Source organism: Pholcus phalangioides, unplaced genomic scaffold (genome assembly GCF_987345545.1).
Source record: "Pholcus phalangioides strain wild (caught in Gottingen) unplaced genomic scaffold, Ppha-v1.0 ptg000012l_1, whole genome shotgun sequence".
Lineage (NCBI taxonomy): Eukaryota > Metazoa > Arthropoda > Arachnida > Araneae > Pholcidae > Pholcus > Pholcus phalangioides.
The window spans coordinates 18,745,543-18,817,631 of NW_028301605.1; the positions used below are offsets into that span (position 1 = coordinate 18,745,543).

At 38.0% G+C, this 72,089-nt stretch overlaps 2 protein-coding genes across 2 annotated transcripts; one reads left to right on the forward strand and one right to left on the reverse strand.

Moving 5' to 3' along the window:
• Positions 1-5,725: 5,725 nt before the first annotated feature.
• LOC149079825 (somatostatin receptor type 2-like) lies at positions 5,726-8,213 on the forward strand. The gene has a single exon (XM_089240320.1). It carries the CDS (start codon positions 6,116-6,118, stop codon positions 7,364-7,366), a length of 1,251 nt encoding a protein of 416 aa, XP_089096446.1. The 5' UTR covers positions 5,726-6,115; the 3' UTR covers positions 7,367-8,213.
• An 8,016-nt stretch (positions 8,214-16,229) lies between these two features.
• Positions 16,230-21,627, reverse strand: LOC149079826 (uncharacterized). Its single transcript, XM_089239931.1, has 4 exons — positions 18,065-21,627; positions 17,757-17,893; positions 16,549-17,288; positions 16,230-16,301 (listed from the first exon to the last, which is right to left on the reverse strand). The coding sequence occupies exons 1-4, from the start codon at positions 21,625-21,627 to the stop codon at positions 16,230-16,232; spliced, it is 4,512 nt and encodes a 1,503-aa protein (XP_089096057.1).
• Positions 21,628-72,089: the final 50,462 nt, after the last annotated feature.

The following is a 72,089-nucleotide window of genomic DNA, read 5'->3' on the forward strand; positions in this document are numbered from 1 at the left end:
AGCAATGCTTTAGTCTCTGTCAACAATACTTTTCGGTTCTGTTAACAATGCTGTTTGATTATACCGAAGATTGTCTCCGACAGCTAGAGGTCTATTTGTGAACAATTCTATTCGACAGCGATAGTCTCAACAACGGTGCCCGAGTGGCATGGTGGTAAGATACTCGTCTACCATCGTGAAGGTTGTTGTCTGGGTCCCGGGTTCGAACCCAAGGGAGGATATAGATAAGATATTTTCCCTAACGAACTCGAGGCGACCACCGATAGACAGCGCCTTCACTTCCAACCCATCTCACTAATGGCAGTAAATTGCAATATAGCGATATGGCCAGAGTTGGTGTTTGGTGAAGTAGTCTCAACAACGCTTTTCGATACAAAACTGCAAGTAACACTGCCCAATAACTAAACTATGAATAATAAGTACTCTTTGACGATATTAGGCTGGTGAAAATTCCCTCCTTTTATGAAACTGTCAAAAATGTTATTCGATAACGCGAATAGTACTCTTAAAACCAAAAAAAAAAAAAATAATAATAATACTTTTCAAATAATAAGCGATAATAATACTTTTCAAATAATAAGCGATAATAATACTTTTCAAATAATAAGCGATAATAATACTTTTCAAATAATAAGCGATAATAATACTTTTCAAATAATAAGCGATAATAATACTTTTCAAATAATAAGCGATAATAATACTTTTCAAATAATAAGCGATAATAATACTTTTCAAATAATAAGCGATAATAATACTCTTCAAATAACGAATTATATCAATGCTCTCCAACGGATAAATAAATGATAATACCCTTCAAATAATAAATATCGCGAAATGGCCGGCCAAAGTCCGAATCATTTCTGCAATTCCGACTTCGGCCAAAATTCTTGTACTAAACTCGCACTTCGGGCTGTCGCGGTAACATATATATAACATAAACATTGCCATGCACACCTTCTCTACTACCGCATAATTCCGACGGAACTGACCTCTTGGGAACTGTGATTGACAAAAAGTAGCGCCGAATCCTGTTTGATTGTAATCCTAAGCGCGCACTGAGGTTGAAATAATGTGTTTCTCCTAACATACAAATATGTTTTTTCCCCGCTTTTGTTCCAAAAATAAATTCCTTCTGCACATAGCAGAGAAATCAGGTTCCAGATATAGCGAGAAATAAGTAAAGAGTGAGTGAGTGTGGATAGAGCTATAGCGAAGTGATATAGCAGCTAATCGACACAACAGGACCACTCACAGCTGGTGGCATCGTTTCCTCGTTTGCAATAAACCGCGATGGGGCTTCTCTATCGTTAATCCAATAGCCATACAATGTGCACACCAGACGTCCAGCTTCTTCTTCTTCAACATTCATAGTTATCGATCCCATCTAACGTGGGAAAAAGAAAATTACCTCGATATATTATTGAGTACGATATTTCTTATATCTATGTTCAAATGCAGTCGATCCCGCTTAATCGGATATCAGTGATTCCACAGTACAGGATATCCGATTAAGCGGTGTATCCGATTGCGCGGGGAGCGACGTTTGTGTAGTTTTTGTGTATTGAAAAATGTGAAGAATCGATGCAGTAAAACGTGATGACGTGAAGTTTTTTTTGTTTCTCTGTAATACCTGTTATGTGTAGTGCTGCCATCTGCCACCAGTTTTTTCTAACTATGAGTGAAGTGTTATGATTGAATGATTTATCGTTGTAGGAATGTTGCTCTCTGTGGCGAGACTTTTTAACGGGGAGATCGGCTCGCATTTGCGCCTTGAAGTTGGGAACCACAGAAAACCAACTTCAGCCGACCTCCACTGTGGGGTTCGAACACGGATCCTCGCATCGCGAGTCCGTCACTATAACCACTCGACCACCACAGCGGCAATAAAACCACCTTATTTATTGACAATACATATGACAAACATATTTATTTTTAAATATGTTTGTCAAATGTTTAGAAATCACATTGAATGGTTTTGGTGGCATTGTTGGAGTTTTCATGTATATACACATATCATTTTTTGTCTAAATGGAAAGATATTGCAAAATATGCTGTAAACTTATGTTGTGTTCATCACTTTGTGAAGCTGATTTGTTTAATATTGTAGATATTGAGAATATTTGCAATCGACGAGATTTATTTTTGAAAGTAAGTGTAATCTGATGGGGTGGAAGATGTTTTAACCCCCGAAAACTGTTAACAGTATATTAATATTGTTTTGTATTAGTGAGAATATTTTATATATAAAGGGTTATATGTAATTAAAAAAAAATGTACTGGTGGTTGTTTTTAAGCAACCATTTTGCCATTGACTGATCAATATCTCTACCTAAGTAGATAAACCAAGACGGAGAAGACGAGAGCTCAGTGCTCGGTACTTCGCATCAACTAGCAACGGCACATGCTAATGTTTTTCGCTAAAGTGCGTTTTTCTCAAAAGTAAGTCAACTGCGAGCCCCGCCCACGAGAGGGAGGGAGTGAGTGCTTTTAGGTGTCCTCTCTTGAAAGCACCCCAAGATTAGATAAGGGACATTTTTTCGAACACCATTCATTGAAATGTCTTGAAACGTTGGGTGTCTTTCAACACGATAGTGTTACAAATTTTAGCACAAGGATTTTTTTTTTAATTAAAATTGTTCAAAAACATTTTATTTCACAAAATATGGGTAAATTTTGGTGATTTTTGAAAAAGTTGCACGTTGTTGGAGTTAAAATTCGATAAAAACATCCAACAAAATTAAAATCCTGAAAAAGCTCGTGTTAAAATATATAACACCATAGTGTTGAGCGACACACACAAAGTTTCAAGACATTTGAATAAGTGGTGATCGAAAAAATTTTCCTAATCTAACAAAAAACTTAGTTTTGAGGAAAAAAAAACATTATATCGGAAAACATTAGCATGTGTATATAATGCTTGTGTCAGCAGTTTACATTAAAATATTTTTATTACAGGTAGAACAAAAACTTTTAAATAGTTGGACTCAGAAAATTTCATAGTATTTAAAAATTGGAAAACGTGTTTTTTGGAAAATTTGCGTGCACTAACCGCGCTTAAATATGTATTCATCTTAACCCAGCAATATTTTACATTAGTACCAAATGCTTCATTGAATAGAAACATTATGCGTATAGAGTGGTTGATGCGCATTAAAAGAGTCGACATGTGAAGCGTGATATTCGATTAAGCGGGGAAAAGTCGTTGAAATTATCGTATTAGGCGGGGAACTTTAGCATTTTATCTCTATTATGTGTTATATGGGAGAAATTTTGTTGCAGGAGGATTTTATCCATTTAAGCGGGATATCCGTTTATCCCAGCGATTCGCAACCTTTTTTACTCGCGGAGCGAGTAAAAAATTCAGTGTCTAATGTCTATGGGGCGGAGCCCTGTTTGACTCGATTAGCCCCTTTTTGTACTTAATTTGTATGGCAGAACCTTGTAGGCATCTCTTATTTACTTATCTATCAAATTTACTGATTCATTTTATTTTTCTCGAGCAGTCGTGGAGCCCCTGGGAGGTGCACACGGAGCCCTTGGGACTCCGCGGAGCAACGGTTGAGAACCGCTGGTTTATCCCTTATTCTTTCAAGTGTGACTGACTGCTCAATAATCAATATACTGAGATGAGTCTCAGTTGATACATATATGACGAGCTTTTTTTTCACTCCATTTCTTTGCTCTCATGAATTCTTTAACTTTTATTAATTCTGAAAATTTTCAGTTAAAAAATATGCAATTTTTATTAATTATGAATATTTCCTCTCACATTGTGAATATAATTTATTATGAATTTCCTAACAATTCAGAATTTGCGTTACTTTTAAAATTTTTTGTATCAGTAATTCTGGAAACTTCTCTCTGTCATTATAATTATTTTTAATATAGAAATAACTTAAATAACTTAAATAATACTTACTCTGTCATTATAAGTATTTTTTTCCTTTCTTTAACAACGAATTTTTATTGATTCCCAAATTTTCTGACATTTTTCTCATAAATTCCGAGAACTTTTTTATCTATTTTTAATTCTGAATTTTTTCTATTTTTAATTCTGAATTTTTTCTATTTTTAATTCTGAATTTTTTCTATTTTTAATTCTGAAATTACTTTTCTCGTGAATTTTTAAATTTTGTCAAATTAAAATTTAACAAAAAGTTTTGAATCTTATTAAATTTTCTTTAGTAAATTCTAATTTCTTTTCCTTCTTGAATTCCGTGTGAATTATTTTTAATTCCTATTGGTTCTGAATTTTTTTGTTCTTGTTTGTTCTGAATTTTTTCTTTCTTAAATTCTGAATTTTCATTAATTCTGAGAATTTTTCTGTCACAAATTCTTAAATGATGCAATTCTTTCTGTCTTGAATTTTGAAGTGTCATTAATTAGGAAATTGTTTTCTCTCATTAATTAGGAAATTGGTTTCTCTCATTAATTAGGAAATTGTTTTCTCTCATTAATTAGGAAATTGTTTTCTCTCATTAATTAGGAAATTGTTTTCTCTCATTAATTAGGAAATTGTTTTCTCTTATTAATTCTGAATTATTTCTCTCAGGAAAATTCTGAATTATTTCTCTCAGGAAAATTCTGAATTATTTCTCTCAGGAAAATTCTGAATTATTTCTCTCAGGAAAATTCTGAATTATTTCTCTCAGGTAAATTCTGAATTATTTTCCTCTGGTGTATTCTGGAATGACATTCTTCATGAATTCCAAATTTTTTTTTACTGGTAAAATTCGGAAAGATTTTCTTTATGAATTCTAATTTTTTTTTTTTTTTTGGTAAAATCTGGAATAACTTAACTATCTGCAGGAATTCTGAGATTTTTTTCTTACATAAATTCTGGAATTTTTTCTTTCATAAATTTTAAAATTTTTTCTCCCATGAATTTTGTTATTTTTTTAACATAAATTTTAAATGTTTATTAAATATATATATTTACTAAATTATTTTCTCCTCTCATTGATTGGAGAGAAAAAATCCAATCCTGTAAAATTCTGAAGTTTTTCTTTCTTGAACTCTGAGATTTTTTTCTCTCAAAATCTGGTAATTTTTTCTCCATTTATGCTCAAATTTTTGCTGTCAGAAATTATAAAATTTCATGAATTTTGATTCTTTTCTCTCTAAAAAATTTCTGAATTTTCTTCAGTTCTGAAATAACTCCGTGCTCATAATTCATAAAATTTAATTAATTATAGAATTTTTCTAGCATGAAACCCGAATATAAATTTTTTTTCTTCTGAAAATAATAATTTACTTCATTAAATGTGATTTTCATTAATTTCCTTCTCTAGGGGAAACCATGCTCATATTTTTCTTTTCATCATTTTTCAAGGCATTCACAAACACGCACAAAAACACCATCGAATACCCTAATTTTCGCTACGAACGACCTCAGATCAACCGGAAACCAATCCACCGGAACTCGAACTATCGAGACAGTCCCGTATCTCACGCGAACATCCGGGACAGATATCTTCACGCAACGCTCTGTAACGAGAAGACGCGATTTTCTGAGGTTTTCACACCCAGAATTTCATGAATTTACTGTCCAACGGAAAAAATATATATCCAAAAATTCATCAAAATGTGAATTTCTCTTTTCTTATTCATCCAAAGAGAAGGGTCTCTGAATGTTTCTTTCTCCTCAGTGGATGTCTGTCTGTCTGTCCTGTCGGTCATATCCGCCTGGGGGCGCTCTGGGAGCCGGCGTAACGACTCCAACGAAAAACCGATCGAACATTTCGCCTACAAATCGCGAGAGAGGCGGGTTAGATCCAAGGCTACGCCCTCGATTATTACACACAGTTCAGCTGGTGGTGTGTGTGTGTGCGAGTGTATGTGAGAGTTGTGTCTCTCTCTCTCGGTGTTCTCTGTCTCTGTCTCATCTCATTCGAAAAAAAACCTCCACGGACATCACAACCTTCTCTGAAATTCCGACGACTCTCACAACTACCACAGCGGTCGGTATCCACCCGGATGTCCAGCGATGGTCGTTACCGAACTCTACGTTTTGATTCTTCTCTCTGTGTGTGGATGCATTCTGTAGACTGCGAATTGACTCAACAGGTTAAGGACCGGAATTGATTTGGGGGCAGTGCAAACCTGTGCCGTCGTCATGGAAGAAAACATAGAGGAGATGATGCTGTCCTTGTATAATGAGACTTTCGACTGTGTGTACTTGAACGGTACGTCGTCTAACACGTCGAACTGCACCGACGTTGATGTGATGAAGTATACCGGTGGACCGGCGATAATCCTCGAGTTTGCGAAGATCCTCTACAGCCTGGTGTTTATAGTCGGCCTCGCTGGTAATTCGCTGGTTCTGTACGTGGTACTGAGATTCTCCAAGATGCAGACCGTCACGAACATGTACATTTTCAACCTGGCTCTCGCCGATGAGATGTTTCTCACGGGTCTACCGTTCCTCATAGTGACGATGTTCTTCGAGCACTGGCCGTTCGGGAAGATAATGTGCAAGATATACATGACGACGACGTCGATCAACCAGTTCACGAGCAGCTTGTTGCTGACCGTCATGAGCGCTGACCGCTACGTGGCCGTCTGCCATCCTATATCGTCTCCGCGTTACCGCACACCTTTCATCGCCAAGTTCATCTGCCTCACCGCTTGGACCGTGTCCGCACTGCTGATGGTCCCCATATACATCTACGCTGGGAGCTTAGAGAACGACAACCGGACGACGTGCAACATCTTCTGGCCTGAGAGCTCTTTCATGAACGGACAAAAGGCGTTTACCCTCTATTCATTCACCCTTGGGTTCGCCATACCTCTGGTCCTCATCCTCTTGTTCTACTTCCTGGTCATCTGCAAGCTCCGCAAGGTCGGTCCGAAGAACAGGTCCAAGGAAAAGAAGCGTTCCCACAGGAAAGTCACTTACCTCGTCCTCACCGTGATTACAGTGTACGTCATCTGCTGGCTGCCGTACTGGATAACACAGGTCTATATCACCCTTCTACCGCCGATGCAAGGTCAGAGCAGCCTCGGTCTAACCATCATCCTCCTCGCTGGTACCCTGTCCTACGCCAACTCGGCAATGAACCCGATTCTCTACGCTTTCCTCAGCGACAACTTCAAGAAGAGTTTCGCCAAGGCTTTCATCTGCGCTGCCAAGAAAGAAGTCAACGCTCAGCTCAATGTTGAGAACAGCGTTTTCCCGAAGCACACACGTAGTGGTTCCTCCAGAGCTCAACCCAGACGCGAGGACAAGCCGAAGAACGAACTCGAGCCGTCGACGGCCATCACCTTGACCTCGAGATCGAATATCGTGTTGTCCAGCGACAAGGACCACACGGTGAAGAACGGTTACAACAAACAGACCGGTGACAGTGAACCGACCCAGGTGTAGACCAACAGGTGAATGGCATATGCTCAAACCACATTGAACCAAAATGTTGGTGTGGTAGTGGGGGGAGGGAGGAGGGAGGGTCTAAGTTGGACGTAACTGGACACCAACCCATATGAGGTCGGTGAAAATTCTCTACAAAACACGTGAATTTATCGACGTATACCGGTGCTACAGATTACGGTGCATTTTCTGGACGTCGTATAAGAAATGCCCCACATACGTGGTGAGAGGATAATAATTCACACCCTGAAATGAAAAATTTTTACATTAACAACATGCATGTTTTTTTCCGCTAAATCTCGCATGCAAATTTCAAAAATTTTACAAAATTTTTTTCCAAAAAAGGACCATGTTTGTATATAATATTTGGACAAAAATATACCTAAAGATGGCGTGACTATATATTTATCAAGCTCAAAATCAGTATTTCGAAAGCTCAAGATTAATAGACTTGATGCCACAGAATTTTTTAAAATTAATAATGTAAAAATTTGTTGTTTTTTTTTAAAACAAACAGTGAAATTATTCCTGGAAGAAAAACGTTCGCAGTCATATATCATTGAAAGCCAGCCAATCAGTGACTTGGAATCGTTTACGATGATGGTGAATAATGAAAAAATTGTGACGTGGCAATTGTTTTTAAATTACAAGCATGCGTTTGTTTCATGATCGTGATCATGATCATGGTGATGATGATGATGGTGATATTCAGGGTAAGTTGAAAAAATAAACATTTGTTGAATTGATTATAAATTGTTGCACAGAAAACGATAAAGATTTGAATGTAATTATATACATATATATATATAAATTGAGAATGGAATTAGAATAAAATTGGAAATTTTTTTTCTGTAAATTTGATTTATTTTTGCATCAGTTTCTGATTATGAAGGAAGTTATTTATCATATTCAAAAATACAATATAATTTAAAATTTCCATTTTCAGTATAAAAAGGAATTTATTATATTCCGAGATATACAATAATTTATGATTTATCCTAGATTTACTATGTACAGTCGAATCCCGTTATAACGAACGCCAAGAGACCGGAGGAGTCACTTCGTTAAAACGAAATTTCGTTATAAAGGAATTCCAGGTTACCTAGCATTGTTCCTATATAAACTTATTTGGGGGAATTAGAAAAGTGTTCGTTAAAACGAGATTTTCGCTATAACGGTATTCGTTAAAATTGGATTCGACTGTATTATAATTATTCTGTAGAAATTTTTATTCATGTTAGCCTGATTTCGAGAAAATTTTCCGTAGTTTACAGATTTTTCCTGATAATGTAAAATAAGATTATATTGGATAACTTTTAGAATTATTTGTTGAAAATTTCAGGATATAATGAATGGGGCGGGGGAGAAATTGATGAAAGTCTAGAATTGGGGGGAAGAAAATCCAGAATTTTCATAAAAGAATAAATTTCAGAATTTATGGTGAAAATATTCGGAATTTATCGGGGTGAATGTTGCAGAATTTGTTTGTACAAACTTTATGAGAAAAGAAATTCAGAATTTCTAAGAAAATATTCCAGAATTTCTAAGAAAATATTCCAGAATTTCTAAGAAAATATTCCAGAATTTCTAAGAAAATATTCCAGAATTTCTAAGAAAATATTCCAGAATTTCTAAGAAAATATTCCAGAATTTCTAAGAAAATATTCCAGAATTTATGAGAAAAATTCAGAATTGAAATTAATTAGGGAAATTCGAAATTAGAATTAGTGAGAAAAAATTCAGAATTATGAAAGAAGAAATTTAAGAATTATGAAGGAAGAAATTTAAGAATTATGAAGGAAGAAATTTAAGAATTATGAAGGAAGAAATTTAAGAATTATGAAGGAAGAAATTTAAGAATTATGAAGGAAGAAATTTAAGAATTATGAAGGAAGAAATTTAAGAATTATGAAGGAAGAAATTTAAGAATTATGAAGGAAGAAATTTAAGAATTTATTATAGAAAAAGAAATTTTAAAGACAAATTTTCAGAACTCACGACAAAAGAAATTCTGCAATTTGCAAGAATAAAATTTCAGAATTTATTGAAGAAAGAATTTCAGAATTTATTGAAGAAAGAATTTCAGAATTTATTGAAGAAAGAATTTCAGAATTTATTTTTAAAAAATTTCAGAATTCACGAAGAAAATTCAGAATTTATGAAAGAAATTCAGGAAGTGAAGAAAGATATTTGAACGTAAATTATACATATACACACACACATAGGCCTATATAAAGAATAAACTGGAAAAAAAAATTTGGTAAATTTATTTTTCATCAATTTTTGATTATAAAGGAATTTATTTTATTCAGAAATACAATAACTTAGAATTTATACTAAAATTTAGATACAGGTATATCGATTCTGTAGATATTTTTCTTTACGGTAATTTAAGATGAATGTCTGATTCTGAAAAAAATTCCCATAATACACTGGTTTTTTCGTGACAATTATAAAAGGTAGCAGCATTATATTTCGGAATTTTTTCGGAATTATTTTTCGCGAATTATACTTCTATTATTAATAGATAACACAGTTCATTTATTGATTATTATGTAGTTATGATTACCAGAACTCAATAATCATATGATAAAGCGTTTGATAATTAAATGAAATATTCATATATAATCAATATCGATTATGAGGATATTAATTATTAGCCGATACTATTTAGCATGATTGTGTGATGTTTATTACCGATTATTATTCACTTCACGGCTCGAATTATCGTCATAATATTATGGCACGTCTATAAAGACTCGTATTTTGTATTTCTTTTCAATAGAAAAAAAAACTAAATCAGGGGCTCTTAAACAGGGATCCCTGGACCCTTCGAGATGTCTGGAGAGATTTCGGGGGGGGGGGGAGGTCCATGAACGTGGATAATAAAATTAACATTGTTTTTACTTTGAATGCTATGTATTACTTAATTACTATACAATGAATGTTTTTGTTTTTTTCCCTGAAGAGGTCCACGGACTTCATTTTATTGGTACGGGGGGGCCCGTGGGCTTCATCTCATTTGCTCTATAATGAGTATTATTTTTGAAGGAGGTTCGCGGCCTTCATCTTATGGTCACAAGGTGTCACTGGGCTTCATCTCAATTGCTATAGATTGAAAAATATTTTATAAAGGATTCCGTGGACTTGATCTCAATTACCATATAATGGATACTATTTTTTAAAGGAATCCATGGTCTTCATTTTATGACACAGGGGGGGTTCCGTGGGCTTCATCTCGATTTATATATAATGATTATTATTTTGTAAAGGGGTCAGTGGGCTTCATCTGAATGGCCATGTAATGAGTATTATTTTGTCAAGAGGTCCACGGACTTCATTTTATTGGCACGGGGGCCGTGGCCTCATTACAATTGCCATATAATGAATATTGCTTTGTTACGTTTCCCGTAGGCTTCATCTCAATTGCTCTATAACGAGTGTTATTTTGTAAAGAGACTCGTCGCCTTCATCTTATTGGCACAAGGGGTCGGTGGGCATCATCTCAATTGCTATATAATGAATATTACTTTTGTAAAGGAGTCCGTGGGTTTCATCTTAAATTGTCATACAATGTATATTATTTTGTAAAAGGGTCCATGGCCTTGATGTTATTGGCACAGGGGGTCCGTGGGTTTCATCTTGAATTGTTATATAATGAATATTATTTTCTAAAGGGGATCGTAGCCGTCCTTTCATTGACGCAGGTGGGGGGGGGGGTCATCGATTTCATCTCATTCGCACAAAGAGCGAGTTTTTGTATCATTAAAGGAGGATGTGGATTTGAAAAGCCCGTGATGGGGTTAAGAACCCTCGCTCTAGGCAGGACTAAAAAGGTACCAATGGAACTAAAAAGCACAAGAGCCACTTGCTCTTTTTATCGCTTTGCATGACAATCTAGTCATGCAAAAAAAATCTTTGAAATTATAAAATTAATTTACTTGTAATTATTAAATTAATTGCACTGCATTCGAAAATTATGCAAATAAAAACTTTACATGCATAAATAATTTCTTCTACAAACAAGTTGGATTATAAATGTACAAATAGGTGTTCGAGAGAATTGGTATAAAAACCCATTACCCATTTTGAAAGTTATTTATATTGTGCTGATGAAGATTTGGGCCTCTCAGAATAATCATTCGATAAAAAATTCACAACAACGGCATCCATTTATCCGATTTTATCCTGAGAATACGGCCACGGACCTCTTCACAGAAAAATATCCAGTAGATACATACGGTTTCGGCCCCGCTTAATCGATATCATCGATTCCAGCACACGACATCGGATTATTTGGGGAACGATTCAACTGACATTTTACAACGTTAGTATAGTTTTTATATTGCGAAACTGATAGAGGATCAATATTAATGCAGCTTTTCGGGTAAATCAGACATCAAAAATGAAATGAAAATTGTATTTCATTACAATAATCACAATAAGTAAAATCTTTCATTTTCATTAAGAAAATTGAAGCCCTCTGTTGGCTTAACAGAGAACAAAAATGAAATAATTAAATGCACGTATTGAAGACAGCACGAATACTTGTATCCACTCTCAAATGTAACATATTCCCATTAGTTTCAAATGTTTCATCCAATGAAAACATTATGTGTATAGTGATTGATGTGTACAGTATTAAGAGTTGACCTGTGAAGCGCAATATTCGTTTTGTCCGTTTAACGGGTATCCGGTTATCCGATTAAGGGGGATGGGGTGAATGCGTGACTCTACGTCCATGCCCGGCGTGTTCGTGAAGTGACAAGTAACTAGTCGATCAATTCTAAAAATAGCCAGTGTCTTAGAGCTGACACATGATTGCCACTTCACCGAGACGCTTAACTTTCGGACTTGGGCAGTAACATATTATTGTTAGTTTGGGAATTCCTCAGAGGAATGTTTACAAGGTGCATGTGCGGCTTAGTTGAGGTTGTAACAATGTGAAAACAATTGTTTTAACAGAAGTTAATCGTTTGGTCATCCAAGTTCACAGCGGACTTAAAATCGCTGTAAGGACTCTAAGGGGTGCATGGACCTCTGATTAAGAACCCCTGGTATACCCACATAACTGGTATTCACTGGCTAATTAACTCAGACCTGTTTAAACGAATGCGTAATCCACATCAGTGTTTTTCCAACAGTCGCCAAATTGGTGGTGGTAAGCTGAAGTTGGTTTTCTGTGGATACAAACTTGGAGGCGCGAATGCGGGCCGAGCCATCACCTCCTAGAGATCGAAGGCCTCTGCACTCTGCACTGTTTGCCATAAACGTCATTCAGACTACCTAGCAAGTTTGCCACATTTTGAAACACAGCATCCGATTCCGTTTCTTCTTATTTTGGCGTAGAATCTTTCTGATTGGCTCACAGATACTGCATAGTGATTGGATGTGGGGCACAGAAATCGCCAATTCCGAACCCGACCATTTCTTTTCCTCACAACGATGATACTGGCACGAGCAGGGAATTTTTTTCCCTTAATATTCTGAGGGAAAATGGACTACTTACTAACGTCACAAACTGAGTGCGGAGACCTTCTATCTCTAGGAGGTTCTGGCCTAGCTCCCCGTTAAAAAGTCTCGCCTCAAAGAGCAGCAGACCTACAATGATACAAATATCCAATCATTACACTTCACTCGCTTCATTTCTGATACATAGATGGTAGCACTGAAAATCAGACATCACTATATACGCACTCACACTGTTAGGTAAATACACACACTTCTGACACAATTGCTCGGTAGTAAATTTTCCATGGCGATAGACCGGAGTTGTGCTCAGTTTGAAAGAAAGAATTTCTCAACCCTTTTTTTCACCCATGGGCCCCTTTGGACTACATTTTTCTTGTGGCTCCCCCCCCCCCCCCCCCCGTCTTCACCAGGGCCTCTAAGATCCACGAATGAGACTCGTCTACTTATTGAATTGATTTCTGAGTAGGCTTTTAGCTTTCTAGCGCACGAAAATTTCATAAATACAATGGATTTCAAAGCACGTGGGCTAAATACCCGCCAGCCTCCATCTTGTGGCAGTATAATCAAATTGTGTGAAATTAGTCACATTTTTGTTTACCATATTTCACTTACATGTTCACGCGTATGCGTTGTATTTCTTTTCCTCACCGGTTTCAGTGGCCCCTTGATCGAAGCTGGACTGGGAGAGATCTCGGCAACTGGATGAGTCGAGTGGCAGAATTCTTCATTGTGTGTTCAGAGTTCATTCATTGTGGTCCCTTTTGATAGCTCCCCTTTTACTTTATTCTCAGCCATATAGAATATCTCAGGGAGCTATAAGGTCCCCTCATTGCAAACCACTGATCTATTTAGTGGTACTGTAGTGGTGGGTGGGTAAGATACGGAGTTAGAGATGGGAAGAGTTCAGGGGACATGGGTTCAAACCTACCCACCTCCAGAGATAAAAATTAAAAAATTATCTCCAGATAATTTTTTTTTGTGGTCGGCTGAAGTTGGTTTTCTGTGGTTCCCAACTTCTAGGCGCAAATGCGAGCCGATATCCCCGTTAAAAAGTCTCGCCACAGAGAGCAACAGTCCTACAACGATAAATCATTCAATCATAACACTTCACTCATAGTTAGAAAAACAGGTGGCAGATGGCAGCACTACACATAACAAGCATTACAGAGAAACAAAAAACTTCACGTCAGGTTTCACTACACGTACACGCACATTCCAGTTGGGGGTTCCGCGGGGGGGGGGGTTGCATGTGTGGTGTAGCAGTAGTAGGTAAGGCCTCCGAAAAATGGCTAGGGGATCCATGATGTTCTTAAGTCAGCCACCTCGTTGGGCAGTTTGCCTGCTGTGGCGTTGTATTTGTATTTGTGTTAGGTATATTGAATCGTCAGCAGCAGCTATTGATCCTGCAGAACCTTTGCAAAGGCTTATTTCTTGGCACAAGCGCTGCACGGGCGTAGGGGAAACAATTGAAAACGTTGTGAAATGGCAATTGAATTGTTCCTCAAATAATCGGTTATTGTGTGCTGGAATCGTTGATATATATTGTAACTGGTGGGGATTTTAGGAGCTCAAGTTCACGTAATTTCAGGTTTAAGAAATGAAATGGTGTGTCTCTAAATTTGTGTCTGTTTTGCCAGCAAGATAGTCCACAAATTATTTTTTCTTAATTATTCATTTTTTGCCAATCAGAAAATAATTTTCCATATTTATTTTTGTTGCCAGTTTGCAAATTATTTTCAATATTCATTTTTTTGCTACTCCGCAAGTTATGTTCCATATTTATTTGTTGTCAAACCGCGAATTATTTCCCATATTCATTTTTCGCCAGTGTGTCCGCAAATTATTTTTCTTCCATTTATTCATTTTTTTTCTGCCGGTCCGTAAGTTATTTCCGTTATTTCCTCCGGTCCGCGCCGAAATTGATCAACTATATTTTCTACCGCTATTTCCCACAAGTGTCTAAAGTCTGAAAATACCGCTATAGGCGTATAAATTGCCTTCAAAAATCCCATTCCGCAGGGATATCCATTGAAACCAACCCCCCCCCCCCCCATCAACGTCATCATAATTGCTATTATTATTGATAGCCGCGGAATACTGGTTGAGAAACACTGATACATTAAATCTGATTCACACAGAGATTTAATTTTCGAATAAATACTCTCGCGGAGACTTCGAAAAATAATGATGCAGCCGAAACTGATTCAGAAGGTTTCGGAAATTTTTCTGATAATTATGGAAACTGATGCATGAGCCCATTCAGTAATGCAAAATCGATTTCCATTTCTTTTAATGGAAATAAGAGTACCTCTCTCTCTCTCTCTCTATCTTTTCCCCTCTCCTCTTCTCTTTCTTTCGCAATCAAGTGTTTTCCTGATTATTACTTTTTTCTAAGTAATTATTACGCTTTTGAAAATACTATTACGGAGAGAAATCCCATGCGGTTTTGTATGATAGGTATTATTTTTCCAAGTTTTTAAATGGAAAAGTTAAGTTTTTTTTTCTCGGATTTTCCTGCTATTTGAAATGGATTTTCTCGGGAAAAGGAGAAGGAAAAATTTTGAGATTATTTCATTTTCTCTAAGGCTTCTTTGATAATATTTACGGGGGAAGAATTTTGTGAAACCCCGGTAAAATTGGAAATGGTATTAAACTGGAACAAAAATCGTAAATGCGATTGTGAAATGAAAATGTGGGCGGGGTGCATGTGTGGTGTAGCAGTAGTAGGTAGGGGCTACATAAAATGGCTCGGGGATCCATGATGTTCTTAAGTCAGCCACCTCGTTGGGCAGTTTGCCTGTTGTGGCGTTGTATTTGTATTTGTATTTCATATCATTGTTTTATTCCATCGTTGGATATTACAAAAGTGGCGATTGGACATCTAAAGATTCATCTGATGTGTGGCCAGTGACCTCAAATGTGATTTTGTAAAAATGAACTGAGCGGTACATTTACAGATCACTTAGGGCAGTATTCGCCGACATGGTTTAAGCTGTAGTCACAATTTTTTGATAAGAGATCAACATAGATTGGTTAAAAACCTGAATTTAACCAATTCTTGTCGTTCCCTTATCCAAAAGTTGTGACTACAGTTTGAACCATGTCGGTGAATACCACCTGTACGATAACTCACTCGAAAGAAGTGGACTGTAAACACTTTTTAATAATTATAATTTTACGATAATTTTAATTCACAAATATAAACAAATGAACTCGCTCAAAATCCCGATCGAGGGAATCGTTGTACAATTGACCAGCTCGAGGTCTCAACTCATACTCACTCACACACACACTGTCACACTCATAAAAAATGCTTTTTTTTCTCTCTCTCTCTCTCTCTCCCTGGGGACGGGAGGGGAGCTCTCATCACCTTTTGACCTCTGCTCTCTCCTTACTTTTCTTCTTCTTCTTTTTTACTATTATTATTATTACGCAGCAACATACCGCCGGGCGTTGCAATGTTCTTTGAACATTCAACCAATTGCAATTATAATGTAATAATATATAAAACTGATCGTTTCAAAATCTGAACAAATACAAATTTTAACTAAATACACAGAATAAAGAAAATTGACACACTCAATTACATTATAAATCAACACCTTCCGATACATAATAAAGCATAATATACGATATTTACATTAATTTTCCATAGGTAAAATACACAATTTTGAAATTGGTCGCTTATATGTGCCTGAAGCCGTTTTCACAGCAACCACTCTAATCTTGTTATCCTGTTTGCCAGGATATGTTTCCGTAATTCGACCTATAGACCATTTACAAGGAGGTAAATTATCCTCTTTAACAATGACCATGTCACCTATTTTTACGTTTTCCTTTTCGAAGAACCACTTATTCCGTTGCTGTAATGTACTCAAATATTCTCGATGCCACCTTTTCCAAATGACTTGTACGAATTTCGTTGTTTGTTGCCATCGGTTAAGCCGATTTTCTGGCACCGAAGTCAACTCTGGTTCTGGAAGTGAAGTGATCGGTCTTCCAATAAGAAAATGACCAGGTGTTAGGGCCTCCAAGTCATTTGGGTCTTCTGACATGGCAGATATTGGTCTAGAATTTAGGACTCCTTCTATTTGAGTCAAAACAGTAAGAAATTCTTCGTAAGTGAGCCTTGTCTGGCCGATGGTTCGTTTTAAGTGGTATTTGCAAGATTTCACTCCTGCTTCCCAGAGACCACCGAAGTTTGGTGTTCGGGGAGGAATGAATTTCCAATCTATGCTATCCGAGGATAAATAGCCAGCAAGGTCCTCATCTGGTTGAGCTACAAGGTTGTATAAGTTTTTGAGCTCAACAATTGCTCCCACAAAATTTTTTGCATTATCTGAATACAACTTAACACACTTTCCTCTTCGAGAAGTGAACCTTTTAAGAGTTGCAATAAATGCAGCAGTGGTAAGATCAGTAACAATATCCAGATGGATCGCTTTCGTCACTAAACATACAAAAATACACACATATATTTTATTCAAGGTACCCTTTCTTTGATTTTTGTACTTTATAGAAAAGGGTCCACAAAAATCAACACCAGAAATGTTGAATGCAAAATCTCTCGTTACACGATCCTTCGGTAAAACACCCATAATTTGTTGAGCCGTTATAGGTTTAGCTTTAAAGCACACAATACAATCATGAACAATTTTTCTACATACACTTTTACCATTTATAACCCAAAACTTTTGTCTGAGTTGATTCAATAATGCTTGTGGCCCTAAATGCAGATACGCATTATGATAATGTACAACAATCAACTTGGTTAATCGGTGTTTTGTGAGCAATAGAATAGGAAACTTCTGATTATAGCCCAGTGTACTATTACTTAATCGGCCACCAACTCTCAATATTCCTTTTTCGTCCACAAAAGGATTCAAACTTTTTATCGGACTGTCGAAAGGGACCTTACCTTTTTCTTTCAGACCTTTGAGTTCTGGTTTGAACTCCTCACCTTGAATCAATTTCACGAGATGCAGCTCAGCATTATTGATTTCTTCAGCATCTAAAGGACTATATTTTTTCTTGTTTTTACAATTATTAAGAAACCTAAAAATGAAACTCAAAATACGAACAATCTTAATATACACATTACTAAGATTCAAAAAATCACTGATAAATGACCGAACTGAAACACTAAAAGTTTGTATATCACAAATATTGTCACTCATACTGCAAATTTTGAATTCACGTTGAAAGCCATCTTGTATGACCGCTGACGGGATCGTTCTGTTTGGGTATTCACTGTCCGTAAGAAACTTTGGACCGTTCCTCCATAAAACACTTTGTTCCAGTCTCTCTGGAGCTAGACCTCTGGAAATGAGATCTGCGGGATTTTCTTCGGATGAAACATGTCTCCATTGCTGCACAGTTGTTAGTTCCTGTATTGTAGCTACACGATTTGCCAAGAACGTTTTCAGAAGATGTGGTTCTTTCTGGATCCAAGACAGCACAATCATAGAATCACTCCACAAATACACTGCTGAAACGTCGAGCTTCAGTGAAGCTTTTATACTCTTCATCAACTTAGCTAGTAACACTGCCGCGCACAGTTCCAACCGCGGAATAGTTGTACGTTTAATTGGAGCTACTCTTGATTTGCTCGAAACCATTTTTACTCTCACGCGTCCGGTAGATGAAGTAGACTTGCAATAGATAACAGCCCCGTATGCAGATTCAGAGGCATCTGCAAACCCATGAATCTCGATCGTAGTTGGCTCAGATATCAAAATACATCTATCTATTTTTAGGTTATTTATAGACAGAAGAGATTCGATGAACTCGTGCCACTCTTGTGCCTCCTTTGCTGGAAGTGGATCATTCCAGTCAATTTTCAGAAGCCACAGTTTCTGCATGAAAATTTTTGCTTTTGATACCACAGGTCCTATCAATCCCAGTGGATCAAAAAGTCTTGCGATGGTAGATAGAACATTCCGTTTGGTGAATACTGTATTGCTGTCAGCTTTCACACTGAAAGAAAAGCAATCTTCACTTGGCTTCCAGGAAATTCCCAAAGCCTTTATTTCACTTGGGTCGGAAAAGGTATAATCACAATCTGAAAATAATTTTGGAATGAGCGCTGGATTATTTCGGCACCACTTATGCAGCTTCATGCCTGCAGTATTGAGGATGCCTATCAGTTGCTGTTGAAGCTCTTTCGCTTCCAGCAAGGTTGGTGCCCCGGATAGGACGTCATCCATATAAAAATCACTGGTTAGGACAGAAGCCGCTAGAGGAAAGTTGTTTCCTTCATCCTGTGCGAGTTGTTTCAAGGTTCTCATGGCGAGAAACGGTGCGCTCACTGTCCCGTAAGTTACAGTTGATAACTCATAAATTTTTATGGGCTCGTTCTTGCCTTCCTTCCACAAAATTCTTTGAAGGCTTTTTTGACTCGGATGAATTTTTATCATTCGGTACATCTTTTCGATGTCCGTAATGAAAGCAAACTCGTGCTTCCTAAATCGGATCATTATTGAAAAAAGATCCTCTTGGATCACTCCTCCGTTATACTGAAGAGAATTCAAAGAATTGCCCTTTGTGGTAATCGTGGAAGCATTGAAAACAGTTCGTAGTTTTGTTGTCGTTTTATCAGGACGGTATACACCGTGATGGGGCATGTAATATGTGACCTTTGGCTCTGTGGTCTCATTCACCTCACTCATATGCCCAAGTTCTAGATATTCTTTGAGAAAATCTTTGTATAATGCCTGATAATTTTTGTCTCTCTCTAACCGATTCCACAGAGAGTTTAGTTGTTTTAACGCCATACTCTTGGACTCTCCAAGGCACCCGGGATCCTCCTTGAGAGGCATGGTGATTATATACTGCCCCTTATTGTCTCTCATATGAGTCTCCTCGTAATGGGTTTCACAAATTTCGTTGTCCTTTGATACCACTGGCTTTTCTCCAACACTTTCAATTTCCCAAAATTTTTGCATTGTTTTATTCAAGTTCTCTTGTTGAACTAGTCCACAATGTATTGTTTGTTTCTCTTTAGTGGATAATGCGCCACTTACAACGTACCCGAATATTGTATTTTGTAGAATTAAATCGGTGCCACTAGGAGAAATTTGTCCTGTCAATAATAGTTCATAAAATATTTCAGCTCCCAACAATATATCTATCTGTCCTGGTTTGTTAAATTCTGGATCAGCTAAATTTACGTCCCTCACCCCCTCAATAGACACTTCTAGCTTTTGGGAGGGAGTGCTATTTGTTATTTTCTCCACTATCAAGAAGTCCAATTCCCTCTCATAGTCCTTTCTTTTATTAGCGAGAGAGGCTCTCACGCATCCCTTGATTGGCATTGACGCCCCGTTTAAGCAAGATACAACAAGATTTATTTTTTCTTTCTTCAACTCAAGTTTCTCTGCAAACTTTCTGGTTACGAAGTTCGACATAGAGCCCCCATCTAGCAGCGCTCTACCATTGTGGTATTGACCATCCTTATCTTTTACAAGGCATCTCGCTGTACTAAGTAAAACTGTCTTTTTTTGTTTGTTTCCCATGCAGCTGGTGGCTGTTATGGGGTTGGCATTGTGCTGTTTCGGCGTCGTTATATTGCTCGGGGGAGAATGTGTCATCTCCGTTCTTCCTGCAGGAGCAGCAACAACAGTTTCTTCTTCGCGGGGGAAATGCAGGGTCACGTGGTGTCTTTTATTGCACTTCGGGCAAGAGAACCTTGACCTGCATTTTTTCACCCCATGGGAAGATGACAGACAATTGAAGCACAAATTATTACTTTTTACAATTTTAATTCTCTCGTCCACTGATTTGCTTCTGTAATCAGAACACTTGTACAATGCGTGAGTTTCAATTCCGCATTGTACGCATAATGAGTCTTTTGAATCCGAGAGAAACACCTTTGACACATTTTTATTATTTTTTAAGTGGAAATTTCCTCGCTGTTTTTGAAACCCACTATTGCTCTCAGTGAGAGATCTACCTCGTGAAGCAAAATATATGTCGCTCTCTTTAGCTAATTCAAGCGGTCGAAACCATTTTTCTCCTTGCCTCACACTAATATGAGAAGCAGTTTCTCTATCTAATGTCTCAAACAACTTATCTGCAACAATGAGGTCTTTTAATGTGTCAAAATCTGACACTCTTCTGAGCTTCAGATAGTAATCAAAACTCGTTTTTAACCTCGACGCAAATTGCACATGCGTTTCATTATTACGATGAGCCCTTCGAAAATTCTCTAGACAAACCTGCGGTGTAGGCTCGTACTCTCGTAAAATAATTTCTTTTACCTTATCATAATTTGACAGTTCATTATCGCTTATGTGAGACAAAACGTTGGTTGCTTTTTCACCCAACAAATTCAATAAAATTTCTGACTTAAATTTCTCTGGCACTTTTTTTGTGTTAAATGCTCTTTCAAGTGATGCGAAGAAATACCCCCAACCTTCTGGCTGATTGGGTACTCTAACAGTTAGAGTTCTCACACTTTTAATAAGAGATTCAATCGTGTCTTCCTTTACTTCTGTTTTATTATGTTCAGTGCCGTCACAATTTAATTCTACTCGTACTCTAACTAACTCTAATTCTGTTTTGACGCGCTCTAATTTTATGCGTTCTAATTCAACCTCTCTTAGTTCCTCTGACTTTCTATCCGCTATTATTGTGGCTAGATAATCTTTTACAAAGTCGGGATCTTTTACACAAGCTTGATTTTGCAAAATAAGTTCTTTTAACTCACTCACCTTCGCATTCTCGATGACTATTTCTCCAAGGTCCTGAGCAACTTGGATTAAGTCCTGCTTTTTTGCTCCAGCGAACATTTTGACGATGAAAGTTACGTATTCCGAATTATTTTAGCACTACTCACAGTTCTTTCGTGGTCACACAAGAACTCAACGAATACAAACTCGCTCCACAGACGTCTTCTCCGATTTGAACGACATTTTTCACAGTTAGTCTCCGTATGAGACGGACCAGATGTACGATAACTCACTCGAAAGAAGTGGACTGTAAACACTTTTTAATAATTATAATTTTACGATAATTTTAATTCACAAATATAAACAAATGAACTCGCTCAAAATCCCGATCGAGGGAATCGTTGTACAATTGACCAGCTCGAGGTCTCAACTCATACTCACTCACACACACACTGTCACACTCATAAAAAACGCTTTTTTTTCTCTCTCTCTCTCTCTCCCTGGGGACGGGAGGGGAGCTCTCATCACCTTTTGACCTCTGCTCTCTCCTTACTTTTCTTCTTCTTCTTTTTTACTATTATTATTATTACGCAGCAACACCACCCTTAGTGGACCAGCGGAATATTCACGTATCACTTGAGTTAACCACGACATAATTCCAGAGTACTTTAGTGATCCGTGGTATAATTCCAGAGCACTGAAGATACCATCCGCGGTACGTTTAATGATCATTTGAGTGAGCCGCGGTGGAGTTTCACATCGTTTAAGTGATCCACGGCATATTTACAGAGCACTTGTGTAACCCGCGACACAGTTCAGAGAACTTAAGCGGCCCGTAGTGTAGTTCCACATCACTCAAGCAGAAGGCGGCACATTTACTAATCACTTAAGTAACCTGCGACATATTTAGAGATCACATAATTGACCTGAGGCACCGTTTCAAAGCATTTAAGTGGCCATCCATGTGGTTTCACATCACTTATTGAAGCGCGGCCGATTTCCAGATCATTTAAAGTGATCCGCGGTTCATTTACAGATCACTTAAGTAACCTCTGGTGCTGCTCCAGATCACTTAAGCGACCCGCGACAAGTTTTCAAACCAATGAAGTTGCCCGTGATACGATAGGCTGAATTTGCATGTGCTGAAATTGCGCGTCTTGTCGGCCCTCGACAAGTTCCCAAACCAATTAAGTGGTCAGCACTTTCTTAAGCGTTGAGCACCCTTGGTCAACAGGTCCTGGGACTCAATCTGAACCAAACTGACCGTTATATCGGTGCATTTCTGAACTAATATCGGTTTCTGAAGAGAAAATTCCGTAATATACACCGAATGCTGATAAGCATCATATCACGTATATGTGAGATCCAATGCTGGGCTAGGCTAGGCTATCCGCAGCTGTTCAATCTAGGTTAATGTCACAACTAGAGGATTATGTCCTAGTCCTTAATGTCTTTTCTGTCCCACTTCTTTCGTTCGAAATACAGTCTGGCTCGGTTATAGCTGAGGATACGTAACTTTGGTATTTTCGAAATAGAGATGGATGAATGCGAAATTTGCCATTTTCGATGAAGAAATGCGAAAATGGGATTTTTATGTACCACTTCTCTGCGAAATCTTGATAATTATAAACTTTTTGAAGCGAAATGGGAAGGGACTTTTCTGAACAAGTGATGACAAATAACACAGTACTTTAATAACTATTCCATTCAAGTACAGTACTTTATAATACTTGGCCGCGTTAACTCTACAAAAGAAAAACGATTGTGTTGTTAGTCTGGTTCGTTTTCGTGAACTAAATGCGAAATTTTTGATTCAAAAAATATTTTTGCGGTTGAATCAAAATTATTGATTTCAAATTTTTTTGTGGATGAATGTAAAACTTTTGACTAAGAAAATATTTTTGCGGATGAATGTGAAATTCTCTTGATTTAAAATTTTTTTGCGAATGAATGCAAAATTTTCTATTTGAAAAATATTTTTGCTGATGAATGCAAATTTTTTTATTTGAAATGCTCTTTTTTCCGGATGAGTACAAAATTGTTTATTTGAAATTTCTTTTTCGGATGAATGCAAATTTTTTTTGCGGATGAATACAAAATTTTTATGTCTTTTTTTTTCCTTTTTTTGCGAAAGAATTAATACTCAGAATACCAAGAATGGAAAATTCTAAACTTGATTTTTCTTTATTATTTTTGCGAATAAATGCGAAATTTCCAATTTGAAAATATTTTTTTTTGCCGAATCGGGATTTTTCTATTCGTGAAATATACGTATCTCCAGTTGTAATATATCGGCTCTAATGACACCTTGGCTATAACGTCAATGATTGGCTGTCATGAACAAAGCTAACAATTCTTGTAGCTTATTATAAACGTCGATCAAAACGAAACTGACATTAAAACTCATTTTTCGTCGCTTTTGTTTTCGTTTCTATGATGTTTTTTACGTAATTTAGAAACTACATAACTTTGCATATATGACTATGCGTGAATATAAATAATCGTCCTAAAAATGTGCCATGTTAAATCTTTTGTCTTGTGAACGCACTTCAATTAACTGCATAATTGATGTACTACTTTATTTACCGCCAAGATGGTTTATCATATTGCTTTATGTATCGTCATAACCGAGTTCGATTGAATTAACAAAGATCTGTGTAACATACGTCGATTATCGGACGCAAAGTTATTGACAAAATTCGGTTTCAGCGAACCAACAAATACAATGAAAACAAATTGATCACATTCAATAGTATTTTATCTGATTTGATGTAGTGAACTTAATTTTTGGTCCTTCAAGTTCGTAATAACGGGGTATGACTGTGTTTAATTATTTTTATTTGCAATATCTTACTCATGTTAGTATAGGTTAGTTATGCTCAGTAGAATATCGGTATAGTGAAATGTTTGAGACTGAGAATTTTGTTTTTCTTATTTGGTGGGTTTGCTGTATGTTATCATAATTAGAGATGATTTTATGCCATTGGAAATTCAGCTCATTGTACCCGGAGTTTCGTATAGCGGGGGTCAACTTTACTTGTTTATAGCTTACGGGCAAACACTCCGATCCGCGAGTCAATCTGTCGTTTTGGAGAATTTTATCTCGACCGTAAGCTTTGCCATTGGCAATGATCGTCACATGTCGGAGGCTGGTCGGAAAGAATGACCAGGACCTTCCAGTGCCTCCAGCCCAAGTCGAAGGAACCGCTTTCCTGACCGATCTTCTAAATAGTCTCTGGCCACATATTGGTCGAAAAACGCCAACAGCCATAGCTCCCGTTAAGTCACGGCTATAGACCATACTCGTGTGAAGCCTGGCCGAATAGTCATTCCCAAATACAATATTTGCTTCCGATATTTTCCTTCCCCTGATGCAAAGAAGCACCAGCGAGATCGGCTGCCTACACACTGGCCTTGCTTGGCACAATCTTCCTTTACGAATATTTGCTTCCAGAACATTCTCCTATGTTGTGATTGCTGACGCTCTTCGACCAATGTGTGGTAAGACAGATTGGAAGTTCGGGAAGGAAGGCGGCTTCTTTGACATGGGGCGGAGGCTGGAAGGTCTTCGTCGTTTTCTTCGACCAGCCTCCTGGAAGCAAATATTGATCAAGGAACATTGAGCCACGCTGGGCCAGTGTGTGTAACCAGACTATGCTCCTATCGCTTCGTTACAGCAGTGTAAGGCAAATATTGGAAGCAAACATTTGCGAATGACTGTTGACTCACTTCGTCCTGTTAAAACAATAGTAATATCGTCTCAATGGAACCAAAACCAAAAAAAAACAAAAAAAATCATATCTTCCGCTCTATACCATGAGGGATATAAGCTGGCTACTTCGAAGGGTGTGAGACATAGTGGAAAGATCTGCGTATGCTCGAACCGAACGAGTCATCGGAGCAAGAGAACGTGATGTCCACCCACGCCGTCATACGAAACGACAAAGGCGATCGACCGTGGTTCTCGACGGTTTTAAAGAAAGTAAGTGATACTTTTTTAGAGCATAATTCTAATGTGGCTCGTTCTAAAGCCGGGCCCTACACCCCTACACCCACCGCGCTCCGAGATTTCGAGTTGCGCAAATCCCTGTTTTGGTAAACGGCTACGCAAAATCAACCATTAACTCCATTACGATCACAGACGAAATATTTCGTCCAAACGCCAAGGAAATAAATCCAATTCAGTTCTCCGTGCATTCTTGCATGTCTCCTCACCATCGCGATGCTTTATTATGACCCTATGAACTGAAGTTGTTTATTTTCCTCAAAATGTTTTCTATGCTCCGGTGTTAGTGATTTTTTCCCCCACATATAACATATCTTTCTACTATATACACTTAAGAGCGAAAAAGAGAATTTCTTAAAATTAAACAATTTCTTATACTTTAAAGAGGATCAATTATGCTATTTAGTTTTTCTTCTTTTCTCTAATGTGCGGTTAGGTTGAAACAAGGTTACCAGATACGCTGATCCGTCAAATAAACAGCATCCAAATTTGTTTTATTTCTACTAATAAAATCTCTCCCTCTGTACTAGCCACACCTCAAAACTGGTTTTCCACTGATCGAAACGGCGTAACGCTGCGGGTGGGGACACGACTAAACCCTATCACTCATTTTTACGTTTTCGAACCATCTCATATACACACGAACTTAATTACACACTACGGACCACACACACACAAACTCAATCTTGAGGTTTCACTGCCTCTTAAAAAAGCCATGAAACATTTTCTCCTAGAAACAACGCAGTGGTGAAAGAATGGGATGACACTCGTTTTTCGTCGACGATGGCCTTAGAACAGTGTTTCTCAACGTGTGCGTCGTGGCGAGCTGGGGATATTGATTTGTGTGCCTACAATACATGCTTCATTCAGATGTTCTTATAGATGTCACAGTACGATGATATGATATTCTCTTCCAAGTCTGTAGTACAATGATGGTTTCTCCTCATACTGACTACCCTTGTTGAAAAATCACCTGAATGTTATGACTTTCTCAAAGTGCTTCTTTTATCAGTGAAAAAAGAAATCTACTAAAGTGTTCTCAGAAGCCGCATATGAAACATGAACTGGGTAAGGGAGCCGAGGGTGACAAAAGTTTGAAAAAAAAATTGATAATTACTTTTTCTAACCTGCGTTCAGGTCAGAACAAGGCTACTAGATTTATCGCTGATACGTCAAATAAACGTTAAATTCGCTGCCAGAAGCCTGTATGTGGGGGGGGGGGCATAAAATCGGTTATTTATTTCTACCAATAAAATCGCCGTCACTGTGCTAGACACACCTCAGAACTGGTTTCACCCGTCGATCGGAGCGGCGTAAAGCTGGTTCTACGGAACCGGTTTAAGACTCACACTCACTTTTACGCGGATACGTTTCCGAACCATCTCATACACACGCAAAACTTAATTACACGCTACGGACCACACACAACAACTCAATCTTGCGGTTTCACTGGCACTTAAAAAACAAACATAAAACGTTTTTCCTCCTGAAAAGCATCGCAGCGGTGAAAGAATAAGATGGCACTCGTTTTTCGTCGACGATGGCCTTTAGAAGAAGCAAACTAAAAAAAAGAACAAAAATTTCCGCGAGTTTCCCCCCCCCCCCTTTCAGACGCGAAGAAGAAGAAGAAGCACCATCCATTTATCTACGTTAAGAAAGCAATTTAGTGAGCATTTTGAGATGGAGATGTCCGCAATAGCAGCAGCCATGGTAAGAAAGAAGCGAAGATCCAGTGTCTCTCGCTCTCTCTCTCTCTCTCTGTTATTTTACTCTACTTTATTCCATACCATTATTTTTCTTCTTAACCTTTAAACGCTATTTTATTTTATTCTTTTCCTTCCATCTTTAGTAAAAGAAAGAAGAAAAGGAGATGAAGTTTGTGCTGGAGGAAAAAAAGGAGCTTTTCTTAAACTGACGTTACCATGTTCTTTTTTGCTTAGAAGGTTTTAAGATCTCACTCTCCTCGGTGCTCTTTTCTGTGGTTCGGTCTCCTTTAACACTCTCCATTTCTTTTTTAACGCTTCTGACAGGTGATAGCGTTCGTTCTACCATGATGGGTTATACTGGATAACCAGAAGAAGGAAAAAAACTGATTAGAGCAACAGTTTGTAAGAAAATGATAGTTTCTAGTTTTTTTTGTCATCTTTAAGACTTTTTTTTTTGTATGAGAAAAATATATAATAGTGATTTGTGTGGGAGGAAATGTTGCATTTTTTTAATGTATTTTTCTCTTCTTTTTTGTTTGAGGTTTCGTCTTTCAAGATCTGTCAAGATGGAACCTTGTCATCCTGATACCGTACGCCTTATCATTTTACTTCTTTATTTTATAGGTGGATACATATGGATTGGGAAGACTAATGAACTGTCGAATAGTTTTATGGAAGGGGGGGGGGGTTTCCTGTCGTTGGTGGTGAGTGAAACACGTTTAGTTACGTGAGAGATCGGTATTTTTACGACTCTTTTGAAGTCGTGTTAGCATTTCGACCGTCAATGGAACGTTTAGAAATGCCTGGTGGAATTTGGCGAAATTGTTGAATTGCCTTGCTGATTATGAGCGTCGATTAAACTATTCCCGCAAACGATTATCTATCTTGTCAATTTCTTGTACAAATAAAAGCTCTTAGGTACTTTATTTGCTTATCTATTCAATTTCCATCAGGTTTAAATTTGAAGGTTGCTTTTTACGAAGATAAATAACTGAAACTTTTTCTAGAAATTTCACTGTAGCCTCGCTTATCTGACCCACAAGGGTGCTTACTTCCCCAGCCAAGAGTGGGTCTTTCTCCAGATTCCCACTTGGGTTTTTTTTCTAAACTTGACTAACCAGACGAAAAAAAACATTGCACCTGAGCAGGTGTCGCTGAATTTCGTAAATGGCTTCAAAATTCATGAATTTTGAGGAAAGAGGATATATGTGGTTCAGAAAAAAAAAAGTTTAAATTTTAGTCGAGAGAGTGCGCCTCATACCTGTACGACAGGAGTGATTGGACCTAAACTTTTCTTCAAACTCTTCTGTGCCTGAAACGTTCGTGAAGCTTCAGCCAGTAATTCGTGGCTGAGATAACAGTTTTGTCAATAGTGCTTTATCTACTAATGCGACAATCGCAATCGAAGCTTTACGGGAAAAAGTTAGGGTGCTAGAGGGCCCGGTTATAACGGACCCTCTGGTCGTCGAGCCACCTGTTGATGAAGAAGCAATCTCCACGAACAACGACATTTTAGAGGGCGAATGGGTGGTCGTGGATGAGGTAGAGGGGGATAGTGATAGGGGTTTAATCATCGGCGATTCTATGGTTAGGGAACTTGGGAACCGAGTGTGTAGGGATTTTCGGGGTTTCGAGCGCTGTTGTCTTCCTGGGGGGAAGATTGGCAACGTTCGAGACGTTTTTCATCGCCGAAAGTTGCCCTTGCGGGTGATTCTGTGGGTGGGAACAAATCAGGTAGGAGCGAATATTAGTGTCTCTGTCAGAATACCGGGATTTACTATTATCCGCTAGGGAGGGGGGTTCAGATGTGGCAGTGATTCCAGTGCTGCCAAGGGGTAGTAGGGGATATAGGAGTAGGATCCACCAATTCAATATAGGCCTGAAGGACATTTGCTCCTCACTTGGGGTCACGTTCTTGGAGCTTCCTGCATTTACCGATAGGTGGCTTCGTTCGGATGGGATCCATCTAAATAAGAGAGGGGTCTGGGAGGTTTACGATAGTCTTAGGTCAGGTTTTTTACTCCCAGACCACGTAGTCGGGAATGCGGGTTAGTTAATGATAATCACAACAGTACTGACGGGGAATTACCCACCTCTGACTTGGATGGCTTCTCGATTGACAACAAACCACCGGGCAAATTAAAATGTTTGTTAATAAATGCCAGGAGCTTGGGTAACAAGAAAGATTTTTTAGAAACTATGATAGGTGTGGAGGACTTGGATCTTATAGCCATTACAGAATCTTGGGCAAACGATGGGGATGAATCTTTCTTACACATCTCCGGATACGATACTTTTTTGAGAAATAGATCTGATAGGAAAGGGGGTGGAGTGTTGATATACGTGAAATCATGTTTGAAGGCTAGAGAGTGTAACGTGCAGAGAAGTGATATTGAAACCATATGGGTTGAACTTGAGAACAAAAGACGTCATAAGCTTATTGTTGGGGTTTGTTACAATCCACCGAATAGGGATCAAAACTACATCGCCAAAATGCATGATGAAATTTCCTACATGTGTAAGCAAAAGAGGGTTCTCATACTAGGGGATTTCAATTACCCGGGTATTGATTGGGAGAACCTTTCATCTGGAAATCAGTATGAAAGAGACTTTCTTAAGTTGGTGCTCGAAAATTTTTTGTATCAGCATGTATCAGAAGCCACTAGGGGTACTGCTATTTTGGATTTAGTTCTTACTAGTTCTGAGGATCTAGTTGAACATGTTTCGGTGGGGGAAGAGTTTTCTTCCAGTGATCATCGTATCGTCAGATTTCACTGTAACTTTTCCTCGGGTAAGGTTGATAACAAAAGACTGGTTCCTTGTTTTCGGAGAACTAACTTTGATGTTTTGCGAAGAAGGTTAGCGGAAGTTTTCAAAGACCGGTTGGAATCAGTAGGGGTGGTAAGTCAATGGGAAGAATTTAGTACGAAGCTGTCCTCTGTTTTGCACGACGTCATACCCTTTGTTCGAAAAAAGCGTGTTTGTACATCACACCCTCTATGGTTCACGGATAGCGTGCGGAACCTTTATCTTGAAAAGAAAAGAGCATTCAGGGAGTATAAAAGTGGACGAGGTGACCTATCGTTGTTTACTGATAAAAGAAGACTGTTGAAGAAAGCGATAAGGGATAGTAAAAAGCAAGTTGAATCTAGGTTGGCAGATAACATTGGCTCTGACCCAAAATCATTTTTTCGATACGTCAATAATGGATGTAAGGGGACAGTTGGCCCCCTCTCGATAGGAGGCTCAAAAGTAGAGAGCAATGTAGGCATGTGTAGTGCTTTCAATGACTTTTTCGCGTCGGTTTTTAATGGAGATAATGATATTCGATATACGGGTGTTGCATGGGGTAATAAAACGCTCAACGATATTCAAGTGGAAGACGTGGAGGACCTAAATCTTCTAAGAAATGTATGTGCAAGCAAAGCACCAGGACCAGATGATATCTATCCCAGGGTTCTCAGGGAAGGTGCTAATGAATTGTTGGGGCCAGTCGCACAGATATACAGGAGTAGTGTTGCTGAGGGTATCGTCCCGAGAGATTGGAAACTGGCTAACGTTGTTCCGATATTTAAGAAGGGTAGTAGAGAAGTGGTGTCTAATTATCGTCCAGTGAGTTTGACGAGCTCCCTCTCGAAAATTTTGGAAATTATCATCAAAAGGCAGTTTGTGAAGTGGATAGACGAGAATAATGTATTGTCGGATAATCAGCATGGGTTCAGGAAGGGGAAGTCATGTGTAACTAACCTCCTTTGCTTCTATGATTACGTGACTAAGGCTTTGGGTAAGAGCAAAAATGTCGACGTTGTTTACCTTGATTTCCAGAAGGCATTCGATCGGGTCCAACATGGCAAACTCTTGAAGCGTTTACACGAGATTGGAATAGGGGGCAACTTGCTGAATTGGATAGAATCGTGGTTAAGAGATAGGTCGCAACGAGTTATGGTGAACGGGGAATTCTCTGGTTGGACAGACGTCACAAGTGGAGTTCCTCAGGGAAGTGTCCTTGGCCCCATACTTTTTTCACTTTTTATCGACAAACTCGATCAGGGTATCGATGGAATTACTAGCAAATTCGCAGATGATGTGAAGCTAATGGGGGTAATCGGAAATGAAAGCGATAGGGAGTTGCTCCAGACCAACTTAAACAAGATTGCAGCATGGGCAAATGAATGGAGCATGACGTTTAGCGTAGATAAGTGCATGGTCGCTCATTTTGGTTCGAACAACCCACGGTTCTCTTACGAGTTGAATGGTGTCACTATCCCGGATGCAACTAGAGTCACCGATTTGGGAATTCTCATTGACGAGCGACTTAAGTTTTCTGAACATTGTTCAGCGGTTGTCAAAAAATCGAATAGAATGCTTGGTCTCATTTTCAAAAAGGTCTCTTCGCGTTCTCCTAAAGTCATTCTTCCGCTTTTTCGAGGCTTAGTTCGTCCTGGACTGGAGTATGCTGTAAGGTTTTGGAGACCATACCTACAGAGGGACATAGACTTGGTTGAAGGGGTGCAGAGAAGAGCTACGCGTGTCCTTATTGGCACACAGGGCTTGAGTTATGAAGAGAGACTTCATTTTTTGAATATGTTTACATTGGATGAGCGCAGGTGTCGAGGAGATATGATCGAAGTGTTCAAAATGTTCAATGGGATGGATAGGATGGACCATGAACTTTTAGTACACCGCCAATCGACTGCTTTTACAAGGGGACACCAGTATCGGTTGGTGAGGGACAATGCAAGGTTATGGTGTCGCAGGGAATTTTTCTCCAATAGGGTTGTTAATAAATGGAATAGCTTACCCCCGGAGGTAGTAAATTGTAACACAATTGACACGTTTAAAAAGAAATACGATAAACATGTTGGGGTGTATCGAGAAGCTATCCATTCTTAGAATAAGACAACCATAAGTATTCTTTATGGGCATTGTATAATATTTTATCATGTGTATATATTGTTTGTAATTTGTGTTAATTGCATTTTTAATTGGGTTGCTGTATTTTTGAAACATATGACAACCATATTTTTATGGGCATCTTTTTATCAGCCACCTCGTTGGGCATTTTGCCTGTTGTGGCGTTGTATTTGTATTTGTATTTGAAAACCTCGTGCAAGCGAGTAACAACAAAATTCAGGAATGAGTTGCCAATCGTACAACCTGCATTTCATAGGGCTGTGATTTGCATATTTCTGATGATTTGCTTTCGTGCACCTCTCCATATCGACAAAAATTTTAACTAATTTATCCTGTAAAAAGAAAACCATTCAGTGAAAATAACTTTTTCGCCAACAAACCGCATTCAAATTTAACAATTCCTTCGGTTTTTATGAATTTCAAAATCATTTACGAATTTATATGGGACACCCAACACTTAAAGCGAGCGAATGTTCCGAGTTATTCTGGAGTAAAAAATTTTTGATACATTCGATAAATCCTAGAATGAAAGAAAGTCCATGTTTTTGATGAATATAAATCTCTTATTTAGCCGCCAAGTGAAAAAAAAAAATTGTCGCAAATTGGCGATTGACAACGGGAATCCTGGTTCATGATGATTCTGAAACTTTGCTGAAACTCTCAAAGAATAGTGAGTTAGATCAAAACATGCATTTATGTCAATCAATATTGCAATAATTATAGTTTAGCTTTCAGCAGAAAGTCCCAAAAGTAGAATCTGTTATCACTCATCGCGCACAAACGATAGGAAGAAAGAAAATGAACAGTGGGAAAATAAAGAGTGGGGGAGGGTATATTCATGTATTTCTAGCATCACAATTAGGCGCCAACTTGGCGAGGGAAGCTTACTAAAATACATGTTTACCGAAAGAGAAGTGAATATAAAATTCTCTTCATACCTATTTTTGTTTCAGTTTCGCAAATGTTTACCGGTTTCTCAGAAATATACGCGCATTTCCGAAGATAATCACTCTCCGCTATTAAAACGGAGGTTGCAGCTGGAGGGAGATGCGGGTGGGGGTGGGTGCGCATGCGAAATGATAAATTCCGGAAAGAAAATTCAACTGATCTTGCGGGGAATGGAACCCACGTCCTACCACATGCCGGATGAGCGTCATAGACCACTTAGACTACTACTACTTAACCGTACATGCACTTCGTACAAATTCCTCTACGGAATTTCTAATGAATCGGCACATGCCGTAATGAGTGTTCTGAGTGTATGTGTGACCCTAACGTATTTATGTTGTTGAAATGCGCTTGTTTTGTGTTCGTGTTGCCATCTGTCTTCCATTTGCTGAAGTAAAGATGAAAATGCTTGAATTTTCATGTTATGTCAGTATCGTGTTGTTGGTCTGCCAGCTCTCTGCGGAGAGATTTTTTCAAAAGGGAGACCGGAAAACCGCAAAAAACCAACTTCAGCCGACTACAACTGTGTCGTTGATGGCACAGCGGTGTTCGGCCCACACGACCTCACAGCGGCAGACCATTAGACCAGCTGTCAAAAAAAATTCGCATACACGATTTTTTTTGTAAAGTTTCAATTTTTTTAAATTTCTTTTGTGAAGAATTAATCAACTTTTTTTTCAGACGAGTATATTCGTTTTCACATACAATTTTTCCAGCAATTTCAAGTGCTGCCCTCTGATGAAAGCCCCCAAATTTCATATTTATTCCTTACTCAAAAATTACATAATCCGAAATTCTTGAGGTCAAAAGAAAAAAATTCTACAGTGATGCGGGAAATATCCCCCCCCCCACCTACATTTGTGGCACCAGGTTCTGAAAGGGTTATATGATCCGTGGAACAGTTCCATATCACTTAAGTGACCCGCAAATAATGTTCACAGCGACACAGTTTCAGAGCACTTAGACGATCAATGACACGGGTTCCGACCACGTCTTCGCTTCTCGGCTTGGTGACTCGGGCCAGCCCAGGTGCTGGGCCACATCTCCCCTCTCGGCTTGATGGCTCCAGTGAGCCCTCTACCGTGCCCCGGCCAGGTCCTGCACCCCTGGAGCACGTCTGCTCCCCTCGGCTTCACCCGCGGCGTAGTTCTAGATCAGTCATCGGCCCGCAGCGCATTTACAAATTACTTAAGTAACCTGTGCGACGCTGTTCCAGATAACTTCATTAAATTTTTCAAATCAATGGAATGACGCGCACTTTCTCCAAAGTTTGAACACCCTCGTATTACGTGAATACATCCATGGTTACCACGTAAGAAAAATCCAGAACACTGCATTATAAAGACCAGGAGAAAATCAGTGAATCCATTTAATTTCCTGAGGAAAGGTGCCGAAATTTAATTGCCACCAAGATCTATCTCCTCTCTCTTCGCAGTCATTACACAGTATCGCGTTACGACGGAGCAATAGCGACCAACCCGACCGATGAATATGCAAATTGGCTTCGGTGGTGACGTCAGGGTCATGTTCTAATTTCCGGTAACGTCACCGCGGCAGCGTGGGACGGTTTAATGTTGGGAAATTTATACCCTGGAAAATGTTCTTCTGTTATATTGCCTTCAGGAAAGAGGGAAATAGACCTCCCCAAAGAGACTCGGGAGGTCATTTTAAATGCATCTTTGAACGCGAGAAAAGAGTCCTTTCAACTTATTCTCGGTTTGCGATTATTAAACTCCACTCTGCATGACGCTAATATATGTAGGCCGGTTTTATAACTTACGTATATGTATTTTTGCCAAATTTGAATAACTCGGCACGAGAGATGAATAGCAATATTGCCATCCGGTGAGAGTTCGAGAAATTTCTATTCCTAATGGCGAAGTATTTTGGGCATTTCGCTGCTGTTCTCGTTTCGAGGCCTTAAAATTCTTTCAGAATTATTGCATTAAAGTCCCTAGAAAAGTAGTTTTTCTTCAGCTTTATTTTCGATTACGCCAAAAATTGGAAATTCTCAAAATATTTAGCCCTTTGGCTGCTGGAATAGTTGTAAAAATGCTTCTCAGATAGTAGGAGCGTAAAAAAAACCAATTTTTTTCTTTTGTGAAGGATACAGTCGGCTCTTGCATAATTGAAAATATCTCTCACCGATTCTAACCATAGAAAACCAACTTCAGCCGGCCGTCACTAATGGCAACGGTGGGGTCCGTCACTTATGACCAATCGACCACCGCAGCGGCAGCACGCAGTACTCGATTAAGCGAGGTTTCCGATTATGCGGGGGGGGGGGGGACAATTCAATTGCCATTTTACAACGTTAGTATAGTTGTTTTTTTTTGTTTTTTTAAAGACTGATGAAGCTATATTGGAAAAGCTATATTTGCAATTTTCAATGATGTATTCAAAGTTTCAATGATGATGTGTCACAGGTTCAGTTTTTACTTTGTCTTCTATGTTTATGTAATCTTCGCCACCAGGACGTAACTATGACTTTTGTTGGTGGGGGGGGGGGGTGGGTGGGGGGGGGTTGTCATCCATCTGATATATTTCACAAGTTCAATTTTCCCCCGTGAAATACATTTTAGAGGACTAACTGTAGTATTGTATTTCTCGCCAAGGGCTATTCTTAAGCAATAGGTGTCAATTTCACTAACATTTAGCGACATGCTTGGCGGGAAAAAAAGTGTATATATATATATATATATATATATATATATATTTTATATTATATTATATACGTGTATTATATATATATATATATATATATACAGGGTGATTATAATAAATGTTCCCGTGTACTCTGAGTAGATTTTCTCAAAAACTGCTCATCCGAATACAGCCAATTTTCGCCATTCAAGTATTGCGACAGCAATCAATGGCGGGGAGGGAGAGGGGTTTCCGATTTGCTGACTTTCGATGACGAGGGGGGAGAGGGGGTTTGGATAATGCTTACGTCATCAACCACCCTTTATGAAAATATGAAATTTTTTTACTGGCATCTTAGTCGGTGCGCCAAAAACGAGAAAAACCTTTCGATAGTTTGTGGGCACTTGAAGTAACATTCCCCCTATTTATAAGTGCCCTATAGAGCCACTTTATTGATCTCCAAATGTTTCGTGGATCCAATTGATCTGTAAATGTGTCCGGGCCGCTTAAGTGCTCTGGAACTGTGCAAACATCACTCAAGGGATCCGTAATTATATACCGTGGATCACTTAAATAATCTGAGAATGTGCGACGGATAACTTGAGTGATGTAGAACCACACTGGGGGCCACTTAAGTGCTGCAAAACTACGTTACATCTCACTTAGGGGATTTCTATATGTGTCACGGATCGCTCATGTGTTCTGGAAATGTACCACGGGACACTTAAGCGATCTGTAAATGTGCCGCTTAATTCATTTTTACAAAATTAGGTTTGAGGAGGGCATGCCGTATCAAATAACCCCCCAGGGCCATATTTGGTCCGCGGGCCAAGGACCTTTACGCGATTTATAATTACATGGCTTAGAAGGTGGATCGCAATGAATTTATTAAAGATAAACTTTGAGTTCATAGCCTTCAAATAACTTTGGAATTAACATAAATTGATTATAATTAACATATGAAAGTATTTTGTTCCGAAATTTTAAAAAATGTATATTTACATTAAAAAATAAATTTTTGATCTTCGGGGGGAGGGGGAAGAGCCCCCTATGCCCCCTCCCCTGTGTACGTCTTTGATCCCACCAATATGCGTTAGGATTCAGAGGGGGCAGAGCTGATGACGAAATTTTGCTGACATGGAGGAGGGCGTCAGAGTTTTGCTGACTTTTGCTGACAAGGGAATCAAAAATGTCTAAAAATTTGCTGACGTAATACTTGAATTATCTTGATGAGACAATGTGGAGAGAGATTTTTGAAATTAAAAAACCTAATCCGATTTTCAACCATCAGGTTAAAAAATAAAAAAAGCGCCACTTTTTCTCCTGGTGGTCTAAAATTCAACTATTTTTTAAGTACATGTCTTTCTCCCGTCGGTCTCATTAAGATATCCTAAAAATTTGGCTGCATTCAGATGAGCAGTTTTTGAGAAACATTACTCAGAGTGCGGGGACTTGAATTATAATCACCCTGTTTATTTTCTAATATACATATATATATTTGTGTAATATCAAATGTATTAGCTTTAATACAGTTGGTTTTAATCAAACCTCTGTTATAACGACAAAATATCGTCGAATCTTCAATGTCGTTGTAACAGAAGTTGGGGAAATATTTTAGATTTCGTCATAACGATATTACGATACATATACAAGGATTTTACAGACAAAATAATGATAATTATTGTGATGAAGCTCCGGATATTACGCAAAAAAAGAGTGGTGAAAAATAATGGAATAAATAGAGATCTCTCTTTCCGTCAAGGAAATATGTTCGGTAAAGAGTGATTAAAACATGCAGAAAACACAAACGAGTATTGCTGGGAAAACAACAAATAACAAAACAAACCCCCAGGGTTTAATTATAGCTTCATCATTTTTTTCGTTTACCTTGTGGTTTTACTAAAATGATAGCTATTTCAAGATACTTCTGTGGACAAGAAAAATAAATGCAATAAATGTTCTCTCGCCAGAATATCATTTGTGTTAATGTTTTTTTCTAGAAAATAATGGGAAATGGTTTCCCCCCCCCTCCACATTAATGATATCTGCTCTTCAATGTGGGGTTATACAGGGTGTCCTGCAAGTGCATATGCAGCATTTATCTCATCAACCGTCTGTCGTAGAGGCGTGATTCCAATTTTAGAGATACTAACTTCCAGCCCGGCAAAGATAGTTCGCCATACGGGGTTCCCCGAAGGGAGCATTTATTAGAAAAAAGATCTTACCCCAGGGAGCAACCATTAACAACTCGCGAGCAGCAATTTAGTGTCCCTGGGGTTTATAATAATTACTTCACTGAAGTATTATATTTTGCATTGTAATTATCACACTGTATAGATATACATTCACACATCATCATATGAGATCATTGTGATTCCAATTTTAAAAAGTGAAAATACAGCGTGTAACAAAATGAAAAATATAAATCATTATACGTTCCTCCTTGTCCTCTAACTTCCAATCAAAAAGTTGTTGCCCTGTATATCCTGAGGCCAACACACACACACACACACAAAGTTCCAAATTCCCAAATGCAATATTCACTGAGATATTCGAATTCAAACAAAAATTCGTGAAAAGCTGGAAAATGACAGCATAAACGACGGAGAGGGGCATTCGTTGTCCGTTAGTTTTTAATTAACTGTTTTTTCTTCATAACTTCTCTACGATTTTTGAATTCAAATATCGCAGCGAATATTGCACTTAGCAATTTGGAATTTTTTTGTTTGCCGCAGGAGAGATGAGGAAAACAACTTTCTAATTAGAAGTTAGAGGACGGGGGGGGGCAGTATAAAAATTTAGATTTTTTTTCATTTTGCAACAAGCTGTATTTTCGCTCTCAAAACTGGTACAGGTTGACTTTTGAGCACATTGTTGAGCATTCTTTAAACTAACACTATACTTCTACGATGGACGGTTGATGAGATGAAGGCCGCATTAGTACTTACAGGACACCCTGTATCAGGTATAAAGGACGATTTTATTCTTCTTTGGGGAAAAAACGATTTTTTTTTCTGCAAAAACGTTCAATTGAAACATTGAATATTGGTAACTGTTTATTTTACATAGGCTAAAACTGATTCCCGCTGGCCAAATGTGGCCCTTGGAGTCATCTGATGTGGCCCCATGTCCTGAAAAGCTAACTGTGCAAAAATAAAGTAGGCGACACATTCTCAGATCACGTAAGCGACTTACGGCATATTTAAAAATCAATTAAGTTACCTGCGGCGTATACCCAGATCATTTAATTGGCCCGCAGCATATTAAGTGATCACCACGGTACATTGCCGGATTTAGTCAGCCTAATTGGACAGGGAAGTATGGCCAGCCTAAGTATTTAGTGTAATATTTCTGTGTGTGTATTGATGCTTTTCTACCGGACACCCTTGGCAGCAGGGGCGTCGGAAGTGTTTCGAACCTGTGGGTGCCCGTCTTGAGATTCATGCAGGAAATATCGATTTTTGAATCAATTCTGTGGGTGCTCGGACCGGTTCTACAAACTTCCGTGGGTGCTCGAGTACCCACAGTACCCCCGGCTCCGACGCCACTGCTTGGCGCTATGTATTTGGCCCGCGGTTCGGAAGATGCGCACTCACGGTACATTCTACTTCACGTGATGAAAGTAAGAACGAGGTTCTTCATGTTGAAATAATGAACGGATTCAGGATCTTCGAAAGAGGGGGGGGGGAGAGGGATGGTACAGTGGATATTGGGGGGGTGGTGAATTGTCCACCTCCACTCTCCGCCTATGCTAGTAATGTACAAATTTTCCGGGAAATGGGGATCTAATGAATTGTTGCATTTGAATGCGGTTTTGCGTAAAAGTAATTCTCACGAAATGGAATTATTTTGGTGAAGAAAAAAAAAAGTTTGAATTTGCGTCGGTAGAGGACGCTGTAAACCAGTCCCGCAGAAGTGATTGGACCTGCAAATTTCCTCCATCTCTTCCGTGTCAGGAACGTTCGTGAAGCTTCAGCTGGCGATTCTTGGTTGAGGTAGAGCACAACTTCACCAATAGTGCTCTATCCATCAATGCCAGCATCAAAATGAAAACTTTATGTAAGCGCCAGTAACAGGAAAATTCAGAAATAAACTGCTAATCGTGCAACCTGCATTTCATAGGACTCTGATTTGTATATATCCAGTGATTTGCTTTCGTGCAGCACCCTTTATCGACAAAAATGATATCGAAACCTGATTTGCATATTTCTAGTGATTTATTTTCGTGCAGCGCTCTCTATCGACAAAAGTGTGAAATACTTTTCTGAATTAAAAAAAACCCTTTGTGAGAATATATCTTTTCCGCAATTTTTATGGTTTTCTAAACTATTCACGAATTTACAGAAACCCTGTAAATATTCAGTAACATAAACACTTCAATACACAATGCTAATTGCGACCAGGTCCGAGTCCGAAGTCCATCCTATTCACTCTGATCATTTCAACATCATTCCGTATTCGTAGATCAGTCATCCCTGAAGTACAACACAACAACATTGCATGTCATTACTGTACATACATCGGAGTGTCTATGAATATCACATAGCGTGGGAAACCCAGAGTATGCGGAAACATATGCTTCTAATTAATGTAGGCGAACCTATATTGCTGATCTGCTTTATCCCCCCCCCCTCCCGTTCGCAACCCCTGAATAATAGTTGAAACCTGACAAACATGATGGTGAGATGGCAATGTTCTCAAGTGAATGGTGGGGTAATTCTTGGATTACAGGCATTTTTCGTTCTTTCAGCTACGCTGTCCAGGGGCAAAAATGATATAGCGGGGCGTGTTAATCATTTCAGGGACCCCGATTTTATATGTTCTGTGGGAGAGGGTAATCGGCAGCCCCACCCCCCCAAAAAAAATTTATATGTTCCTACATAACGTATAGGAATGCTAAAAAAATACATACAAAAAAGTATGGAATATAGTATGAGTATATTAATCCCGTAACCATTGAAAAGTAGGATCTAATGAAAGAAATTGTCTGGGAATATATGAAAATTCAGAATCCATGGATTTTGAAAGAAAGAAAAATAATTGACAAGTTGAATTAGTTTCAGCACCAAGTCAGAATGAATGAAATAAATAATTCCAGAACTGATGAAAATTCACAATTTATTGAAGAACCAATTCCAGAACTAGTCGAAGTTCGCAGTTCGTAAAAAAAATTAATAATTCAAAAATTATTTCTTTTTGGATGAAGATGCAGAATTAAAGAATTATTTCTTTAAAGATGAAAATACAGGATTCCATTCCAGAATAATTTATTTCTACACGAAAATGCAGGATTTCATTCGAGAATTATTTCTTTCTAGACAAACAAAGAAGAATCCCAGAATTATTTCTTTAAAGATGAAAATGCAGGAATCCAGAATTATTTCTTTAAAAAAAGCAGAATTCCAGAATTATTTCTTTCTAAATGAAGATGCAGAATTCCAGAATTATTTTTTTCTAGATAAAAATTCACGATTTCTAGATAAAATGCACAAAACTATTTCTTTCTAGATGAAAATGCAGGATTCTATTCCAGAATTATTTCTTTCTAGACGTAAAAACAGAATTCCAGAATTATTTATTCCTAGATGAAAATGCAGATTTCTAGAATTGATGAAAATTTTGAAATTTCCCGAATAAATATTATTTCTTTCTAGGTGAAGAGGAATTTAAATTCCTAGAACTGATGGAAATTCAGAAATATCCAGAATCATTCATTTCTAGATGAAAATGCAGATTTTTAGAATCGGTGGAACTTCAGAAATCTAGAATGGATGAAAATTCAGAATTCCAGAATTTTGGAGAAAGTTCAGAATTTATAAAACAAATTATTGTTACGGTAACATTGCAGCCCCCCCCAGAAAACGCCGGACCCCGTCGCACACCCCTCAAGGGCAGCTCTGTAGCTACGTGCATACTCCTATATATAAGAGAATTCGTTTCCTTAAACCAAATTATTCGGGTATTCCTCCAGGATAAGAGATCCCAGTAACTTCTGTTTTACTTCATCATGTTTATTACTGCAGAGCAGTTTCCTTGTCCACACAGACATCCAGACTGTACCCTCCCTGCATCATTTATAGTGGAAAGAAAGGGCTCTTCCAGTCGTTTGACCTATAAATCTTGAACGCGAGCGTTTGGGTCTGAGCCAAACGAGATGTTCGTGGATCGTCCAGACAGAAAACACATTTTGACGAGCAACTGGTTGAAAAGGTCGATTCGGGAAAAGAGGATTAAAAAAAAAAAAGAGGAAAATTTGAAAAGTCCATTTAGAGAGGACATTGACTCACCAGACAGGAAAACCGGGAAAAAGATACGATCCGAAATGCAATGCGTTTGGATAGGAACATCAATTCTCTAAAGCATTATCAGTTTTCTCTGAAATTTTTTAATTAGTATAACACATTGTTCCCATTAGCAAATTATTCAGCTCGCAAATAGATTTTTTTTTTGTTAATTAGCAAAGCTGAGTAGAGTTTTGAATGCAGCTTTTCTATTATTGCTATGAACCAAATTATTAAATGGCGTTAATGTCGTCGATACTTCGAATTACGTGTTCAAACACAGACCATTTGGGAATCAAACATGTGAACTTCTGAGGACTTTTCTCGAACACGTGTCTGGAAGCGAAAATTTTGGATGAAATTTTCGAAAAGTCACTCAAGATTTCCAAAATCTTGAGTGACTTTAACACTGTGTAATGACCACTTACATTTAACATGTAAGTGGTCATTACACAGTGTTAAAGTCACTCAATAGTCACAGATCTTGTAATGCAGAGGGCTGGATAAATCTTCACAAAAGTTAAAATAATAGATGAACGAATATCAATAATTTACGTGTCCGAAAAATACAGTCGAATCCCGTTTTAACAAATACCGTTATAGCAAAAAATCTCGTTTTAGCGAACATTTTTCTTATCCCCAGATAAGTTTACAAAGGAACAATAAAAATACCTGGAATTCCTTTATAACGAAATTTCGTTGTAGCGAAGTGGTTTCTTCGGTCTCTTGGAGTTCGTTTAAAATGAACCGAGAAATTTTAGAGCGAAATGATCGTGGAAACAAATTCTAGCCTGAGGACCAGCGGAAGATTACAGCCTATGAGCTTAGTTGTAGTATAGATAATGCCGTATTAGGCGGGGGGTCTCAAGTGCAGAGGAAGTCTCGTAAAAATGATACCTGGTTAAAATTTTCGAAAGTAAACATGTCTAGCCAGGTAGGAGGGGGGCCTCAGAAGAATCACTTTGCCCGAGGGGCCTAGAGGATGCACTTAAAGCATCTGATTCTAGGCCACTCACTCTGAACTGGTCTCTCCCTCTGTAGGTCACTCGTTTTTGGTCATTCACATGCTTACTCATGTGCTTGCAAACTCTCTTTCGGTCGCTCACTGACCTAGTCACTTGCTGTCTAGGTAGAGGTGGATTTATTGAAGGTTATATACAAATTTGACCGCCCTTCTCCCATTCTACTAATTTTCTTGGCCACTCACTCACTCCTCAAATTTGCCTACACTCTGAACTTGCCGCCCTGGGCTATAGCCCGCTAAGCCCCCTGTAAATGGGACACTGACCGGACTACTTAATATTAGGATCATAAAAACAGTTCAAAATATGTTGACCATGCATTTGTGTCATGGCTGCCAAAGAAAGCATTTCTGGTTGAATTCCACGCATGTGTGTAAGAACACTTTCATTATCGCCGATGAAAAAATTTAGAGAAAACGAAACCCCCTAAAAGTAAATTTTTTGGGTTTTCAACTAGTGCCTCGTTGAAATTTTTAAATGCCAAGAGCATGTCGGGCAATAGATTTGTACAGCCTTGTCGTAATGCCGTTTAACCACTGCCTACTCCTGAAGAGTTTGGTGCACCGGAGGTTCAAAAACGTTTGGGGGACTCTTTTCAATTTCCGTGTAACTTCCATGGACTAAATACTCGATAAAACTACAAATACCAAAAAAATTAATTTTTATGAAGTTATAGGGAAAGAGAATTAAGAATGGATACAAATCTCTTCAATCGTATGGGCCGTGTGACTGAACCTACTGGCCCACCCACTAAGGGGTCATTCAAGTATTACGTAAGCATCAGGGGGAGGGGGGGGTTTCGGATTTGCTGACTTTTGATGACGGGGGGGGGGGGTTTGGAGGTCGCTTACGTCATGGACCACCCACATTTTTTGAAGATATGAAATATTCTAAGCTGCTGACGAAATTTTGCTGACGGGGGGGGGGGGCAGTGTTTTGCTTATTTTTGCTGACAAGGGGGGAGGGGGTCAAAAATGGCTGAAAATTTGCTTACGTAATACTTGAATGGCCCCTAAGGCACTACGGTGCTCCATAACGAATGAAAGCCGATGAAGCCTATCTTTCTTAAGGAATATACTTGATGTACCGGATAGAGAAGCGAAAACGCGCATGTGCAGGCGCGTTTTCAGGCAAGGGCACAACCAGACACTTGAGTGGGCCCTTGGGTCCTTTGGATAATAAGAGGGCCCATGTAATCGCTATTAATAATGAACGCGGAAAACTTGTAGGGAGGGTCACATACTGGGGTATGTGTTTTCCGTGAAATACATTTTAAATCACTGCAGACTTGCAGTAGCACTATTTCACGCCAAGTGTTATTTATGATCACCAACAGTTGGCGACATTTTTTTAGACAATTTGTGACGTCCCAAATTTATTAGCCCAATTTCCGTTTTATGATCAAATATAGTCATCCCCAATTACAAAATCGCCGATAGTTGGTGATAGTTTTGGCGAGAATTGGCGATTTATCGAATTCATTAGCTCTATTTGCTGTATTTTTGGATCAATGAAATAATTTCATGCACAGTATTTAATTACATCAGATTGTATTTTTCATCAGAAAAGTTATTGAAAAAACGCCAACCTCGGTTACAACGACAGCACTTCGAAGAATATCCGACGCCGTTATAACCGAGTTTCACTGTGCTTACTATATCATTGATAAAACAGTGATTACTCACGGTTGTGGTAATTCGAAAACTATCATAGAATTTCTGCAGCGGGAGCCATTACACGGAAATTTTACGAATCCACGAATCAGGATCGTATGTACACGATGGCTTATAAATTCGTGAACAATTCAAAATTCATAAAAATGGAAGGAACGTGAATTAATTTGAGTGTGGGTCTGATTCTCTTTAAACTAAAACCCCTAAAGCTTTACGACCGTTTAGGGCACAGAAGAGATTGAAGAAAGTTTCAGGTAAAGAATTCTGTAATGTGCTTTCGTGCAGCACCCTCTATTGAAGAATCTTTGACATATTTTTTTTCTGCATAGAAAAAATTCCCTTACGTGAGAATACTTTTTTTGCAAATTACATTCATATATATATGTATATATATATTACAGTAAATGAAATAAATCAGTTACTATACATAATAACTAGTTATTATGTTCACTTATCAATTGTTTTGATGAGTTTGTTAAATTTAACACTTTTACGGGCGATTATGCGTAGCACCCAAGCTCGTTGGTAAATTTTAAAATACTGGAAACATTATCACTTTTACCGGTGATTACTCATAACACCCAAGCGTCGTTGGTAAAATTTGTTACGTTCTTCTGTGATTATGCATAATATCCTACTGTAATTGTTGAATTTGATAAATATGAAGAATAAAAATTACAAATGGGACTGGTATGTGTGTGATGAATATAGTCGGACACCGATATAATGATAACTAATTTTTTCGATCGTATTCCGATATAATGATACAATACATGTATGAATTATTATTTATAGTATATCATCGATTTATCATGTTTACCAATGACACGGCACTTGGCTATTATGCATGATCACCGATAAAAGTGATAATTTTTTTTAGTACATATGAAATTTACCAACGGAGCTTGGGTAATGAAAATCGCCCGTATAAGTGATAAATTTAGTAAAATTCATTAAACTTAACAAAATGCGCTGTAATTATGCATAATAACCGGATTTATCACATATACACGCATTCCTTCAGTGTTTAAGCATTTTTAACTATTAACGAGTTTTATGCAACACACTGTAATATCACGAGAGCATATAGACATCGGATTTATCCAGATTTTCCACCTACGAAAAACCAATAGTGTCAAGAACGTCACCTGGGATTCCAAGAGTGGTAAACCATGTTTTGATACCTCGTCGAAGTGGATGCGTTTCTTTGTAGTTTTTTTCCTCGTCCTCACTGGATCTTCTTAATACTCAGCAACCGAACAAGTCTCTTGACGAATCCAAGGCTCTAGAGAACGATCCAGGTTTGGCAGGATAAATCTATAAATAAATTAGCGGAACTTTAGCTCTAACAACACATCGGTCGATGGCACATGCTCTTCTTATACGATAGACGATACGGCATCGCTTGTCCCGGCTATTTTTTTTATGCTCGAAATACCGACTCCTGTAGTATTTGGTAGCACGGAGTGTACTTCTTTTTAGAAGTGTGTGTGCGTGCGTGCGTGTATTTATTGGAGAAACGTCGAGGAGAGATATACAGATTGAGTTAGGGGAAAAATGGGAGAATCTTTCATTTGCAACTCACTGGAGCCTAAAGAAATTGAACAATGGTCAAGGACACCCGCTGGTGCCTGGGGCTGGGAAGCCCACCAGCGTGAGAAATTCAATTCATGCCCGGCACCAGCGTGAGAATTTCATTTGGTCAAAATCTCAAGGAGACTCGATGGTGCCTGGCGCTGGGATGCCCACCAGCGTGAGAAATTCAATTCACATTAAGCTAAAATAAAACTCTCTGGTGCCGGGCCCACCAGCATGAGAATTTCACTTGGTCAAAATCTCAAGGAGACTCGATGGTGCCTGGCGCTGGGATGCCCACCAACGTGAGAAATTCAATTCATGCCCGGCACCAGCGTGAGAATTTCACTTTTTTTAAAATCTCAAGGAGACTCGATGGTGACTGGTCTACCACCGTGAAGGTTGCTGTCACGGTCCCGGATTCAAACCCGGATACAGACAAGATAATTTCCCTAAAGAGCTTGAGGCGACCACCGATACACAGCAACTTCATTTCCAACCCATCTCATTAATGGCAGTAAATTTCAATATAGCGATATGGCGAGAGTTGGTGTTTGGTGAAGTAGTCATGATGTCTGCGGACCAGTAGGTTCTCGCATTCACTGGCCCATGAAACCAGGGACTTTTATTTTTCAATTCTAACGTTACTAATGTAATACACAAATGCACACATAATACTACAAATACTTTGTAGCCTCAAAGGACTGTAAGTCCTTCCGGCAAGACTAAAAAAATTCGTTTATTGAATAAAATGTTCAAACTATGAGTTATATAGTTTGCTAGAGAACAGTTTATTAGGCATTATATGGCTATCTGTTCATTACATTATACCCAATAGTTCTTTTCCGACATGATAAATACACTTTAGGATGAATTTCTCAATCAGTAATCCATTGTTTGATATATTTTTCATTTTACGTCGCATAATGCTAGAATCTAAATGCTGAGTTCAAGTGGAGAGGATTGAATGGGTCCGTATACGTCGCCATCTGGTGGCCCTGGTGTCATTTGCGAGCTATTAGCAGAATATTGCCGCCGTCCATTGCATGGAGTCATTCAACATATACATGCGCTCTAAGTGGAGGGAATTCTATCTGTCTTCATAGCCTAGTTGATAGAGCACTCGTCCGGCAAACGAGAGACCAAGATTCGAGTCCCCGTGAGGGCAGAGATGAATTTTCCTTTTTCCTGTAACACCTGTATCTTCTCATTGAGCCGCTTTTCCGTATCTGTAGTATTAGGATTTCATCTGTTCATAGATAGCGTAGGAATCGAGGAAAACTATGTTTTACCCTTAATTTACAATTTTAGCTAATTAAAAAAAATCCACTCTAATTGATGAAATTTTTGCGTTGATGCATTGTTTCAATCAGAAACCCGCTAACTGTTTACATTCGTTTTTTGTGAATTTTCTTTTTTTTCAATACGTTTTTACGGGAAGGAGGTGAACCATAAGAGGGATAAATCCCAAAAAAATCAAGTCATTGAGATTACATAAAGGAAAACGAACTGGGATCATTTCATTCCCAGATATTTGTGAGGATGTTAGTTTGCAACTGAATAAAATAACCCGTGATTAGTCTTCAACGTCATTCAAATCCAAATCCCTAATTTCCAGAAAATCCCGGTTTCCTTCCTATTTAAGGGAAGGAAAAATAGACTAATACACTACAAAATGTATAAAACTACGGGATTAGGGAAGAGGACGAAAATACAAAATACACACAAAAAAGATTTCTTATTCCTCTGCCCTAAACATTTCTATAATATTTTATTCCGGGTCTATTTTTTTTTTTAACAATATTTCCGGGCATTTTCCACCGTGATCTGAATATTTTAAATGTCCTGGAAGAAAAAAAGGGCTTTTCCCCGAGTACGTTCTTCTTTGGTTTCCCTCATGATTCCCGTTTCTCCTCACAGGAACGGGAAAATTTGACGTGCCATGAACATTGAAAGAAGAAGAGGAAGAGAATATACCGGTCTTTGATATTCTCAGAATTTTCTCGTGACTTGAATTTTTTATGGGTTAGTAAAGTCCGTAGACTTATATCCCGAATGCCGATACTCTCGACGTTGACATCAGTGTGTTGAATGTGTTGTGATGTTACTGGAGTCATTCTCCAATGTAAAAACCCATTGACAGTCAGCATGCTTCAATCATCGAGTAGGTTGAGGATATTGGAGTAGTTTTGGTTATCTTTTTGTTTTCTAATATACGTGTGTGTCACATTCAGTTTCAGTGAAAGAACGCTTATATGGAGTATGTTGTGTGTGGAGTATTGAAATGAAAATATGTAGGAATTCCTACAGACTTCAGACCAGTACAATCTCAATCAGAGAACATACGAACTTCAACCTATCAATCATTGCGGGGGAAATTTCAACATTCCCATGGAGTCCGTGGGCCACCACACCAAGTTATTGTGGGTATTTAAAATTGTAAGATGGAATCAAGAATTCCAAGTACTTTGAGTAATGTACAGGGGGAGGGTGTGATTCTGGGATGGACAGATCTCTAGAAATTTACATGCCAGTCCGGGCATGTGGCTTTAAAATAGTAAATGCCCGAATCAACATTTTATGAAGAGAATATTATCTCGTTGGTAGCTCATTTTGGTTCGAACTACACAAGTTTCTCTTACGAGTTGAATGATGTTACTATCCCGGATGCACCTGGGTCACCGATTTGGGAATTATCATTGACGAGCGGCTTAGGTTTTCTGAACATTGTTCGGTGGTGGTGAAAAAAATCGAACAGAATGTTCGGTTTGATCCTTGAAAACGTTTCTTCGCGTTCTCCTAAAGTCATTCTTTCGCTTTTCAGAGGCTTTGTTCGTCCTGGACTAGAGTATGCTGTAAGGTTTTGGAGACCACAACATACCTACGAGGAGACACAGATCTGGTTGAAGAAACGCATAGAAAAGCCACGCGAGCTCTTGATGACACACGGAGAATAGAGACCTCATTTTTACATTGGAAGAACCGAGGTATCGGGGTAGGTGATCGAAACATTCAATATTTTCAACGCGATGGATAGGATTGATCATGGATTATCAATACGACGTCAATCGTCTGCTTTGAAAAGGGAATACCAGTATCGGGTGGTAAGGGGCAATTCTAGGTGGGCCTGGCTTTAGAGTGGGAAAACCAGTTTTCCGTTCAAAGTGACGTTTAATCGTAAAAAAAATAATTCACCTGGACTGTCCTGGGAAATACGGGACATATGGTCATCCTACGTATAGCGTTATAAGACCGGAATTGGTGTGGGTAAAAGTAGTAATCCCTATGAATCGCTCCCCGTGGACCATTAAAGTGATTTTCTTCAATGTTCAGAATCGTCCATTTTGGGAAACACGGATGTAATCTCAGAAAATTTTTCGAATTAGATCACATATTGAGTATATCTGGAAAAACCATACGGAAAAGATATTTCCTTCTAATCCCATATTTTTTTTATGTATTTTTGCGTTAATCCTTAATTTTGTCCCGGAAATACGGAGAAACGGGGATTTTCCGACTTAGCTCTTAATGTCATTAAATACCTAATTACGTTTTCCTACTTCGCCGCCGAAAACTGTACGTGACTTGAAACTGATTTACAATTACATCCTCAGAAATCCTTGGAAATTAAATGCTCCAGGTTCGTACCTCGTTATTTGTTTTCACTTTGAATCCCGATGATTTGACTAATTGTAAGGAGTTAAATGAGGGGGTTTTACGGTGCATTGCAGTGAATTAAGGCCTTTTTTTTCCCGCATGGATATTTAACTTGAATGGGAGTTTGAATCACGTTTACTGTGTTTACAGGGACGTTTTATTTCAACCATACAGCATACTGTTAATTTTGATGCGCCGAAGCGATTTGAAAACAACAGCCAATTTCACTTGAAGAACTAAAATACGTTACTTTTTTTTTGGATAGGTGGCAGCAGGGAACAGCCCATTTTTATCTGCTGTGTATTGTATCAAAAATGCCTGCATAAAAACAGAGTAAATCGGTAATATGCAGCACCTCTTACGCCCCATTCACATGTGCAATAAAACCGGGAAGTTCCCGGTAACGGGGATTTTCACTACAAACCATTCACATGACGTTGATTTTATGCCCGAAATCCCCCTCTTCTTTCCGGAAGTCGTGGTTTGAACGAAAGTGATTGATTCAAGATGGCTAATGAAGGAGCTTACAGTAACTTTCACGGTGCAAAGGATTATGGGACAGAAGGTCGGTAACGGCCACCAATCCACCCCAAAGAAGATGGGCTTTTTTTGATGAGCTCCTTTCCCCCTCCCCCCGAGGGGAAAAAAAGTTGCCAAGCCGGTAATTATCACCAAAGCGACCCCCAATCTTACACATGTGAACGGAGCTCTAGAAATAGAAGGCCTCTCCACACGGGTTGCCAAGTTCATCTGTAACATCATGGGAGTAGTCCGGTAAGGCTACCTAGCAAGTTTGCAACACTTTGAATCACACCATCTTATTTCGTTTCTTCTTATTTTGGCGTAGAATCTTTCGGGTTGGCTCACAAATACCGCACTGTGAAGGAATGTGCGGCATATAAATCGCCAACTCTGTGCCCTATCGTTTATTTCCGCACAACAATGGTACTAGCACGTGTATCGTTTTTTTTTTGAACGAATATTCTGAGTGAAGATGGACAACCTGCGGGACGTTACAAGAGGCGTATGCGCCTCTACCTATAGGCTTCTACCTCTGGAGGTGCTGTATTATGGCGCGTACATAATTTACACCAATGTGTAGTAAGAAAAAAAATTTATCATAATCTATAATATTAATAAATAATATTTATCATAAATAATATTTATCATAAATAATATTTATCATAAATAATATTTATCATAAATAATATTTATCATAAATAATATTTATCATAAATAATATTTATCATAAATAATATTTATCATAACTTAATAATAAATTACATCATATTTTTTATGATAATAAATTAAGCTATTACTTCATTTCCCGTGGTTTTCTTGTGCGTAGGGGGGTGACATACTTTCCGTATTTCCCGACGCCCCGTATTCTCACGTACGATGTTATACAAATACAACGCCACAACAGGCAAATTGCCCAACGAGGTGGCTGACTTAAGAATATCATGGATCCCCGAGCCATTTTTTGGAGGCCCTACCTACTACTGCTACACCACGCATGCTCCACTATAATTTGCTGTAGTTTCATTTCCCACCATTGGCGGTTTCCGTTCATTTTCATACCCCACATAGGTTTAAAGCCAACAACCAACTTTACTTGAATAATTATAACAATTAGTTTGTTTTTATTTGACTGGTGCCAGCCTTGGTACATGCGTGGTTGCTTTTCTTTTTACTTCTGTGTCAAAAATATCTGCAGATAAATTGCAACCGGTATCATCACGCATAAAATTTGCACCAGTGTGCAACATAAAAGTAAACAAGGCATGGCGTAATACCATATGCTGTTCATTTTTATGCCGCACACCGGCTGCAAGCCAACAAAAAATTTTACTCGAAGGATCAAATCAGATCAATTTGATTCATGTTAATAATGGTTAATAATCATGGTTAATAATGCAATACATTGTTTGGTATCCATATTTATGTATGGACATCTTTCTACTACCTCGTTGGGCATTTCGCCTTGTATTTGTAGACAGATAAATACATCCGCTCACAACCCCGGACTGATGCAGAGCAACTTACTTCCGTTACCTGAAAAGAGGCAAGGTTGTGCCGCAAAAAGTAGGCAAAGATTAATAGCAGTGTCCTCCCTGCCCAGTGCTCGCAAGTATCAAATCAAACCAAATCCTTGTACTTGTTCTTGACACCGAAAGCTAGCAAGGAGATACCAAGGTTCCATACTTGTTGTTGCAATGAATAAATGCTTAATAAAATTGGACGAATATTTTTGTCTTTATTTCACAGATGTCAGCACCCTCTTCCCTCCAGTGCAATTGTTTTTTGTTTTTGCTCCTGTGTCAAAAATATCTGCATAAAACATTGTAACCCAAATTGACTGGAAGAATTATAACAACAGTTTCATTATCATTTAATAGGTGGTGTCGTGTATCCCAGCTAAACTCTGTTTTCCGCATGATAAATTATTATAGGTTAGGAAATATTTTACCTCCTATTATCATTTTGGCTGGTTCGCAAATTATTTACCCCGTTACCCTACTTCATTGTTATAATGGTCCTTTACGATTACAGGAAAGCCCCTGTAAATTTGGTTTCTCAGCAGAACTTGAAAGCTATTCAAGAAACGCGAGAGAGCTAGCATGCGGGGTCTTCCTTTCTGCGGGAGGGGGCACTATAAAGTACGAACTTTACCAACGAAAAAATGAAATGACCACTGGACCGCAGAGGGTTAATTAATCTTATCGGTCTTGCAAGTAGAAAAATGCTGAATCTGTGTGTTGTACTGTAATGAGTAGAGCCCGGAAGTTCAGGCAAAATGACATGAACCCCCTCCCTTTTTTTCCCCTATTTTCAAGCCTTTTCGGTAAAAATGCCGTTTTTTAAATTTTCGTGTCATATATATGTGTGCGTATTTTAACATAGTTTTAAGTTTATTAGTGAATTTCAGAAGTCATAATCTGTAAAACTTGGATATTTTGGGTATTGAAAACTTCAAAACAATCGATCTTTTTAAAATTTTCCAATCCTCAGTATTAATTACCATCAGAAAGCTCCCCCCCACCCTCACCCTCCCATTTAGCCCCATTTAGATGCACCTAAGTGATCTGAGGGGATTGATGTTGGAATGCGTTAATTTTTCTTTGACCGGATGGTGTTAGACGTCAATGATTTTGTTTCAGATGAACGCAGCCCTTGTTAGAAAAGCAGAGGAAAGTTAGAAATTTGTTTCCCCAAAAGGCTTCACATAATGTCTAGCTCAGGCATTGGACTGCATTGTGTGAGTACAGTCAAACCTCGTTAATGAGTCACTCTTGGGAAAGCAAAAATATTACTTAGTAAGCGGAGTGACTCCTTAAACGGAGTAAGTCATAACTGTGAAAATTCCTGCCTGAAGACAATTGGGACTTCCAAAAAGTGACCCGTCAAGCGGAGTGACGTGTTTACCGGGGGACGCACTAACGAGGTCTGACTGTATAGCGGACCGATGATTGTCCCAAGAGGTCTTGAATAGAAGGCCTTGTTCATAGAAGGCGAAGTATGAGCAGGCAGGCCTCTGGAGCCCATGTTGTTTTGATTTTATTTTTTGCACCATAATAAATGCATTGCAAACATCCATGGCTATTTATTAAGCATACATATTTAGTATTCGATTAAATTGAGAAACGTTCCCCCTCGGGGGGGGGGGGTGGTGACAGATGCGGTCACGCCGGGTCCCACGCATGAAAGAGTCCCACATATGTGAGAATATATTTTTTTTCATTTTACAAAAACAGGACGAGATAGCCAACATAGAAATGATACTGATTATTCAAAATGAGACAACGAATAAACGAGAATCATTCGCAACTCGAAAAAGCCCTACAGATCATTATCCCTACCGACTCCGCGACTGGTGATGGCGTCCCTGGAATTGGCCTAATCCTGAGGGTCTAGTAACATTTTATTTTGGACTTAGAATCAATTTAACTTGGATAATAATGCAGTTATTATAGACTGTAATTAAAACAATGGACGGATTAAGTACAATCGATTTTTCAGCTAGTTTTTAGACCCTTAATATATATATCTTAGGCAATTTAGACGCAATATATACGCTTTTTAGGCAATTTAGACGCAATATATACGCTTTTTAGGCAATTTAGACGCAATATATACGCTCCAAGGTTGAAATATCTTATCTGCTTCCATAGTTTAGATGATAGAGCACTCGTCCGGCAAGCGAGAGACCGGGGTTCGAGTCCCCGTGGGGGCAGTGATGAATTTTCTTCCTTGTAATCTTCATCTCCACAAATAACCAGTCTTTCGATGAATCTTGTATATATCTTAGGTTTTAGTTATTTGTACTTATTGTTCTTCCTTCCAAAAATTTTAAAAATGTCTCTTTTGGTGCCTATATTAGGCATTTATAGTGCCTGTTTTGCCTTCCTATTTCGACCATTTTTAGTGCCTGATTTTCCGGGCACGATTAATGAGTAAAATAGTGATATCTCGAAGAAAGCAGAAATAAAACATTTTTCACGATGGATATTCCTGTTCAGCAAATGAAAATCACGTAAAAAATACAGTTTCGTGTCAGGCGCAATTTCATTGTTGTTCAGTGTAATCGAAATTGCATGCGGCTACGAGATATCAAAAAGTACGTCTTTATATTTCATTCCCGTCATAGAAGTCAAATGGAAAATATCGGAAATGTTAGCGTAGAATTCCAACGTGGCATCGCAGCAATTCAAATATTCGAGGAAAACCGGAAAACACGCCGAAGAGATCGCACCGAAAAGCTTGAAGATCTCAAGTCCAGAAACCGCATTATATAGCTAATTTATGAAGTGAAAAATATTCGTCCGAAAAATTTCTCAAAAATGATTAGCATACGAATGTTTAGGAAACGAGGCATTCCCGTCACGGTTACGGAACACTTTCAGAACCAAACGGAGTGTGTGTGTGTGTGTGTTTGAAATGATCTCGTGAATTTCCAGTAAATACACCGTGGAAAATCACCACCTGTGCCGCGTGAAATTCGCATTCTAAATGTGTCTTAGCCAAAAGACGCGTAATTTGCATAAAAGTTCGTGGGGGGAAACTTCCTTTTCATATGTTGTAACACGACAGACTGAATGCATGCACGTATTACTGAGGGGGAAATAAATGGCGGCTTTGAAAACACGAGCGTTTTCGTTTCCTCGAGATTCGCATTTCACTGTTTCATACGCGAGTTTTAATGTTTCTTCTCCTTTCTTTTAAAAAAAAAAATGTTCTTGTAGAAGATTTCTAAGGAATGTCGTGGATAAAATTTTAAAATAAATGATACGAATAGAAATTTCACACTAAAAACTTGAAATAAAGTTTTGGAATGAAAGTTGCAAATAAATTTCTAAAATAAATGTTTCAAATAAAGCTTAAAAATAAATGTTTTAAATGAAAATGTGTTGAGCAAAGAGTGGTTTGATCAAAAATTTAAAATAAAATTATCGAAGATAGTTTCATCTTCTACTGCTTAGAGCATTGTTGAAGATACCGTCTTGAAACAGCATTATTGAAGATATTGTTGATCATTGATCATTTTTGTCGCACCACGGTTATTTTTTGCACACGAGGGCTAATTAGACCGGGACCTACAATTTATTGCCGGTTCCGAACGGCAGGCTTGTTTTTTATACTCATCGAGAGGTTGGTGCGCTAACCCCTCGATGGGGGAACTCCCGGAGGTAGCAATTTTTTCTGCTTTCATGTCGCCGTTTCTGTTGTACCCCTGTGTCAGGAAAGTTTTCTGACAAGGACGAACCAGATATCGAACTCGCGACACCTCTAAACATCCTTTGGTACTATAGACGAGTGTCTTATCGACCTGGGCTACCGCGCACTTGAAGATATTGTCTTGGAACAGCATTGTTGAACATATTGCCTTGGAGCGCGCATTGTTGATGATATTGTCTTGGAACAGCATTGTTGAACATATTGTCTCAGAATATTGTTGAACATATTGTCTCAGAATATTGTTGAACATATTGTCTCAGAATATTGTTGAACATATTGTCTCAGAATATTGTTGAACATATTGTCTCAGAATATTGTTGAACATATTGTCTCAGAATATTGTTGAACATATTGTCTCAGAATATTGTTGAACATATTGTCTCAGAATATTGTCTCAGAATATTGTTGAACATATTGTCTCAGAATATTGTTGAACATATTGTCTCAGAATATTGTTGAACATATTGTCTCAGAATATTGTTGAACATATTGTCTCAGAATATTGTTGAACATATTGTCTCAGAATATTGTTGAACATATTGTCTCAGAATATTGTTGAACATATTGTCTCAGAATATTGTTGAAGTTACTGGCTTGGAGCATCGTTTGAAGGAGTCGCTTGGAAGAGTCTTGAAGATACTGGCTTAGACCACCGTTGAAGGTGGTTGTTAGAACAATGTTGAAGATATTGGCAAAGAATAGTGTTGAATATATTGGCAAAGAATAGTGTTGAATATATTGGCAAAGAATAGTGTTGAATATATTGGCAAAGAATAGTGTTGAATATATTGGCAAAGAATAGCGTTGAACATAACAGCTTAGAACCTCGTTGAATATATTGGCTTAGAAAACCGTTGAAAACCCTGGTTTAGAACATTATTGAAGATATTGGATTAAAATAATGTAATATACTGTAATAGAGCATCGTTGAATATACTGGCTTAGAACATTGTTGAAGATACTGTGTCTTGTGGAGCGTTGTTGGACATACCATTTCAGAACTTTGTTGAAAGTAGAACATTGCTTTGGATACGTGCTGAGACTTGTAACATCGTTGCAGATGCTGGCGTAGAGAGCGTTATTAATGTTAAATTGTTGTTGGCTATGCTGTCTCGGAGCATTGGTGGATGGACTGTGTCTGTTGATATATATACTGGCTTAGAACATTGTCGAATATACTGGCTTCAATTTACAATATTGAAGATATTGTCTTCGAGCAATGATTTATATATTGCCTCTCAGAACATCGTTAAATATACTAGCTTCGAACAATGTTGAAGATACATGCTTGGAACATCGTTGACATAGGAAATTGTTGAAGATACTGACATAGAAAATTGTTGAAGACATTGTCTTGGAGAACTGTTGGGCATACTGTTTCATAATATTGTTATAAACACTGTTTCAAAACTTTTTTGAAGGCACGGTATTGTAACATATTCGAAAAAAAAAGTCAACAAAAATTGTTTTAGGCCGTGATTACACTGTAAAAGTTTTATAAAAGTTCATTTATAAAACTTGAAAAAATTCAACCAATAAATTTATCGCGGTTGTAATTTTCAAACTTTATAAATGAACTTTTACGAAACTTTTATAGTGTAATCCCCCTTATAAGGCCGGGATTAAAGTATAAACGTTTTTCAAAAGTGCTTTTACAAAACATGAAAAATACAACCATTAAGCTGATTGGTTACATTCGAGCAAATGCAACCTCTCAGTTTATTAGTTGTATTTTTATAAAAAGCACTTTTACAAAACTTTTATAATGTAATTCCGGCCTAAGGCACAAATACTATGCAAAACAGATCTTCCCACCAGTTTGTAATAACCATAAGAAAAATGATTTTTTAGTTACAAAATAAATACAGTACCTATTTCAAGCATTAATAATATTATCTATGCAAAACTGTGATCTCATATTACATGAGAGAGAATGAAATTCGAGAAAACATTAAAAAGAAGAACAAGACTAAGAATTGGAAAAAGAAGAAATTTTAAAATATTGAAAATGAGGAGGAAAAAATGAAGATAATAGAAACTGCATTCGCGTTGCTTCGAGGATAATTTCAGTACTATCAGGTACATGTAGAACATGTAACCAACACCACAAGTACTCTCGAATTTCAAGAGCTCGTTACACTTTATTGTTTTCCTATTTTCCTCTACACTCGATCCCAATTTCATGCCAAAGAAAAGAATACGATTATTTTTCTTGGAAATCGATTTTTTTTTATCTAGAAATCTGCATGTAAGTGACTATCGATATCGGCTTATGCATCGACATTTTTTTTTTTTTAAATTTTATTTTATTTTATATTCTAGTTGTTTTTTATCTGAGGCGGCTTTTTTGTCGGTCTGGTGTGGATTGTCATCCACATTTATCCTAGGACGTTGTTTTTTTCTTTTTGTTTTCAGAAATTTGGTTACTATGGACTCCAGAAATTTACTATGGATGTGAACGCGTCTAGATATTGCGGCGTAGTTTGGACGATGCATGTGGCCAAGAGTGTACGCAGGATCGACCTATGCAAGGGGCAAGCTGGGTTTCTCTAAGAAAATTTTCTTCCGGAGAAATCGCAGTTAGGGGCCGTTCACGTATTACGTACGCAAATTTTAGAAATTTTTGACCCCCCCCCCCTTGTCAGCAAAATTTCGTCATCACTCTGCCCCTCTGAATCCTAACGCATATTTTCATAAAGGGTGGTTGATGACGTAAGCATTATCCTAACCCCCCCCCCTTGTCATCAAAAGTCGGCAAATCGGAAACGCCCCTCCCCCCCATCGATGATGACGGAATACTTGAACGGCTCCTTACTAACCTTCAAAAAGTGTTTTAAATCACCAGAAATTGATTAAGACAACGGATAAAGGTATTTTCTTTGGATATTTAATATATTTTACAAATATATTTAAAAATACAGTAAAACCCTTTCTTAACGGACACCCACTAAGATGCGGTCACCCCCCCCCCCTTGTGGCCCAAATCATAATTTCCCCCGTATAATAAAAATAGGCATTTCAATCCTCTGATTAACGGTCACCCCCTTCTTTTTCGTCCACCGGTGTCCGCAAAAGAGAAGTGTTACTGTATTTTTAATTTTTGATCGTCTTGGGGCGCATGAGGACCCCGTGTCCCCTTCCCCCCCCCCCCCCCCCGGTTACGTCCATGCACTGACAAAGCTTTCAAGTTTGATGAGGGAAGTGCCATTTTCCACAAGTTCGACCAAAAGAAGAAAGATTTTCTTCTCGAACCTCACGCAGTCATCAATAAGACCAGATACATCCCGCCTTACAGTAGGGTGCCGTGATGTGTGAACACTGAGGCAGTCACCACTACTAAACCACACATGCGCCTCGTACTGCGGAACTTCTAACGAATTGGTACATGTTGCAATACGTGTACGTGTTGTGAAGGTAACGGGTAGATTTCTTTCTGTGCAATGCTTGTTATACGCAGTGCTGCTATCTGCCATCAATTTTTCTAACTATGAGTAAAGCGTAATGATTGAATAATTGTACCGTTGTAGAGGCCTATTACTCTGTGGCGAGACTTTTTAATGGAGAGATCGGCTCGTATCTGAGGCAGCCACCGATAGATGACGCCCCACAGCGAATTAGTGAGTGAGCGTCATGGTGAGCTAGTGGTATACTGAGTGAACTATTAAGTGAGCTAGTGGTATACTGAGTGAGCTATTAAGTGAGCTAGTGGTATACTGAGTGAACTAGTGGTATACTGAGTGAACTATTAAGTGAGCTAGTGGTATACTGAGTGAGCTATTAAGTGAGCTAGTGGTATACTGAGTGAACTATTAAGTGAGCTAGTGGTATACTGAGTGAGCTATTAAGTGAGCTAGTGGTATACTGAGTGAACTATTAAGTGAGCTAGTGGTATACTGAGTGAACTATTAAGTGAGCTAGTGGTATACTGAGTGAACTATTAAGTGAGCTAGTGGTATACTGAGTGAGCTATTAAGTGAGCTAGTGACAGAATGAGTGATCTAGTTAGTAAGTACGTGACCTGGTGATTGAGTGTGTGTGTGTGACAGAGTGAGTAATCTAGTTAGTGAGTACGTGACCTGGTGATTGAGTGTGTGTGTGTGACAGAGTGAGTAATCTAGTTAGTAAGTACGTTACCTGGTGATTGAGTGTGACAGAGTGAGTAATTTACTCACTTTAGTGAGTACTTTCAGTGAGTATTTTCACTACTTTAGTGAGCGAGCGACCAGGTGATTAAGTATATGACTGAGTGATCAACCTAGTGGGTTGGTGGTAGAACGAGCGAGTGGCCTAGTGAGTAAGTGAGTGTCCTAGTGAGTAAGTGAGTGTCCTAGTGAGTAAGTGAGTGTCCGAGTGAGTAAGTGAGTGTCCTAGTGAGTAAGTGAGTGTCCTAGTAAATGACTTAGGGAGTAAATGAGTCACCTAGACATCAAGTGACTGACCTAAACATCAAGTGAGTAACCAACCATCTGAGAGAGAGATCGAGTGACATGGAGTGGGAAGGGGGGGGGGGGGAACGGAAAACATGTTTAAAATGACTTCAACGCATTTTTTAGAAGCCGGGATATTCCGAGTTGGCTGAAAGAAAGCAGATTAAGTTTGACGAGATATCTCGAGATTGCCGCCGGAATGGTTAACATAAAAGCAACCGTTGGCTTGTTTAGGTCATTTTCCATAGTCTGAAGAGCAGGCTACAACTTGTTTTATGATCACAGTCTATATCCCCCCCCCCCCACCCATTATTAATAATGATCGCACTACTGTTCTTGTTTCAACGCCAAGCGACAAAAAAAAAGAAAGAAAAATTTCACCGCAATTATGAGTTAAATAATGATTCCCGCGAGAACATTCTTTGGCATTATCGCTCGTGACACAAAATATTCTGACGTTATTGATCTGATGCTATCGATATTACTTGAGCAGGGAAGATTGAAGCTCAGAAGCTCGCCACGAGAGAGACAATGTAATCGTTGAAGTTTCCACTTTCGGTGCCAATTATTTTTGACATTACCGGGAAGTAGGTTTTAAAATTCGCAAGAAACATTCTAGAAAAAAGGGGAATATTTTAGCTTGAAAATATGGCGTATGTATCGCCGTAATACAAAAGAGTATTTGCTCCTCGTCTCATCATGTTACGATGTCAGAAAATTTTCTCAGGTGAGTCAATTTTTGTTCTCTCACGTGAGATGAGAATTTAATTTTTCATCCATGTATTGCCAATCATTCTTATTTGTTCTGGGTATTCTATCTTCGTGTATTCAAACCGGTCGAAATGATAAAACGTCAGAATATATTTATTATAAGGGCACGGACGGAATAGGATGACTATATCACATGCATGTTCTTCTACGTCAGTTTTCTGGATGAAAGGTTAAGTAAGCATGAATATTCATGGGAAGATAATGTAACCAGCGTAAATTATGTCATCGGTTGTGTGCATGTAGCATTACATGAAAATGCGTGTGGAATATCAGGAAGTTGAACTTTTTGAACTACTTCCCTGATGTAGCCGAGATATCGCGACACGTGGGAATGAAATGAGTGCGTGTAAGGCTTCTTTTTATGATGTGTTCAGTAATTTTAAATAAAGGTATCAAATAAAAATCTTTGAATGAATATTTACATAAAAATTCCGAATGAAAGTTTAAAAAAGTGTTTGGAGAAAAAAAAAGTTAGAAATAAAAATTTGAAATTAAATTCGAAAATAAAAATTTGAAATTAAATTCCAAAATAAAAATTTGAAATTAAATTCCAAAATAAAAATTTGAAATTAAATTCCAAAATAAAAATAGTAAATCAAAATAAATAAAAATAATAAAATAAAATATGTATTTAGGTACAGTTTAAAATAAAAAAATTTATAATAAAATTCAGTTTCCACTTTCCTCGTAAAGGCTCTAAGTAAAAATACCCATGGATAAAATTTAACTGGTATAAATTATGTTATCGATGGAAAACATGAAATAATACATGGCAATGCGTTTGAATTATTGGGTATTCGAATGTGTTTCGAACTTCTTTCCAGATTTAGACGAGATTTCTCGCCAAATGCAACTGGAAGGAATTCGTGTAAGACTTTTTTTTTTTTTATGACGCATATAATGTGATATCAAATGAAAGTCTAAATTAAATGCTTTAAACAAACGTATCAAATAAAAGCTTTGAATAAAATTTGCATTTTAATTGGGTTGCTGGTTTTTTTTTTTTTAAATATATGACATCCATATTTTTATGGGCATCTTTTTATCAGCCACCTCGTTGGGCATTTTGCCTGTTGTGGCGTTGTATTTGTATTTGTATAAAAATTTGGCATGAATATCCAGTATTCTAAGGCCGGGATTACACTATAAAAGTTTGATAAAAGATCTTTTACCCAACTTTTATATTGTAATGCCGGCCGGAAATAAATATTTTACGTGAAAGTTTAAAACAAATCATCAAATGAAAGTTTTGAATAAAGATTTGAAATAAAGTTTTAAAATAAAAGCGGCAAATAAATTCAAATAAAAGTATTAAATATAAATTCGAATGAAACATTTACGTATGAATAGGTTTCAAAAAAATTTCTGACAAAAAATTTTCTTTTTAGAAATTTTTTCAAATATAAACATATTAATAAATAATTCCAGTTTCCATATTTCCCGGAAAAAAATTTTGTATATTTAAATATGGAGCATAAATTTCATGGAAAGATAAATGCAATTATGCTATCGGTTGCGTAAATGATGCATTGCACATGCAAAAAATTAGTTTGGAATATCAGGCAGTTAAATGCGTTTGGCTTCTTGCCTGATGTCGACGAGAAATCTCGCCAAGTGTAATCGGAATTAATGCGCGTGTAAGACAGATTTTTGTGACAAGTTAGGTAGTTTAAAGTAAAATTCTGAAATAAAAGAATGGAATAACGCTTCCCTGACGCGAACGCTTCCCTGATGTACACGAAATATCTTGCCAATACTAATTAGTAGGAATGCAGGTGAGACATTCATTTATATGAAGCGTAAGTTAACCCTACGGATGGAAGTGGAATCTCTCTCTCATTAATCTCAATCCTTTTACTGCCCCTAATTTTTAGAGTGAGAATGACACGAAAAGGTGTTCAGAGAGAAGGAAATGCCAAAAAAAAAAAAGATGTGAAACCAGTGTCAAATTCCAGGGCTATATAGTAAGGGCTGTCTTATCACTTTTAAGTTGCTCTTGCTGCGTTGGCTCAGTGGGCGAGGTCTCGGATCAAGTGCGTGACGTCACTGCTCTAATACTTTTTAACTAAAGCGCGACCATGAAATACCAGGTTAGCCAATGGCGGTTGTGTTAGGCTGATGATGTGAATTGGTGTCGACTCCGGCGCGTCATGAGACAGCCCTTGTTATATGGCCATAGGTAAATAGGTAAATTTTGTCAGAAGTAAAAGAACAATGCAGTCCCCCCCCCCCAGGGCCGTCTTAACAGCATCATGGACCCCCGGGATAAGTAATATATCTGAGGCTCTACCTTTCAAATTCTCGAAAAATTCAACTACTTTTCGATTTTCAGAGGCCTCTCTTCTCTTGAGGCCCACGGGCCGTGCCCGGGGGGGCCCATGTGTTTAGACGGCACTAGCTCCCCCTAACCTTATTTCCTAAATACAAAGATACAGTCTATTTTTAGCGACTTCCTTTCTTTGTTTTGCAGAAACATAAACATTCCTGTGTGTCATCTTAGGACTGTTTCTCAGATCTTCCTTCTTCATGTATTCCTTGGGGCCGCCAGTATATGCTTGTTCAGCCGGAGCGAGAGCGCATTTTGATTCCACCGTGTGATGTTCAAAGGGTAAAGTCGGTGTTCTCCTCCCCTGCTTTAGCGTTCGGGTCAATAGATCCACCTTCTCCCCATCTAGTTGCGGCCCGACAACCCACCACAAATATAAGAATCTGTTCATATAGATGACTGCAAATATAATCAGGCTGACCATATTCCCTCGGGAAAATTACGGGATATCGCCGATTCGGAAATGATGCCACTCTTCGCTATTAATACGAAGGTTTCGACAGCTGGCTGATGCGAAGATGAATTCAGGGAATAAAATTCAACTGCCTCCGCGGCGAGTCGAACTCGGCGCCTCTCACCTGCCGCGCGACCCGACTACTACTTTACAAAGATTCTCATTCCTCAAAGCTCGAGTGCGCTGAACGGGGCCGTACATGAACAGCCATACCTAACTCAGGCCAAAGCTGACATCGTTGTCACTGCCACCAGTTGGCGACGTATGCGAAGATGATGACCACTCCCAGCTATCCAACGCTCACCAGCTCTAAGGAGAGTTCTCTTTTGTCTCGCTTTGTTACAGAGTGGTAGAGCGCTCACATGGCAAGTGAGAGGATGTGGGTTCGATTGCCCGCAGGGCAGTTGAATTTCCTTTCATCTTCGGTTCACTGAGCTGTCCAAACCTTCGTAACGTCGATTGCCTGTAAAATCCAGGGTTTACGGAAAATTCACCGCGAACAATTCCCCGCCGGAAAATTCACCGACAACAATTCACCGCTAGGAAAATTCACCGACAACAATTCACCACTAGGAAAATTCACCGCCGGAAAATTCACCGACAACAGTTCGATGAGAGTCAGAAAGTGAGGGAGTGAGCGATTGAGTTACTGAGTCAGTGAGCGAGGGAGTGAGTGAGTGAGCGAGCTACCGAGTGGATGAGTGATTTAGTGAGTAAGTGAGTGATCTAGTGAGTAAGTGAGTGGATGAGTGACCCAGTGAATAAGTTTTAATTTATTTAATAATAGATTTTTTAATCATTTGCGACACTACTAGGTTAAAACTAATTCACTCACTTCTCACTAGGTCACTCACTCACTCACATACTCACTAGGTCACTCATTCACTCACATACTCACTAGGTCACTCACTCACTCACATACTCACTAGGTCACTCATTCACTCACATACTTACTAGGTCACTCACTCACTCACATACTCACTAGGTCACTCACTCACATACTCACTAGGTCACTCACTCACTCACTCACATACTCACTATGTTACTCACTCACTCCCATACTCACTAGGTCACTCACTCACTCCCATACTCACTAGGCCACTCACTCACTCCCATACTCAATAGCTTACTCACTCACATACTCACTAAGTCACTTACTCACATGCTCAGTAGGTCACTCACTCACATACTCATTAGGTCACTCACTCCTCTCTCACTGACTCAGTAACTCAATCGATCACTCCCACGCTAACTGACTCGCATCGAACTGTTGTCGGTGAATTTTTCTAGCGGTGAATTTTCCGGCGATGAATTTTCCGGCGGTAAATTTTCCTAGCGGTGAATTTTCCGGCGGTGAATTGTTGTCGGTGAATTGCTGTCGGTGAATTTTCCGGACACGAAAATCCAGGTTGTAAAGATTCGAAATCTAATATTTTCCAAACACATTTGCCCCTCGCTCTTCATACTACTCAATTAATTTTTTAATGTTTCCCTTACTAGATATTCAATCCGAAAACGAAGGATATTATAATTTTAAAAAAATCTAATTTTTTTTTTAAAAAACATCTACAAAAATAATTTTTTTTACCATTCGTATATTTTGTGAGCGCATATTCGATTCTCCTTCATACATTTATGATTGAGTAATTGAGATTAATGAGGTAATCTTGAGGATATGAACATCAAATTCCCATCACAGGAAAACATCACATATAAATGCAAATTATTCATCGTTTTTTCAATGGAATGTAGTTGAAAAATAATGGAGAAAACGGGGAATAAAATATTTAATTGCATTTGATATCTTATATATTAATATGAATCGATCTGCTAATCTTGGAACCGGAATAATAATGGAATTAATGTGGAAAAAAACGATACTGTCATCCGTATTTGTATGATATACCATAAAAGAAATATTTCCATTGATTCGTGGGGATCCATGGTAACGCTATGCATCTTTTGCGATCGATTATTCAATTAATTATATTGCACATTTGCACTGAATACGAGAATGGATGAAACAACACTACGGAAGATGATTGGTTGATAAGAGGATAATCGGAAACAGATATCGCCGGTATCTTCTGAAAGGTAAAATGGAATGAAATATGAGCTTCGTCGTTATTTTCAGGTAGATCTCTTACGGATGAAATCTGTGATGGGTTATAATGAAAATATCGGAAAATATCAATGCTAATTGCAATGGGCATTCAAATATCATCTGTTGATAATTATTATTATTATTTTAAATAATTTAAGATTAAAAAATATTTATTTCCTCAAGTATATCACTTATTGAAAATACAGTCGAACCCCAAGAGACCGGAGAAAGCACTTCGTTATAAAGGAATTCCAGGTTTTTTGGCATTATTTCTATGTAAACTTATCGGAGGGATTAGAAAATTGTTCGTTAAAACGAGATTTTTTCGCTATAACGGTATTGGTTAAAATGGGGTTCGACTCTATTGTGATGAACTACTGGTGACTGAACTACAGTCAAAATTCCATTAACCGTCACCGTCCACATCAGAACTGTAATGGATAACCGAATAGACGAATAACAGAAATAAATCTCTTAATATATATGTACATTTCACTGCGGGAAGAAAATGAAAATTAAATCCTCTAAAAGTGAATGCATATTGTATTTAATGTTACACACACACACAAAATGATCAATATTAACTTCAATATAAGGCCAGCCCTGGCAGTGGCGACATTGAAAATAGCGTCTTTTATGTTGTACCTCTTTCAAAATTCTGTGACAGTCTTAAAAGCAAGCCTTCGGTAAAAGCTTTTCTATAACGTCGCTTTATATTTTCAATTATGCCCTGGTCCATAGGCTGGATAAGTGGAGTCGTATTCGCTGGGGAAAAGAGGTATGCTATTTTGTCATCATCACTTTTGAGTTCACGAGAGCGTTTTGTCGGGGTTATATGAGCCACATGAGCTTTAACTTAACTTGAGGCACGAAAACGCTGTGGAACCATTCTGAAAAAATTGTTTGTGAGGGGGGTCATTCCCCCCCCCCCCCAGTCAGCAAAATTTCGTCAGCAGCTTAGAATATTTCATTTCTTCAAAAAGGGTAGTTGATGACGTAAGCAACCTTCAAACCCCTTCGCCTCCCCCCTTGTTATAAAAAGTCAGCAAACCCAAAACCCCTCCTCCCCCCCCAATGCTGACGTAATACTTGAATGACCCCTTTCGACAATTTCGTAAAAGCCTCTCCTCCTTCTCCTAACCAGATCCTGACCCGCCGCTCTGTCTCAGTGAAGAGATTTTAGCAGGTGATCGAAGACCTGGCCCATGCTCGGAAATGTGCGCGTATATGTAACGCCACCTATAGAACAAGGCCTCCGCACGAAGCTTGTGAACGTCAATGAAGAAGGCCATTTCTCCTCTTGCCAGTGGATGTACTGCAAAAAAGGTAAAGATATCGCAAAAAGTCGGCCTGCTATATCTAATAGCAATAGGTGAAATGACCTTCTTCCGTGACTTCACGAGCTTCGTGCGGAGGCCTTGTTCTATAGGTGGTGTTAGTGTATGTCGTGAATCGAAGTGAAGCGTGTTTCTATGTAATGTTTTTGTATAGTTCTGCCATCTGCCATCGATTTTTCAAACTATGAATGAAATGTAATGATTGAATAATTTTAAAACCAATTTCGCTTACAACACTGATTTAGGTACTAATAATTTTTTTAATCATCGTTCCTGAATCACCGTTTCATTGGAAAGATTTCCAAACGCTTCAATCCCGTTTTCCCATCACTGTCGCTTTCAAGAAAGTTTCACTGTTGCTTATATTACAATTTAAAAATCACTATCGTTTCCAATATGGTTTTTTAATCACCACAGCTTCATATGCAATTGCATATTTCAGCACTTTTTATAATTACTGGATATAAATGCATAAAGTCACCGAAATTCTAGAATAAGTGCATATTTTTAGCATGTTGTACTTACTGATGTTTTCAAAAAGATTTCTTTCATCTTTTTGTTCTTCAAATTTAATAAAATTTCTTGGAAATATTTCATCATCGAATATTGTTCATAATTAGGGAGGGCATATTTATAGGTATTTTTAAATGCATATTTTTGCACTTTTAAATGCATGATTTCTCCATTTTTTGCGTATATTGTTCAGCATATTTTTCTTCTCTGCAAAGCCATACTTCGATGATTTTAATATGCTTTTTATTATTTTATTGCACATATTTCTCTCGGTCATATTTCTACATTTTTAAAATTAACCCTTTTTCGTATTTTGTGCACTTTTTCCCATTTTAGGCTTCAGAATTTTCAAATGCATATTTTCTTTCATTTTATACGTATATTTTTCAATATCCCCATGGGGCATACTGGAGAAATTTTAAAGCATATTTTTCATTTATGCATATATATCGGTATGTTTTTACTTTTTAAATGCATATTTTCAAAAATTTTGTTATTCTTTTTAAGCACTTTCAAATTTGTTAGGTTTTTTACATTTTGCGAATATATTTTCAATTTTTAGAACCATACTTCATTACAATTGGACGTATTTGTTTTCATTTTTCGCATATATTTTTGATTTCATGTCATATTTTGGCATTTGAAAGCAGATTTTTATCTTTATTCTCTTTATTTTTAGTGTATATTTCAGCGTTTTTAGGGAATATTTCAGCTTTTTTTACAACATACTTTGCCATTTTTTTATTGTATATAATCCGATCTCTACTAATTACTTTCCTTTATTACATTAACCGGATCATTGTTTCTTGCTTTCAACATAAATTTTGAATCAACGTAGCTTTCAGCAACGTTTTCGAATCCATAGGTAGTATAGATGGCAATATATTTGTTCCATGCAATAAAAGCCATGAAATACTTCACGCTATTTTTTTAAGAAAAGCCAGCCAATGCAAAAATACAAAGGCAAATTCAAAAGCTCATAAAAGATTAGCAGTTACTGAAAATGAATTCTTATCTATACCGTAAAATTTATTTAAAAGAAGCAGCAGTTGTGCTTATTGATATAAACCTTCTGTTCAAATTACTATGAAGTTTGCAATCGACAAACATTAATGAAAAGGGTAATAACACATAAATATCCATTGAATAATGGAATAAAAAATATATATTCACAATGGATGTTTTGGAACATCGGATTTATAACACAAGGAAAATTCCCATCGAATATCTCCCTAACAACAATCAACCACTCAATAAATTCCTATGAATTCAGATGAATTGAATTACTTCGAACAAAAGTGATTTGAATATATGCGTGATAATGGGACACGAAATAGAAAATATTAATGAAGCCTTTGAAATTAATTTCAATTTCAACCAGTTTCTAATTAAAGTCTCACGTGGAATAGCGTTTTCTTTCGTTCTCTAGTTATCACTGAGAGATAAAAGATAAAAATTCCGGGAATTTATGAAAAATATTCCCGGACGGAAATTTCTGAAATTAAATATTTTCAAAAATTATACGTAGAAAGAAAAAGAAAAAAAAATTGTGCTTAAAATGTTTAATTAGTTTTCTGCTTTTGAGACATCTAAGCTGTTTTTCTTTCTTATCTATTCCAGGAAAATAGTTGTATTTAATGAATGGGGAAAAAAGGTGTTTTTAATGAATTATGTGAGAATATGTATAAAGTGGAAATAGTATATCATATAAAAGATAAACGCGTAAACGGAAAAACCAATCTAGAAATGCATTTCCGTGTCTTTCAATTCTCAGGGAAAAAAAACCCGGAAATTTTCCTTTCAAAGTAGAAATTTGTTTTCGATATTGTTAATTAAATTATTATATATGCGATTAATTTTATTGACCTTTATCATTATTGCGGTGGGAAAAATTCTTTGTGATGTATACGGGAGAGTTTTCGAAGCTGTGATATCGGAAACTATCATGCATGGGAAATTAGACTGTATTTTTGGGCGTATAATTACCGGTTTTTACGTTGAAAAAAGATCGGAATTTTTCCGGTGTGGATTATAAACCTCTAGAGTATTATCGAGATTGTAATGAACATTTTAAGAATAAATTGGCGAAAAACACTTTTTTTGAAGATTTATAGCTGTGAGTGGGAAAATTGACATTTGCCATAAATAACCTTTCATTGCGTAAACTTTCATTGCTAGGGAATGAAATTTTGAAATGCGAATGAAGATGTCACATACGGCAGTGACGCATTTCACAGGAGCCACTGCGGACTACCACTACTAAACCACGCATGCACTTCGTCCATATTCCTCTGCGGAACTTCTAACGAATTAGTACATGTTGGAATGTGCGTGTACGTATTGTGAATCTACCGTGAATTCTGTTTCGGTGTAGTGGGGATGTGGAGCGGTCCTAGCTTGGCAAACATTTAGTAGCGATTCTGCTCAAGAATGTTGCGCGGTTTGAAGATCATGGCTATTGAAAAAATACCATCCATTGTTGAAATGATGGCGGGATTAGCATCGCTAGAGGTCACGGGAATTTTTTTTAAGGGGAAAAACTCAAAAACAGCCGATAGGTGGCGCTAGTACGAGCGACTTCGGTGGAAATATGCAAATGAGACGGTTATACGAACTTGCGCTCCTAATCCACAAGCAGTTCACCGTTGTAAACCGTATGTGTGTGGGCCCGCTGCACTCTGCCGTTGCTGGATTTGTGACTCGCATGAAATGTGTTAGGGGTCATTCAAATATTACGTCAGCATCGAGGGGGGGAAGGTGTGTTTGAAGGTTGCTTACGTCATCACCCACCTCTTTCTAAAGATATGAAATATTCTAAGCTGCTGACGAAATTTTTCTGACAAGGGGGGGGGGTTCAAAAATGGCTGAAAATCTGCGTATGTAATACTTGAATCGCCCCTTATTCCCTGTGGCAGTGGTGATGTGCATGGCCGCAAGTAGATGCTTGGTCACCGCATTTTGATGCCCCTTTGTAATGTTGAAGGAGAGGTTTCAGAAGGAAATTTGCGCCCCCTCGGGTCCAGTGCCCGGGGCACGAGACCAACCTGCTCTTCTCCCCCCAGTTGCGGCCCTTTTCATGTACAACACATACTGCTGTACTAAACGATCTAGAGGCATTCTACATCCAACAAATCTCAGAGGATCACTTTGAAAGGATGAGGAACTCAGAATACGAGCATCTGAGAGAGCTGGTCGATTACAACCCACGTGAAAGACTAAAATTTCTTAGGCCTCAAAACGTGCTGCACGTGCCATGGTCGGTGCGCTAGGGTCTGAACTACTGAGCTGTATAATCTTTGTCGATCTATCATAATATTTTTGTACTTTTAATTTACTATCGAAATAATCGATCAACTGTATTGCATAGAGTGGCATTGTGGTTTGATGCACATGACTGATCTTGCACTGCATCAATTTGTATAATTTCGGCTAACACACTTGTTTTTCTATGACTTCTTTTGTATGTTAGATTTATTTTTTATTATTATTTTCTCATTAGTGCATTATGTAGCGTTTTGGTGAATTGTACATAAGTAATTTCATTTTTGTGTCCATTATAATATACATTTATCGCATAATATTTATGTGTATATATATATGTGTGTGTATGTGTTTATATGTATGTGTATATATATATTTATTTTTTTCATTTTATTTTTTTTTTTTACTACTATTGATTTTACTGATCAACTGCTCTATTGCATAGAGTGGCATTTTGGTGAAGTTTGGCTGATCTTTGTGTATTTTACTATTCTGATGGTGGCATTTATCGGACTGTATGTGTTTTTTTTTGTTTTTTTTTCTCTCTATTAACTTACAAGCACTTTACATCTACACAAACACGCACAAACTTGTCTATAACCCTCTTCATAGCTAGCAAGAGCAGTCTGTAAGTCGCCAGGCAGCCCCTTTGGGCTGGGCAACGACGAGAAAAATTAAATTCTGTCTGTCTGTATTTCAATATTTGTTGAAAAAGTTCGCAATGACATCACGGTGAAGAGAATGTCGTTCAGCACCGGTTATAATAGATTATTTAAAATACTCCCCCCCCCCAAAGTATACTCATCCATAAAATAAAATTCCCAAACAATCATTAATACTTAGTCACCAAGAACGAGAGAGAAATTCGAATAGGTGATTGTTTCCGTTATCAGAAAATTATACACAATGCGATTAAGAACCATTCCCATTTCCTCTCAAAATAGACGGTTTTTCGATAACGAGCAAGTCCATAACGCGCAATAAAATACTGCTTTCAAAAACATATGAACTAATAAATCCAATTACTACTTTTTTACGTCTCATAAAAAGAACTTGAAGAATCGTTCTCCAAACCTGAAATAAAATTAACGAAGTAATGGTCAGCCATTACGCTATGCGTACTGTACACGAGGAATATGCTGTTTCGGTTATTAGTCGGTGAAATTTTTACGACTGAATTCCATTAATACGGTTTATGAAAGAGTATGACATTATGGAAAGGCCATAA

Excerpts from the sequence above, each read along its gene's own strand:
- LOC149079825 (XM_089240320.1), top strand. The coding sequence starts at position 6,116 with ATGGAAGAAAACATAGAGGAGATGATGCTGTCCTTGTATAATGAGACT.
- LOC149079826 (XM_089239931.1), bottom strand. The coding sequence starts at position 21,627 with ATGTTCGCTGGAGCAAAAAAGCAGGACTTAATCCAAGTTGCTCAGGAC. Across the intron at positions 17,894-18,064 it reads TACCCAAACAGAACGATCCC|GTTTCTTAATAATTGTAAAA; the intron begins GTCAGCGGTCAT and ends TTTCATTTTTAG. Across the intron at positions 16,302-16,548 it reads ACAAGATTAGAGTGGTTGCT|AACATTGCAACGCCCGGCGG; the intron begins GTGAAAACGGCT and ends GAATGTTCAAAG.